Source organism: Lolium perenne, chromosome 3 (genome assembly GCF_019359855.2).
Source record: "Lolium perenne isolate Kyuss_39 chromosome 3, Kyuss_2.0, whole genome shotgun sequence".
NCBI lineage: Eukaryota > Viridiplantae > Streptophyta > Magnoliopsida > Poales > Poaceae > Lolium > Lolium perenne.
In genome coordinates this window covers 341,753,848-341,825,642 of record NC_067246.2, presented here as the reverse complement: position 1 = coordinate 341,825,642, position 71,795 = coordinate 341,753,848, and the positions used below count along the sequence as shown (strand labels likewise).

General features: G+C 46.2%; 4 protein-coding genes across 4 annotated transcripts; 2 read left to right on the top strand and 2 right to left on the bottom strand.

The window, feature by feature from the left end:
• Window positions 1-34,064: 34,064 nt before the first annotated feature.
• On the top strand, window positions 34,065-35,461 carry LOC127340512 (wall-associated receptor kinase 5-like). Its single transcript, XM_051366255.1, has 3 exons — window positions 34,065-34,374; window positions 34,424-34,966; window positions 35,379-35,461. The coding sequence occupies exons 1-3, from the start codon at window positions 34,065-34,067 to the stop codon at window positions 35,459-35,461; spliced, it is 936 nt and encodes a 311-aa protein (XP_051222215.1).
• Window positions 35,462-39,123: 3,662 nt separating this feature from the next.
• LOC127346025 (DNA-directed RNA polymerase V subunit 1) lies at window positions 39,124-47,943 on the top strand. Its single transcript, XM_051372557.2, has 18 exons — window positions 39,124-39,441; window positions 39,579-39,714; window positions 40,683-40,798; window positions 40,891-40,944; window positions 41,546-41,716; window positions 41,905-42,063; window positions 42,150-42,305; window positions 42,397-43,953; window positions 44,025-44,200; window positions 44,492-44,552; window positions 44,640-44,767; window positions 45,067-45,227; window positions 45,351-45,625; window positions 45,741-45,914; window positions 46,005-46,148; window positions 46,246-47,093; window positions 47,324-47,432; window positions 47,515-47,943. The coding sequence occupies exons 1-18, from the start codon at window positions 39,352-39,354 to the stop codon at window positions 47,674-47,676; spliced, it is 4,677 nt and encodes a 1,558-aa protein (XP_051228517.1). The 5' UTR covers window positions 39,124-39,351; the 3' UTR covers window positions 47,677-47,943.
• A 377-nt stretch (window positions 47,944-48,320) lies between these two features.
• LOC127346029 (protein MITOFERRINLIKE 1, chloroplastic) lies at window positions 48,321-49,729 on the bottom strand. The gene has a single exon (XM_051372562.2). It carries the CDS (start codon window positions 49,617-49,619, stop codon window positions 48,519-48,521), a length of 1,101 nt encoding a protein of 366 aa, XP_051228522.1. The 5' UTR covers window positions 49,620-49,729; the 3' UTR covers window positions 48,321-48,518.
• A 985-nt stretch (window positions 49,730-50,714) lies between these two features.
• On the bottom strand, window positions 50,715-56,150 carry LOC127346026 (PH, RCC1 and FYVE domains-containing protein 1). The gene is made up of 5 exons (XM_051372558.2): window positions 55,866-56,150; window positions 52,955-54,983; window positions 52,728-52,874; window positions 51,763-52,307; window positions 50,715-51,260 (listed from the first exon to the last, which is right to left on the bottom strand). Exons 2-5 carry the CDS (start codon window positions 54,872-54,874, stop codon window positions 51,131-51,133), a joined length of 2,742 nt encoding a protein of 913 aa, XP_051228518.1. The 5' UTR covers window positions 54,875-54,983; window positions 55,866-56,150; the 3' UTR covers window positions 50,715-51,130.
• Between the last annotated feature and the right edge of the window lie 15,645 nt (window positions 56,151-71,795).

Here is a 71,795-nt window from a genome sequence, read left to right as displayed (position 1 = left end):
CGGGGGGCCGGATAATCCGGCCTAAGTAAGGGCCGGATAATCCGCCCCCCCCCCCCCGGATAAACCGGCCTCAGGTACAAAACAGGGAGAATGTCCGGCCAAATATCCGGCCTCTAACCAGACTTGCTTTTCTTCAGGTCCTTAGCCATTTTCGAGGGGGCCGGATATTTCCGAAATGTCCGGCCCGGATAATCCGGCCTTGGAACAAAACCGGGACAATATCCGGGCATATGTCCGACCCCTATCCAGAAGCATACTGAGCCGCAAATCCTCAAGTCCTTAGCCGAAAAACTGGGGGCCGGATATTTTGGAAATACCCGGCCCGGATTATCCGGCCTGATGATCTTTTTGCTGCATCTTTTTGACAGAACTGACCACATCCAACACACATAAAAAAGTATCTATATAATCCCTGTACCACTTAAACAAACATTAGTGTATCACATACATTGACATCAAACACACAAAACATAATATGAGAGATGTTCTTTCAACTGTCCCAGATTCAATGGAGGCATGAACCCACTATCGAGCATAAATACTCCCTCTTGGAGTTACAAGTATCAACTTGGCCAGAGCCTCTACTAGCAACGGAGAGCATGCAAGAACATAAACAACACATATATGATAGATTGATAATCAACTTGACATAGTATTCCATATTCATCGGATCCTAACAAACACAACATGTAGCATTACAAATAGATGATCTTGATCATGATAGGCAGCTCACAAGATCTAACATGATAGCACAATGAGGAGAAGACAACCATCTAGCTACTGCTATGGACCCATAGTCCAGGGGTGAACTACTCACACATCAATCCGGAGGCGATCATGGCGATGAAGAGCCCTCCGGGAGATGATTCCCCTCTCCGGCAGGGTGCCGGAGGCGATCTCCTGAATCCCTCGAGATGGGATTGGCGGCGGCTGCGTCTCTGGAAGGTTTTCCGTATCGTGGCTCTCGGTACAGGGGATTTCGCGACGAAGACTTTAAGTAGGCGGAAGGGTAGGGTTGGAGGCGCACTAGTAGGAAAACCCTTATAGGCAGAGCTTAGTTCTGTGGCGCACCATTAAAAATGCGCCACAGAAATTTATTTTGTGGCGCACCAGGAAGGTGCGCCACAGAAATAGCTTAATTCTGTGGCGCACCAGCGGGCCGTGCGCCACAAAAATTTGGTGGGCCCCACAACCTGTCACCCCCAATCATTGGTTTTACTATTTCTATGGCGTGCGTACCCTAGTGCGCCATAGAAATTCCTTATTCTGTGGCGCAGGAAAACAGTGAGCCACAAAAAAATGCTATTCTGTGGCGCAGTTGGCCCGGTGCGCCACAGAAATAAGGCATTCTGTGGCGCACTGTGTTCGGTGCGCCACAGAATTAGCGAACCAGATCTACAAAAGTGAGCCAACCTCCCACCTACCACACTACACAAGCCATTCTTCTTCCTCCATCTAGCTCGTCCCCCCCTTCTCTCTCATACCATTTTGGCTCTACTTTTCACTTGCTTGGGTATTTATTGCACTTACTTTGGTTGATACTTAATTGGAGTTGAGGAGAAGGCTCTCCATACTCTCTCCTCCTCTCGAACTCATCGATCGCGGTCTCGTCTCGGTATCGAATCTACAAGGTGAGTAGTTGGAGGAGACATACATATGCTTGGAGGAGACATGCATATGCTTGTAGATCTTGTGTGGCCGTCGTGTGTATGGATGCTTGTTGCAGGTGAAGCGCTTGTGTGTGTGCTGGTGTGGTGCATGGATGTTTGCCGAAATGTTGATTCATTTCCGTTTCGGCAAATTTTGCACTACCCATATGTCCTACCTTGAGGAGAGGTCATGCCGAATTTTTCCGCTCCATGTAATACCTTGAGGAGAGGTACGGCCCATGCATGTGTGTGCATTTGTTGCGGTTCTAATTTCCTGTTCTATGTATACCATTTGCAGGCAAGCATGGTCCTCTCGATGAGTTCCGCTTGAATCTCTAGATACAAGATAGACGCGAAGGAGGACATGATTCGGAACAATAGGCGCCAGATAAGATGTCCGTGTCGATCATGCAAACTCGAGCGCTGGATCAACCCTGATTCCGGACAACTGGAGGAGCACCTGCTGAGGCACGGTTTCATGCAAGACAACCAGGCGCGGCCGGCCCCATCAAATGGTGCGCATGAAGACCATGTCGAGCGAGATGACTATCATCATGAAGAAGACTATCATGATGCCGACGGGGACTATCATCATGAAGAAGAAGTCGGCGGAGAAGATCATCATGAAGAAGAAGATGCCGGCGGAGAAGATCATCATGATGAAGAAGAAGATTCCGGCGCGACCCCGCTAATTTCGGCCTTGCGGGACTCTCATGTTCAAGATCTTCTCCTCCAGGAGACGAGCAACGATAGAGTTGCAGCTAGAGAGAGAGAGCCAAGCTGTCGCAAATGGAGAAAGACGGGATGACTCCGATCTTTCCTGGGTGTCGTCCGCAGGATACGCGCTTGCATGTAACGCTTGATTACCTGCAGATGAAGACGCAGAACAAGTGGACCGATTCCAGCCTCAGCAAGAACTTAAAATTCTGGCACGATCGTCTCCCGGGGGGGGGGGACACATTGCCAAGTAGTATCGAGGAGGCCAAGAAAGTCGTGTGTCCCCTTGACCTACCGCACGAAAAATACCACGCCTGCATTAATGATTGTGTGATTTATAGGTGCGAGTACAAGGACAGAACCACATGTCCGGTGTGCGGCCACGGACGGTACAAGGTTGGGAACAAGAAGGTACCTCGAAAAGTGGTATGGTACTTTCCTATCACTCCCCGTCTGCAGCGGTATTTCGTGGACCCTAAGGAAGCAAAGCTCATGCAATGGCACGCGGAAAGGCAGAAGCCCGAAGAAGATCCAGAGATGGGCTATATGCTGACACACCCTTCAGACGCTGGACAGTGGCAAGCATTGGACATCGCCTTCCCTAGGTTCGAGGGCGACGCAAGGAACATCAGGCTGGGTATGAGCACCGATGGACTCAATCCGTTCGGCAACCAGAGTAGCACGCATAGCACCTGGCTTGTGTTTGTATGGCCAAGCAAAGGTACATACACCTGAGTATTCTCATTCAGGGGCCGAAACAACTAGGTGTCGACATGCATTTATATCTCGGGCTGCTGAAAGAGGAGTTAGACACGTTGTGGAAGACGCCACCCCGTACGTGGGACGCCTACACTAGAACTTATTTCGATATGAGAGCCGCATTGATCACGACGGTCACGGACTATCCTGGTTACGCATATGTATCTGCCCAGGTCGGCCACGGATTCAACGGCTGTGTGAAGTGCATGGACGAGACCCCGCATCTACAACTACCAAGGGATCCCGGGTCCTCGAAAACCGTGTACCCAGGTGCTCGAAGGTGGCTTCGCTTGGATCACCCGTGGAGAAAACGCGGTGATCGGTTCAATGGTAAAGATGAGCCCGATGGACCCCCACGCCCGAGGAGCGGTGCAGAAATCGATGATCTTCTGAAAAATTGGAAGGAGTGCCCAGCGCCGGGAAAGAAGCGACCGAAGCCAGAGCCGCTGCTCGGTGTATGGAAAGCGAGGTCTGTTTTCCACGACTTGGAGTACTGGAAGGTCCTCCACACGCCCCACAGCCTCGATGTCATGCACATTACGAAGAACGTTACCGAGAGTCTGCTTGGCACTCTTTGCAACTCAGAAAAGTCCAAGGATGGACCGAAAGCAAGATACGATCTTAAACATTTTGGCATCAGGAAAGATCTTCAAGCCCCCGATACTGACGACGACGATGATGATGATCAGACGGAAGGGACTCAACGTCTCCGCAAAAGGGCTAAGAAGAACGCGATGCTGGTTCCCGCTGCCTGCTTCACAACGAGTCCGGAGGAGCTCGAGCAGTTTTTCAGGTGCCTCCTAGGAGTGAAAGTTCCTCACGGTTACTCGGGGAATATAAGCAGATATCTGGATGTAGCGAAGAAGAGGTTCACCGGGATGAAGTCTCACGATTGCCACGTGCTAATGATGCAGATACTTCCCGTTGCGATCCGAGGCATAATGGACGAGCACGTCCGTGATACGCTGTTTGGCCTTTGCAACTTTTTTGACGTTATCACCAGGAAGTCGATCGGCGTGAGGCAGCTCAAGATGCTACAGGATGAGATCGTGGTGATACTATGTGAGCTCGAGATTTACTTCCCACCTGCATTCTGTGATATATGCGTCCATCTCCTTCTCCATGTCGTTGAAGACATCAAGCAGCTCGGCCCAACGTTCCTCCACAACATGATGCCTTTCGAAAGGCAGAACGGTGTCATGAAAGGATACGTTCGCAATAGGGCTCGTCCAGACGCAAGCATGGCCAAGGGGTTTCTAACCTACGAGTGCATCTCCTTCTGCCAGAATTATCTAAGCACCGAGGACGACGAGGATCATGTTGGTCTACCCCTAGGACACACCTCGGGAGGCTCGCTGGAGTCGGTCACCGCGAGGGCTACCGCTCAGTCCATGTCGGCATAGACAATCGACGCGACGACTTTGACAGGGCTCACCGGGTCGCGCTACAACACTTAAAACTGATCGAACCTTTCGTGCAAGAGCACAAAAGAATGGTCGAGCAGAATTACATCGATATGGGCCGGCCGAGGAAGATGGGAGACGTAATCAAAAAGCACAACTCCAGCTTCACGCGTTGGTTCAAGCAAACTCAACTGCTTGAAGCACAGAGAAAAAGGCCTTCTACCGAAGATGAAAAACTCATATACACCTTATCACAGGGACCCGGGCATAACGTAAGGACCTATCAGGGGTACGACATCAACGGTTACAGATTCTACACCGAGGAAAAGGACAGAAATAGTGAAAATCAAAACTCAGGAGTAACTATGCTGTCATACGCCGATGACGAGACTAATGTCAAGGAAAGATTTTTTGGAAGGATCGATGAGATATGGGAGCTCAATTACTGTGGAGAGACGGTGCCAATGTTTCGTGTGAGATGGGCCAAGAAGGTCGAAAAAGAAGGCCGATATTTCAAAACCATGGTTATACCCGATGCAAAATCGAAGAACGCATCCGTGAAAAATGAGCCATGGGTACTCGGTAGCCAAGTTGACCAATGCTTCTTCATCACCGATCCGTCGAGGCCTAGCCGTGTTGTCGTGAGGAGGGGCAAGAGGAGCATCATAGGAATGCAAGGAGACGCCAACGAGGAAGACTTGGACAAGAACGGTGACCCGAAGATTGAGGAGGAATTCGACAGGCACTTCAACATGCCTACTACTAGTAAAGTAAGAAGGAAGACCTCCCTACCCTCTAAAGGTTGTCCGTTCACACGAAGAAATCTCAAGGTGGCCGGCATAAAGTATTCAACCGCCAACAACCGAAAGGGCAAGAAGATTGCGAAGAGACGCTAGCTAGAGCTTGAAGCCGGGACGAAGAAGATCTTTTTTTGGTGTGTGTGTGTGACAAGTACATGCATGTGTGTGTGAGAGAGACAAGAACATGTGTGTGTGAGACAAGTAATTTGTAATTGAAAATCCCTAGTAATTATTATTAAATGTTGTGTTGTTTCTTGAAAATGTAACAAAAACATTTTTAAAAAGGCAAAAAAGTAGGGGCAACCAGGGTTCGAACCTGGGTTACCAAGCCTAACACTGGGCTTAACCAGTGGGCTAATGTTGTGTTTACGACGTAACACGCATTAGCCCAATTTGTTTACTAAGTCAGTAAATTCTGTGGCGCACCTAGTTGTGCATGCGCCATAGAATTCCTTAATTCTATGGCGCATGCACAACTAGGTGCGCCACAGAATTTACTGACTTGGTGAAATGAGCGGTTCGCTCTTCCCCCCATCTCTCTCTTCCCCATTCGTATCGCGTGACGAACCCTAGCTCTTCCCAGCGCTCGCCGTCGTCGCTTCCCTGCACTCGCCACCGCCGCCTAGCACCGCCGAGCAGGACACGCCGCGAGCAGGAGGAGGAGGACCACCCCGCCCACGCCGCGAGCAGGAGGAGGAGGACCACCCCGCCCGCGCCGCGAGTAGCAGGAGGAGGAGAGGAGGAGGACCATCGCCTGCGCTCGCCATCACCGCCTAGCACCGCCGTCGGTGAGATCCCTCCCTCTCCCCTGTGCCTCCCTCCCTCTCCCCTGTGCCCCCCTCCCTCTCCCTATGCCTCCCTCCCTCTCCCCTATGCGCCTCTCAATTTGGTTCTCAATTTGCTTAACTTATTGCTGGTGATGTAGTTAATTTTGATTGATCAATTGACAATGTTGCATATACATATAGTCAAATAGAATTTTGATGGTCAGTATGAATTTTGATGTAGTGCTGCTGTAGCTTGTGTGGACATTCAATTTAAGAATTTTGATGTGTTAGTCAAATAGAAATTTGATGGTCAGTATGAATTTTGATTTATACAGATGATACGAATTTTGACAATGTTTAAAGGAGGGTTAACAGAGAGTCAGTATGAATTTTGATATGAATTTTCTATCTATGTTTTGTTTGTATTCATGTGACAGCACAATATTCAATCGGTAAATTTTCGAAGGAGATAGGGCCATTTCATGTCTCTGGCCATTGTCCTCATTTGATAAGTTCATTGGGCAACATATATGACCAAAAAGCCTTTAGTACTGCCTCATTTGATAAGTTCATTGTCCTCCTTTTGTAAAATGAAGTCAAAACATTGCTACTGCCTATAAAAAATTTCTCATTTGAAGTCAAATAGATAAAGCATTGCTACTGCCTTTTGTAAAATGAAGTGAAAACATTGCTACTCCTTTAAAAAATTAACATTGCTACTGACTTTTATGCAGTGGCTAATTTAGTTGTTGTCATATTTGATGCATATCATCATTGGAATGCAGTGAACCAACCACTGCCTAGTTGATTTTGAATTACTGCTAGGATTTGTTGGCAGTAGCAAATGAATGCAGTAGAAATTTAGAGATAAAAAGCTACTGCCTACTATTTGAATGCAGTAGAAATTCTCAATGGCTAGTTTTAGTGTGTCCTAGTTTGTCTGAATAATTATGAAATGATCATGCTCATGCTCATGCTCATGCTCATTATCTTGGCTAGTTTTGATGTTGTACAGGGAAGTGCTTGGCTAGTTTTGGCCACTGATTAAATAGATGGTTTTAGTTCACATATGACCACTGATTAAATACATGATTAAATGCATAGATGGTTGTATTATATATACAGTATATATGAACTGTGTTAGTTGAGAAAAAGATGCTCCAGGTTTGTTGTAGTGCTCCAGGTGATTGCTCCAGTATATATACCACTGCCTACTATTGAAGTCATTTTTCTAAGTCATTAGCTACTGCCTTGGCTGCACTAAATATGCTAACAGTTGGTTAAAAAGATGCTCCAGGTTTGTTGTAGTGCTCCAGGTGATTGCTCCAGGTTTTGTTTGATGTATTGTAGATTCTCCAGGTTAATTTGTTGATAATATCTGTTGTATTGATGCTCTAGGTTAATAATGCCTGCTGTATTGATGCTCCAGGTTTTGTTTAATGTATTGTAGATGCTTCAGGTTAATTTGTTGTAGTGCTCCAGGTTAAAAAAAAATAGGAACTATATATGTCCAGCAATATATGTCCAGGTTTTCTGGTTTGTAGTACTAACTGATATGGTGGATATATGGTGGATATGGTGCAATTTTGTATGGTGGATATGGTGGATTTATGGTGTATATGGTGGATATTTTTGCAGGGATTTCATTGAGTTGCCCATTTCTCCCGAAGCGTTGATTAACTTCCGTTTCGGTTGAGAAATGGGCACTCCTACGTAGAAAAAATAGCAAAGGTCATGCCGAATTTTTTGGTTGACTTTTGTACTAACTTTTTGCCTCTTTTTAATGAAGTGTAAATAAACATGTCGGGCAGCACTTCTAAGCCCAGGAGCCAGAACGAAGAAGCGAGAGAGGCCAACAAGGACTTCTGGGAGGGCTACGAGTGGCCCCGGAAGGCCGCCGCCGAGTCGCCCGGTGATGAGGAAGAGGGCCGGGACGCCGCCTCCGAGGGAGAGGGCCGGGGGGCCGCCGACGACACCGACGAGGGAGAGGGCCGGGGGGCCGCCGCCGACACCGGCGACGATGACGATACCTGGGATGACGCCGACGAGACCGGTGAAGAGACAACCGGTGAAGAGAATGCGGCCAACCGCACGGAAGGTGATAGCGGCGGCAACCCTCAGGAGGGTAAGAAGAAGAGGACGGCGAGGAGGCCAAGGAGGGATCGGAGGCCGCAAGTGCTCGCCAACGTCACCGATGCTGTCACGGTAGTCTCCGAAAGTGGCCTACCGATGGAGCCTTCGTGGGTTGCCAAAGGGTACGGCATGCAACTAGGGTGCATCGTCCGTGAAACTGTGCCGATCCTAACTCAGGACCTCAGAAGCAAGGAGAATGAGGCTATCGCCCAATCCCTCCTCCAGAAGCTTCACCAACGATACACGTTCCCGGAGCCGTTCAATAAGAAGGTGGAATCTTTAGCTCTCACGAAGATGAGCACCGCCTTGAGCAGCTGGAAGAACCGGCTGAAGAGAAAGATCGAGGCCGGTGAAAGCTGGGAGAGGATAAGTAGCAAAGACCCGTCGCTCTCCTTAGAAGAGTTTAATGCATTCAAGTCTTACTTAGAGAGTGACACTGTTAAAAAATGGACCGCCTGGGGGAAGAAAATGCGGGATTTGAACTTAGGGACCCACCATTGCGGAAGCGGCGGTTACCGAGGAAAACAGCCCACTTGGGACAAGGAGGATGCCGAGATGGTACGTCTGGGGAAAGAAAACCCCTGGCACAAAATCAAGGATGAATAGGCTAGGAACTTTGTCCGGTCCCGCTACTACTTAGACTGGGAGATGGGGGAATTTATTACGGATCACGAAGACGTGAGGGATTTCAAGAAGTACCTGGTAAGGATAGTTCTATATTATTTCGCTCATCTTATTAGGCAATGAAACCAAATGGGCTAACCTTAAGTTCCTTTGTCTGAAGGATGAAGAGTTGACGAAGGCTGGCCCGTCGTCCCAGGGGTCGATGGAACCGTGGGACACGCCTTTCAACAGGGCGATGAACAAATACAAGGAGAGGGAGCTGGACAAGCCACCGACGTCGGGTGGCCATGTGTCCGGCTTTGGCACAAGTATGAAGCTATCCGAGTACTACGGATCGGATGCCAAGACGAGAAAGCTGGAGAGGAGGTCGTCGGCTAAGGATAAATCCGAGGTTCAGGAGCTGAAGAAGAAGGTGGAGTCACTAGAGAAGCTGGTGGCCGAAAAGCCTGTGGAGAACACGGAGATGATGAACAAGTTATTGGACGAGAAGATCCGGCAGATCATCCCCCCTTGGTTGATGGAGGGGTTAGCTGCTTGGAATGCGGGAGGTCAAGTGGGGCCGATACATGTGCCCAGCATCAGCGGCAGCAACTCAAGCTTCCACGTGTCGCCGACGGTGCCGCTCCACCCGACGCCGGCGTCGGGGCTCCACCAGACGCCGCCGCTCCACCCGACGCCGCAGCTCCAACTGGTCGCATCGACGCCCCCAACCGCCGCCCTTGTATCGACAGTAGCCGAGATCGACGCCATCAAGGAGGTAAACTCATTAGTTACTCCTTCGCGTCATCTTCTTTAACTATATATGCCTTTCGTGACTGCCATCTCATGATGCCCAACATGGTGCCCCTGACTCAGGATGAACAATGCATACTTCTGCAAACGGTGGAGCCCGGTGGCAAGTTGGTGGAAGTTGCTAGCGGCTTTGTCATGGCTTCCCGCGTTATGCACGGCGCTAGATTGGCGGAAGACGTGGCGAAGGTCAAGTTGGTAATGGTAGTGCCGGAGTACCGCTACGCCATCCCCCCTTTCAACCTCCGGGCACAGACGAAGGCGACGTTTTGCCCCTTGGGGATTGCACCTCATGGATTATGAAATGGCCGAAGAACCAGATTAAATGCAGGGGGGGGTCTTCCGAGTGCTAAGAAAAGCACCGGCGCCACCTCCCCTATCATCCGGCCCAAGATCGCCAGCGCCGACGACACCCTTAAGGAAACGGCGGTCGCCGCCCCCACTACCCTGAAGGAACCGGCGGTCGCCGCCCCCACTACCCTGAAGGAACCGGCGGTCGCCGCCGCCACCCGGAAGGAACCGGCGATCGCCGTCACCACCAGACGCCACAAACAGTTGTTGGGAGCGCTACCGCAACGACCGTCTACTAGACGCACGGTACGCCAAGCGGCGGCATCGCAACCGCCACCACCTAAGGTCCAGGACATGGCGCCACTTGATGGCAACGATGTAGATGATGATGATGACATCGATGCCTACATCAACACTGGCGCCTGCAGCCAAGATATGTACATGCCTCCTATGGATGAACAAGCCTTCCGCACACACGGCGATCAACTTGGTCGTCCCCCTACAGTCACGAAGCAGCGCCTGGTCTTCACGGGTCTTTCTCAAGACACTCCTCCGGAGGCTGGCAATCCAGCTCAAGTCAAGCCTGCTACCGTTTTCAGCCCTAACACGCTGCTAAGAAGATCATCGGGGAGCCACCCAAATCAACCCCAGCAACCTCAGAAGCACCACCAGCACCCGAAGCACCACCATCAGCACCACAAGCACCCCCAGTAGGTCAGGTGAAGAAGGGAAGGAAGAGAGGAGCCAAGAAGGGCGCATCTTCGAGCCAGCCTGCTCCTAAGAGGATCCGGGCCGACGACATGGTACCACCTACACCGGATGGCTTGCCCCGGTGTCATGAAGCTGGTAAACCTATACTGCCTCCGGACATGGAACACCTCGCAAGTGGACAAATGCTCCCTTTGCAGCACTCTATTAATTATCAAGAGAGCGTTGATGCGCATGAAACACACGTCCGTTGGGAACCCCAAGAGGAAGGTGTGATGTGCACAGCAGTAAGTTTTCCCTCAGAAAGAAACCAAGGTTTATCGAACCAGGAGGAGCCAAGAAGCACGTTGAAGGTTGATGGTGGAGGGATGTAGTGCGGCGCAACACCAGTGATTCCGGCGCCAACGTGGAACCTGCACAACACAACCAAAGTACTTTGCCCCAACGTAACAGTGAGGTTGTCAATCTCACCGGCTTGCTGTAACAAAGGATTAACCGTATTGTGTGGAAGATGATTATTTGCAGAAAACAGTAAAGAACAATTGCAGTAGATTGTATGCGATGTAAAAGAATAGGACCGGGGTCCACAGTTCACTAGAGGTGTCTCTCCCATAAGATAAATAGCATGTTGGGTGAACAAATTACAGTCGGGCAATTGACAAATAGAGAGGGCATGACAATGCACATACATGATATGATAAGTATTGTGAGATTTAATTGGGCATTACGACAAAGTACATAGACCGCTATCCAGCATGCATCTATGCCTAAAAAGTACACCTTCAGGTTATCATCCGAACCCCTTCCGGTATTAAGTTGCAAACAACAGACAATTGCATTAAGTATGGTGCGTAATGTAATCAATAACTACATCCTTGGACATAGCATCAATGTTTTATCCCTAGTGGCAACAAGACATCCACAACCTTAGAACTTTCCCACATCGTCCCAGATTTAATGGAGGCATGAACCAACTATCGAGCATAAATACTCCCTCTTGGAGTTAAGAGTAAAAACTTGGCCAGAGCCTCTACTAATAACGGAGAGCATGCAAGATCATAAACAACACATAGGTAATAGATTGATACTTAACATAACATAGTATTCTCTATCCATCGGATCCCGACAAACACAACATATAGCATTACAGATAGATGATTTTGTTCATGTTAGGCAGCTCACAAGATCCGACAATGAAGCACATAAGGAGAAGACGACCATCTAGCTACTGCTATGGACCCATAGTCCAGGGGTGAACTACTCACTCATCACTCCGGAGGCGATCATGGCGGTGAAGAGTCCTCCGGGAGATGATTCCCCTCTCCGGCAGGGTGCCGGAGGCGATCTCCTGAATCCCCCGAGATGGGATTGGCGGCGGCGTCTCAGTAAGGTTTTCCGTATCGTGGCTCTCGGTACTGGGGGTTTCGCGACGGAGGCTTTAAGTAGGCGAAAGGGTAGGTCAGGAGGCGACGCGAGGGGCCCACACAACAGGGCCGCGCGGCCAGGAGGTGGGCCGCGCCGCCCTGGCGTGTCGCCGCCTCGTCGCCTCACTTCGTTTCCCTTTCGGTCTTCTGGAAGCTTCGTGGCAAAATAGGACCCTGGGCGTTGATTTCGTCCAATTCCGAGAATATTTCCTTTGTAGGATTTCTGAAACCAAAAACAGCAGAAAAACAAGAATCGGCTCTTCGGCATCTTGTTAATAGGTTAGTGCCGGAAAATGCATAAATACGACATATAATGTGTATAAAACATGTAGATATCATCAATAATGTGGCATGGAACATAAGAAATTATAGATACGTTTGGGACGTATCAAGCATCCCCAAGCTTAGTTCCTGCTCATCCCGAGCAGGTAAACGATAACAAAGATAATTTCTGGAGTGACATGCCATCATAACCTTGATCATACTATTGTAAGCATATGTAATGAATGCAGCGATCAAAACAATGGTAATGACATGAGTAAACAAATGAATCATAAAGCAAAGACTTTTCATGAATAGTACTTCAAGACAAGCATCAATAAGTCTTGCATAAGAGTTAACTCATAAAGTAATAAATCAAAGTAAAGATATTGAAGCAACACAAAAGAAGATTAAGTTTTAGCGGTTGCTTTCAACTTATAACATGTATATCTCATGGATATTGTCAATGTAAAGTAATATAACAAGTGCAATATGCAAGTATGTAGGAATCAATGCACAGTTCACACAAGTGTTTGCTTCTTGAGGTGGAGAGAGATAGGTGAACTGACTCAACATAAAAGTAAAAGAAAGGTCCTTCAAAGAGGAAAGCATCGATTGCTATATTTGAGCTAGAGCTTTTATTTTGAAAACATGAAACAATTTTGTCAACGGTAGTAATAAAGCATATGTATCATGTAAATTATATCTTACAAGTTGCAAGCCTCATGCATAGTGTACTAATAGTGCCCGCTCCTTGTCCTAATTAGCTTGGACTACCGGGATCATCGCAATACACATGTTTTAACCAAGTGTCACAAAGGGGTACCTCCATGCCGCCTGTACAAAGGTCTAAGGAGAAAGCTCGCATTTTGGATTTCTCTCTTTTGATTATTCTCAACTTAGACATCCATACCGGGACAACATAGACAAAAGATAATGGACTCCTCTTTAATGCATAAGCATGTGGCAACAATTAGTGTTCTCATATGAGATTGAGGATGTATGTCCAAAACTGAAACTTCCACCATGATTCATGGTTTTAGTTAGCGGCCCAATGTTCTTCTCTAACAATATGCATGCTCTAACTATTAAGTGGTAGATCTCCCTTACTTCAGACAAGACGGACATGCATAGCAACTCATATGATATTCAACAAAGAGTAGTTGATGGCGTCCCCAGGAACATGGTTATCGCACAACAAGCAACTTAATAAGAGATAAAGTGCATAAGTACATATTCAATACCACAATAGTTTTTAAGGCTATTTTGTCCCATGAGCTATATATTGCAAAGGCGAATGATGGAAATTTAAAGGTAGCACTCAAGCAATTTACTTTGGAATGGCGGAGAAATACCATGTAGTAGGTAGGTATGGTGGACACAAATGGCATAGTGGTTGGCTCAAGGATTTTGGATGCGTGAGAAGTATTCCCTCTCGATACAAGGTTTAGGATAGCAAGGTTATTTGAAACAAACACAAGGATGAACCGGTGCAGCAAAACTCACATAAAATACATATTGTAAACATTATAAGACTCTACACCGTCTTCCTTGTTGTTCAAAACTCAATACTAGAAATTATCTAGACTTTAGAGAGACCAAATATGCAAACCAAATTTTAGCAAGCTCTATGTATTTCTTCATTAATGGGTGCAAAGTATATGATGCAAGAGCTTAAACATGAGCACAACAATTGCCAAGTATCAAATTATCCAAGACATTTTAGAATTACTACATGTAGCATTTCCCGATTCCAACCATATAACAATTTAACGAAGAAGATTCAACCTTCGCCATGAATACTATGAGTAAAGCCTAAGGACATATTTGTCCATATGCAACAGCGGAGCGTGTCTCTCTCCCACACAATGAATGCTAGGATCCATTTTATTCAAACAAAAAATAAAAACAAAAACAAACCGACGCTCCAAGCAAAGTACATAAGATGTGACTGAATAAAAATATAGTTTCAGGGGAGGAACCTGATGATGTTGTCGATGAAGAAGGGGATGCCTTGGGCATCCCCAAGCTTAGACGCTTGAGTCTTCTTAAAATATGCAGGGGTGAACCACCGGGGCATCCCCAAGCTTAGAGCTTTCACTCCTCTTGATCTTAGTATATCATACTCCTCTCTTGACCCTTGAAAACTTCCTTCACACCAAACTTCAAGCAAACTCATTAGAGGGTTAGTGCATAATAAAAAATTCACATGTTCAGAGGTGACACAATCATTATTAATACTTCTGGACATTGCACAAAGCTACTGGACATTAATGGATCAAAGAAATTCATCCAACATAGCAAAAGAGGCAATGCGAAATAAAAGGCAGAATCTGTCAAAAACAGAACAGTCCGTAAAGACGAACCTGGAAAGGGCACTTAACTTGCTCAAACGGAAAAACTCAAAACTAATGAAAGTTGCGTACATATCTGAGGATCACACACGTAAATTTGCAGATTTTTTTGATTTTTTTACAGAGACTTCTTTGCGAATTCGTGACAGACAGCAATGCTGTTTCTGTGCAGCAATCCAAATCTAGCATCAACTTTACCATAGAGACTTTACTTGGCACAAAAACATGATAAGGAGAGGTTGCTACAGTAGTAAACAACTCCCAAGACTCAAATATAAAACAAAGTACTGTAGTAAAAACATGGGTTGTCTCCCATAAGCGCTTTTTTTTAACGCCTTTCAGCTAGGCGCAGAAAGTGTGTATCAAGTATTATCAAGAGATGAAGCATCGACATCATAATTTGTTCTAATAATAGAATCATAAGGTAACTTTATTCTTTTTCTAGGGAAGTGTTCCATACCTTTCTTGAGAGGAAATTGATATTTAATATTACCTTCCTTCATATCAATAGTAGCACCAACGGTTCGAAGAAAAGGTCTTCCCAATATAATGGGACAAGATGCATTGCATTCAATATCCAAGACAACAAAGTCAACGGGGACAAGGTTATTGTTAACCATAATGTGAACATTATCAACTCTCCCCAAAGGTTTCTTTTTAGCATTATCAACAAGATTAACATCCAAATAACAATTTTTCAATGGTGGCAAGTCAAGCATATCATAGACTTTCTTAGGCATGACAGAAATACTTGCACCAAGATCACATAAAGCATTACAATCAAAATCATTGACCCTCATCTTGATGATAGGCTCCCAACCATCTTCTAACTTTCTAGGAATAGAGGTTTCAAGTTTTAGTTTCTCTTCTCTAGCTTTTATGAGAGCATTTGTAATATGTTTTGTAAAGGCCAAATTTATAGCACTAGCATTGGGACTCTTAGCAAGTTTTTGTAAGAAATTTATAACTTCAGAGATGTGACAATCATCAAAATCTAAATCATTATGAGCTACAGCAATGGGATCATCATCCCCAATGTTGGAAAAAATTTCAGCAGTTTTATCACAGGCAGTTTAAAGTAGCTTTAGCAATTTCAGTGCTTTTGTACGCTTTGCACTAGGAGTAGAAACATTGCCAACACCAATTATTTTACCATTGATAGTAGGAGGTGTAGCAACATGTGAATCATTATCATTACTAGTGGTGGTAATAGTCCAAACTTTAGCTACATTATTCTCTTTAGCTAGTTTTTCATTTTCTTCTCTATCCCACCTAGCACGCAATTCAGCCATTAATCTTATATTCTCATTAATTCTAACTTGGATGGCATTTGATGTAGTAGTAATCTTATTATCAATATCCTTATTAGGCATAACTTTCAATTTTAAAAGATCAACATCAGAGGCAAGTCTATCAACTCTAGAAGCAAGAATATCAATTTTATCAAGCTTTTCCTCAACAGATTTGTTAAAAGCAGTTTGTGTACTAATAAATTCTTTAAGCATGGCTTCAAGACCAGGGGGTACACTCCTATTATTGTTGTAAGAATTCCCATAAGAATTAACATAACCATTACCATTAGCAGAAGGATATGGCCTATATTTATTACCAGAATTGTTCCTATAAGCATTGTTGTTGAAATTATTATTTTTAATGAAATTCACATCAACATTTTCTTCTTGAGCAACCAATGAAGCTAAAGGAACATTATTAGCATCAACATTAGATCTACCATTCACAAGCATAGACATAATCACATCAATCTTATCACTCAAGGAGGAGGTTTCTTCAACAGAATTTACCTTCTTACCTTGTGGAGCTCTTTCCGTGTGCCATTCAGCGTAATTTATCATCATATCATCAAGAAGCTTTGTAGCCACCCCCAAAGTGATGGACATAAAGGTACCTCCAGCAGCTGAATCCAATAGGTTCCGCGAAGAAAAATTTAGTCCTGCATAGAAGGTTTGGATGATCATCCAAGTAGTCAGTCCGTGGGTTGGGCAATTCTTTACCAAAGATTTCATTCTCTCCCATGCTTGAGCAACATGTTCATTATCTAATTGCTTAAAATTCATTATGCTACTTCTCAAAGATATAATTTTAGCAGGAGGATAATATCTACCAATAAAAGCATCCTTACATTTAGTCCATGAATCAATACTATTCTTAGGCAAAGATAGCAACCAATCTTTAGCTCTTCCTCTTAATGAGAAAGGAAACAATTTCAATTTTATAATATTACCATCTACATCCTTATACTTTTGCATTTCACATAGTTCAACAAAATTATTAAGATGGGCAGCAGCATCATCAGAACTAACACCAGAAAATTGCTCTCTCATAACAAGATTAAGTAAAGCAGGTTTAATTTCAAAGAATTCTGCTGTAGTAGCAGGTGGAGCAATAGGTGTGCATAGGAAATCATTATTATTAGTGTTTGTGAAGTCACACAACTTAGTGTTTTCAGGGGTATTCATTTTAGCAGTAGTAAATAAAGCAAACTAGATAAAGTAAATGCAAGTAACTAATTTTTTGTGTTTTTGATATGGAGAACAAGATAGTAAATAAAGTAAAGCTAGCAACTAATTTTTTGTGTGTTTTGATATAATGCAGCAAACAAAGTAGTAAATAAAATAAAGCAAGACAAAAACAAAGTAAAGAGATTGGATTGTGGAGACTCCCCTTGCAGCGTGTCTTGATCTCCCCGGCAACGGCGCCAGAAAACAGTCTTGATGCGCGTGAAACACACGTCCGTTGGGAACCCCAAGAGGAAGGTGTGATGTGCACAGAAGAAGTTTTCCCTCGTAAAGAAACCAAGGTTTATCGAACCAGGAGGAGCCAAGAAGCACGTTGAAGGTTGATGGCGGAGGGATGTAGTGCGGCGCAACACCAGTGATTCCGGCGCCAACGTGGAACCTGCACAACACAACCAAAGTACTTTGCCCCAACGTAACAGTGAGGTTGTCAATCTCACCGGCTTGCTGTAACAAAGGATTAACCGTATTGTGTGGAAGATGATTATTTGCAGAAAACAGTAAAGAACAATTGCAGTAGATTGTATGTGATGTAAAAGAATAGGACCGGGGTCCACAGTTCACTAGAGGTGTCTCTCCCATAAGATAAATAACATGTTGGGTGAACAAATTACAGTCGGGCAATTGACAAATAGAGAGGGCATGACAATGCACATACATGATATGATAAGTATTGTGAGATTTAATTGGGCATTACGACAAAGTACATAGACCGCTATCCAGCATGCATCTATGCCTAAAAAGTCCACCTTCAGGTTATCATCCGAACCCCTTCTGGTATTAAGTTGCAAACAACAGACAATTGCATTAAGTATGGTGCGTAATGTAATCAATAACTACATCCTTGGACATAGCATCAATGTTTTATCCCTAGTGGCAACAGCACATCCACAACCTTAGAACTTTCTGTCACTGTCCCAGATTTAATGGAGGCATGAACCCACTATCGAGCATAAATACTCCCTCTTGGAGTTAAGAGTAAAAACTTGGCCAGAGCCTCTACTAATAACGGAGAGCATGCAAGATCATAAACAACACATATGTAATAGATTGATAATTAACATAACATAGTATTCTCTATCCATCGGATCCCGACAAACACAACATATAGCATTACAGATAGATGATCTTGATCATGTTAGGCAGCTCACAAGATCCGACAATGAAGCACATAAGGAGAAGACGACCATCTAGCTACTGCTATGGACCCATAGTCCAGGGGTGAACTACTCACTCATCACTCCGGAGGCGATCATGGCGGTGAAGAGTCCTCCGGGAGATGATTCCCCTCTCCGGCAGGGTGCCGGAGGCGATCTCCTGAATCCCCCGAGATGGGATTGGCGGCGGCGGCGTCTCAGTAAGGTTTTCCGTATCGTGGCTCTCGGTACTGGGGGTTTCGCGACGGAGGCTTTAAGTAGGCGAAAGGGTAGGTCAGGAGGCGACGCGAGGGGCCCACACAACAGGGCCGCGCGGCCAGGAGGTGGGCCGCGCCGCCCTGGCGTGTCGCCGCCTCGTCGCCTCACTTCGTTTCCCTTTCGGTCTTCTGGAAGCTTCGTGGCAAAATAGGACCCTGGGCGTTGATTTCGTCCAATTCCGAGAATATTTCCTTTGTAGGATTTCTGAAACCAAAAACAGCAGAAAACAGCAACTGGCTCTTCGGCGTCTTGTTAATAGGTTAGTGCCGGAAAATGCATAAATACGACATATAATGTGTATAAAACATGTAGATATCATCAATAATGTGGCATGGAACATAAGAAATTATAGATACGTTTGGGACGTATCAAGCGTCCTTCTTAAAGAAAAGGATCCAAATTACCCGGTGTTCTCGGTCAAGGTGCCGTCCGACCAGAACTTCATCAATGAAGACCCGCGGATATCTTCTTCATAGCGTTCGAGGACGTCTTCAATCTATTTCACTCGAAACGGCTCGACTATAACTTGGTCCGCCTATACGCGATCAATCTTCAGATGAAGATCAACAGAGAGAGACCCCGCCACATCGCGGTAGCGGATCCCTACTACATGCGCGATAGCCAGCTCCAGGATGGCTCAAGGACACGGACCAAGGCGGTGCGGTACCTCCAGAACTTCATGCTCATGCACAAAGAGAACAACACCATTCTTATGCCTGTCTTTCCCAAGTAAGTACACATCCGCTCACGGCCGTCATAACTTATGCTTTCTTATATATTTCTTCCATTGCCGATCATTTCCAACATTCCATTTCAATTGCATGTGTTGAGCAGGGACAAATACTGCACACTCATCATCCTAGATCCAAAGTGGTCACTAGCCCAGTATTTCGACTCGTCGAGTACGACGACGAAGAAAGACTACAACAGAATAAGGGGTGTTCTCGATGAAGCTATCCTTGGCTACTCCAAAAATGGAGGCACCTTCGACAAGAATGGGCAATATATCAGGCCGGACACTAAAAAGATCGGGTTCAAGCACGTGATCAACTTCCCTTGTATCAAGCAGCCAGCTGGCAGCATTAAGGAGGCCTTCTATGTCCTCCATCACCTTAAAGGGTTTGTCGAGGATGCATAGATTATGTCTCTGCCACCTAGTAAGCGAGACCCCATTAAAATGTCGGGGGAAATCAGTGATGATGATCTTAGAGAAGACTTCCATCGCATCAAAGTAAAGCTCTCGGAAATTATCTTACAAGATGTATCCAACGCATCGGGGCTCTTACACGCAGCCAGAGCGTTGCCTAAGAGGGATATCGAAGACCGCCTACATAGGCAGGGTGATGGAAGGACGTGGACGACGAAGGACTTGTACAAGCCGTTCCTGGAGCCGCTCAAGAAGACGTCTCGTTGACCGAGGCCGGTGTGCCTAGCATTACTTTGAATCGATGGACAATTTGTACCGTGTTGTAAACTAAAATTGCTTAATTTGCTCGAAACGGTGGTCGTCGTTGTTGTACTTCAATTACTATTGTAGTCGTTATTGTTGAACCATATTACTTATGTGATACCGATGCTATATGTCTTTTAGGTTTATTATTATTTCCTTGCTTTAATTCTTGTGAATATGTATGCATGTGAACCCTCTAACTCTTTCCATTGCGTTATATACTAATATGCCTTGTGTCCATAGAGATGACGTACTACGTCGTGTTCGAGGGGCGGGTTCCAGGAGTGTACGAGGAGTGGGAGGAGTGCAAGAAACAGGTGCACAAGTTCAGCGGCAACTGCTACAAAGGGTACCCGACTAGACACGAGGCGGTTGCCAAGTGGAGGGCGCACCAAGCGAACAAGAGCAAGATGAAGACCTTCCTTGTGCTCTCGCTCTTGCTCACCATCGTCGCGGCGGTACTCTATTTCATCCTAGTGTAGGCGGCGGCCGGTGTCACTTCGGTTGTATCTAGAGATGATGAGAACTTAATTAATTTGCATGGATTATGAGTTGTATGGAGCTATATGTATAACTCGATCGGGCTCTAAGTAATGTGATGATGATGTGATGATTATATATGTCCATATTATATCTGTCTATATTATATCAGTATATAACCTGTATACGGTGTATAAAACCAGTATAAAACCTGTATAATACACCAGGGAGCACAAAATCGAGTATACATGTAGATAGTTCTGTGGCGCACCAAAAAATAATTCTGTGGCGCACCTATTTCTGTGGCGCAGCTATATCACATGCGCCACAGAACTACTTATTTCTGTGGCGCACCGGACCTAGTGCGCCACAGAAACCTTAATTCTGTGGCGCACGGCCAGGTGCGCCACAGAAACCTTATTTTTGTGGCGACGTTTCTGTGGCGCACCTCCCATGCGCCACAGAATCCCATTTTCGTGCGCCACTGATGAGGCTTTTCCTACTAGTGGCGGCGCGAGGGGCCCACACCATAGGGCGGCGTGGGCCCCACCCAGGCCGCGCGGCCATATGGTGGCGGCGCCTCATCGCCCCACTTCGTAACCCTTTCGGTCTTCTGGAACCTTCGTGGAAATATAAGACCCTGGGCGTTGATTTCGTCCAATTCCGAGAATATTTCCTTTGTAGGATTTCTGAAACCAAAAACAACAGAAAACAGCAACTGGCTCTTCGGCATCTCGTCAATAGGTTAGTGCCGGAAAATGCATAATAATGACATAAAGTGTGTATAAAACATGTGAGTATCATCATAAAAGTAGCATGGAACATAAGAAATTATGGATACGTTTGAGACGTATCAGACACCACTAGTGAACTGTGGACCCCAGTCAATTCTTTTACATCTGAATACAATCTACTGCAATCATTGTTCTCTACTGTTCTTCGCAAACAAACATCATCTTCCACACTATACATTTAATCCTTTGTTTACAGCAAGCCGGTGAGATTGACAACCCCACTGTTACGTTGGGGCAAAGTATTTTGATTATGTTGTGCAGGTTCCACGTTGGCGCCGGAATCCCTGGTGTTGCGCCGCACTACACTCCGTCACCAACGACCTTCACGTGGCCCTTGACTCCTACTGGTTCGATAAACCTTGGTTTCTTACTGAGGAAAACTGCTGCTGTACGCATCACACCTTCCACTTGGGGTTCCCAACGGGCGTGTGCTTTACGCGTCATCAGCAACCAATCTATGCATAGACACGGCTCTGATACCACTGATGGGATTCGTAGCATAGAAAACAAAAAATTTCCTACCGCAAGAACGAATAACAAGCCAAGATCCAATCTAGAAGATGGTACCAACGAGAAGATCATGAGACTAACCATCGAAGATTTCCAAAGCCTACGAGATTAGATCTCGTTGTTGCTGTAGTCGATCACTTGCCGCTTTCGAAAGCGCGTAGAAGATCTTGACGGTGCCACAGTCGAGCAGCACCTCCGTACTCGGTCACACGTTCGGTGTTGATGATGAAGTCCTTCTCCCCATTCCAGCGGGCAGCGGAAGTAGTAGATACTCCTCGGAATCCCGCCAGCACGACGGCGTGGTGGCGGTGGTGGTGGAGATCTCCGGCAGGGCTTCGCCGTAGCCGTGCAAGAGGGAGGAGGAGGAAGGGGCGGCTAGGGTTTGGGGAGAGGGGGCAAGCGCTGCGACTTGTGCACCGGCCCTTGGGTGCCCTAGGTGGTGCGGCCAACTAGTGGGCAGCCCCCTCCCTCTCCTCCTCATTATATAGGTGGAATCCCTAAGGGGTAGCCCTAGAATCCGAATAAGAGTCCAACTCTCAAACCTTCCAAAGGGCAAAACCTAGGGGGACTGGGACTCCCCCTTTCCTTCTCTCTTGGCTGGCCAAGGAGGACTCCACCCTCCCACTTGGTTGGCAAGTTAGGGTTGGTGGAGTCCAACCGGGACTCCACCTTCCATAGTGATTTCTTCCGGAAAGTTCTAGAACATTCTAGCGCCTTCCATAAATGCATCGGATCATTTACAAACTTGGAAAGTGACTTCCTATATATGAATCTTATTCTCCGGACCATTCCGGACCTCCTCGTGATGTCCTGGATCCCATCCGAGACTCCGAACAAAACTTCGAACTCCATTCCATATTCCATATCTACTTAAAACGACATCAAACCTTAAGTGTGTCACCCTACGGTTCGTGAACTATGTAGACATGGTTGAGACTCTTCTCCGACCAATAACCAATAGCGGGATCTGGAGATCCATAATGGCTCCCACATATTCAACGATAACTTAGTGATCGATTGAACCATTTACATATGATACCGATTCCCTTTGTCTCGCGATATTTTACTTGTCCGAGGTTTGATCATCGGTATCTCCATACCTCGTTCAACCTCGTCTCCGACAAGTACTCTTTACTCGTACCGTGGTATATCATCTCTTGTGAACCATTCACATGCTTGCAAGCTAATCAGATGACATTCCACCGAGAGGGCCCAGAGTATATCTATCCGTCATCGGGATGGACAAATCCCACTCTTGATCCATATGCCTCAACTCATACTTTCCGAATACTTAATCCCACCTTTATAACCACCCATTTACGCAGTGGCGTTTGATGTAATCAAAGTACCCTTCCGGTATAAGTGATTTACATGATCTCATGGTCGAAGGACTAGGTAACTATGTATCGAAAGCTTATAGCAAACTGGACTTAATAATGTGATCTTATGCTACACTTATTTGGGTGTATGTCCATTATATCATTCACCTAATGACATAACCTTGTTATTAATAACATCCAATGTTCATGATCACGAAACCTTGATCATCTATTAATCAACAAGCTAGTTATATAAGAGGCTTTACTAGGGACTCCTTGTTGTTTACATAACACACATGTATCAATGTTTCGGTTAATACAATTATAGCATGGTATGCAAACATTTATCATAAACACAAAGATATATTATAATAACCATTTTATTATTGCCTCTTGGGCATATCTCCAACAACCGCCTCGTTTTTCGAAGCCCTCCGCACGGAGGAGCAGCAAGGTCCCCCCGCTACCATCCCCGACGAGTCGGCGGTTTTGGTGTCGAGGTAAGAAGGGTAGGTGGAGAGGGTTCATAGCGGGATAGGATTGGGGGCTCTGGTGTCGCACCAGGAGAGCAACACGGGAGGCAGGGGTTTCGTACCACACCTACTTCCTCCAGGTGATAACTAGGGGCAGGGGTTGGAGCACTCCATTTCCTCTTCTTCTCTTGAGTGACGAAGATCTCGCATGACCTTCTTTGGGGGTGTTTGTTTGGGCTGTGACTGGCTGGCTGTGCAGAAAAAGTTGTTGTGCAGAGAAAGCTGCTGTGCAGGAAAAGCTGCTGTTCCGAGTTTCACTATTTGGCACATTGGCTGGCTGTCTAGCTGTATGCTGAGAAATTGTCCGAAATACCCTCAGAGTTTCGAGAACATGTATATTTTTTGATTAAAGTGTACAAGCATGTTATACACATGAATATTCATATTCATTTACAAAATAATACAACATCCATTTAGATACAATTTATTTAGCATGCATTCTTCCTCTCTAATTAAATTTTCAGTCAAAGAAAAAGAGAGAAATAAAAAGGAAAATAAAAAATAAAAGAAAACCTGTTGACTGCCAAAACCCACCGGCGGGCAGCGGCCTGTCAACACAGTGTAGAGCCGGGAAGAGCCTAGAGCTGCGGCTGGCTGAGACCCCTCCGAGCGACGGCCCGCAATGCTCTTCTGGTCACACGCGGCGATGCGAAGTGCAAGGGCGTGCCACCTGACCTATACCTGGTCAGGAAGGTGATGGGGATGCCTCGCTTAGTTCCTGCATGGCATACACGTAAACATTAAATACGAGCCTCGATCGGCTCTCAGGTTATCCTGTGAATCGGCTCAAAGAGCCGATTCACCCATGATTCGTACGGGGTGCACGAATACTTGGTGATCCTGCTTGATCAAGATATAGCTAATGAGATCTACGACGATTTAGGGTTTTCACCGCATAATCGGATCATCCTACTCCAGGTTGGGCCTCGCGGCCACGCACGGTGCTCATAAGCCGATCCTAAACAAGGCCTAAAAACCAACATGACGTTGATCCTCGGAACATCCTGTTTAGGACTTGCGAACGCCACCCTACGTGCCGCTGGATCCTCCCCCCCTTTGTAAGGCCTAACTATTGCAGATATTAAACTAATCCTTGCAGAACAAGGAGCAATCGTAACGGATCAGATCTACTAGATGATGAACAAGCAGGGTGCCGCCCCCACACCCGAGATAGGCGTGAGGGCGGCTAGACATGCAAGGGTTGCACTACGTAAGCATGTCATACGAAGAACTATGCTAACCCTAACACATCTATGATAACTACGTTGCTCGCCATCAAAGACGCTTCAGTACGAGCAACGCGTGAACAACGTGGAGCTTGTGCTGCCTAGATCGCAAGATGCGATCTAGGCAGCATGTCGCTTACCTGATTGAAACCCTCGAGATGAAGGAGTTGGCGATGCGCCGAGATTGGTTTGTTTTGGGTTGAACGTGAGTTGTTGTTTATTCCATAAACCCTAGATACATATTTATAGTCCAGCGGACTTTCTAATTCAGGCGTGCACCTAACCGTGCACGGGTAAAACTCTAACTCCTAACTTAACATACGATCTAATATATTACAGATAAATGGGCAATCTAGCCCAACTTCGCATATAAGGCCGATCTTCGTGGTCTCTCCAAATATAACCTTCAGGCTTATCTTGATCGTGGCCCACCTCCAACTTGGTCAAATTCTGGTGATAACACATGCCCCCCTGGTTTTGGAAATGACATTTCCAAAATCATTATGCTTTTACCGTCGGGTCATGTCGTGGCAGAGCAGAACCTATTGCAGTATTTTTCGTCATGACGCCCTGCCTTCTCGACTGCTCCGCGTGATTTGACCGTTGCATTTGGGCACCGCCTCCTCGAAAACTGCTGTGGCATTGAATTCTTTCACCATAGCCCCCCTTTTATTTAACCGCTTCTGAGCAGTTCGTCACTTCACCATCCTGCTCTATTCTGGCCATCGGCACCAAAAAACCCCAATCTCCCACAGTCATGTCTTCCTCTTCTTCCTCTTCGTCGTCGGTCTTCCACGTCTCCTCCTCCGAGCTTTCCTACGGGTCTTCCTCCTCCCGTGAGACGCCGCCGGACATCCGTGCCCCAGAAGCATGGGACCTGGAAGACCACGCTTCCTCGGTCTGGTCCGAAGACGACCAGTCCCTGACCAGCGGGGACGAAGATCTTCAGTTCCTTGCCGTCGGGGAACTGGAGTCGGAGAGCGAGGACGATCAGTTCCCCTGGGACGGCTGCCCCACCTCTGAAGAAGAGGAAGAAGAAGACGACGATGATGACGACGACTCCCTCGAGGGCTACCCGCCAGCGAAGCGCCTCCGCATGTGGTGGGACGACGACAGCAGCGACGTTGAAGACGAAGATGAAGCGCCTGTAGAGGGTTATGGGAGCAGTGACGAGGAACCCATCGGCAGCAGTGCCGATGAGAGTTCCGAGGATGACGATGAAGGAAGCGATGGCCCGTAGATTAGGATCTACTAGTGTAGGCCTAGCAGTAGTAGATTGGTCAATAGACCCTTCTTTTGTTCTTCCTTCCTAAGAAATCGACTCTTTCTTTGTAAGAAATCCCCTTACTAATGAAGAAAATCCCTTAATTAATCTCGCTCCCTTGCCGATTGTCGAAGGGAGTTGTCGTACAGGGAGCCGATAGCAGAGCATCGGCTCATATTACTGTCTGAGGCCAAGCTGTTGTATAAACAGGCCTAAATCGCGTCCAAACCATGAGACTGAATCCCTCAGCAATTACTAGGAGATCTCACGCCGTGGTTAGGAAGCTGTTGTATAAACTTATTTCGCTAAAGTCGATATCAGCGTATCGGCTTTGTTTTCTGAAGTCGATGCCCGTGCATCGGCTGTTCTTGCATACTGTCAATCTCCACACATTTTCTCAAGTCGATGTCTGTGCATCGGCTGTGATTTTTTTTTACTGGCCGATTCTGAAATCGGCCCCCATATCTTACTGTCCATCATCCCACATGCTTGGGAAATATTTCTTGAGGTGTTGACCATTTACAGCCACTGGGAACTTTTCGCCGCTCAACTCCTCCAGCATGTATGCATTACCCTTCAAGGCCTGGACAACTTTGTACGGACCGTGCCAATTAGGAGACCATTTGCCATATGCCTTATCCCTGGTTCCCAATGGCAACACAGCTTCCCACACAAGATCACCAACTTGGAACTCCTTTGGCCTAACCTTTTTGTTGTAAGCACGAGCCACCTTGGCTTTGTTCTCCTTAATCTTCTCCAACGACCAAAGCCTGAGTTCTGTTGCGTCCTCAATAGTGTCGCTCATCAAAGCTGCATATTCTTCAGCTGTCAGATCATTCTGAAACGTGACACGTCTTGATCCAGCCGTAATTTCCCAAGGCAATACGGCTTCCTGTCCATAGACAAGCTGGTACGGTGAAGTCTTTATGGCTCCATGGCACGACATGCGGTAGGCCCATAATGCTTCTGATAACTTCTCATGCCAATCCCGAGGGTTCTCGTCAATTTTTCTCTTGATTAGCTTGATCAAACTCTGATTGGACGCCTCAGCCTGCCCGTTAGCTTGAGCATAGTATGGGGATGATCGGATCAGTTTGATCCCTAAGTCATCACAGAACTTCCTGAATTCTTTAGAAATGAAGACCGAACCTCCATCAGTCGTGATAGTTTGGGGGATCCCAAACCTATGAATGACGTGTTCTTTCACAAACTTGATCACATCTTCTGACTTCACCTTTTTCATAGGGACGGCTTCCACCCACTTAGTGAAGTAATCTGTGATAACCAAAATCCATTCATGTTTTTTACCTGACGCCGGATGGATTTTGCCGATCATATCCATGCCCCACCCCCGAAACGGCCAAGGCTTGATGATGGGGTTCATTGTCGATGCTTTGGCACCATTTGAATCTTTCCAAACATCTGACACGCTTGGCACCCCTTGTAATAATTGAAGCAATCTTCAAGCATAGTGGGCCAATAAAACCCTGATCGCCTGATCAACCACTTCATCTTATGAGCCGACTGATGCGTTCCACAAGCACCTTCATGCACCTCATGTAAGAGCCGATTAGACTCAGTCGGTCCTAGGCACTTGAGTAGCAACCCTTCCAATGTCCTGTAGAACATGTCGTCTCCTATAAGGACATACTTCATGGCTTTGTATCTTACCCGTTTAGGTGCCCCCCGAGCCGAATCTTTTAAATAATCGAAGATCTCGGCTCTCCAATCATTCTGTTCCAGGAATTGTATCTGAACTTCCGATCCGTCGGCTATATCTATGTAGCCTGACGCCATTTGTGCGAGATTGTTGGCATCGGTATTCTGGGATCTTGGGATCCAATTAAAGTTGATGTACCGAAACTGTGTCATCAACTCACGGCATTCCACCCAATATGGGAAAAGTGATTCACTTTCGCAGTTATATTCATCCGTGAGCTGGTTAATCACCAACTTTGAGTCTCCAAAGAGCTCCACAGCTTCCGCTCCAGCTTCTAGTAGCAATTCCATTCCCTTGCGTATTGCCTCGTATTCTGCTACGTTGTTGGTGCAAGGGGTAGATAATCTGATGGAGAAGGAGTACTCCGCCCCCCGAGGCGACACAAGCAGAATGCCGATGCCACAACCCCCGTCACAAACCGATCCATCGAAGAACATAGCCCATGCATGTATAGATAGTGCTGCTATATTGGTACTGATCCGTTCAGCGATGAGATCGGCCAACGCTTGGCCCTTGACTGCCTTCGCCGGCTGGTACCGGAGATCAAATTCTGACAGTGCCAACATCCACTTACCGAGTCGGCCTTTCAAAACAGGGGCCGACAACATGTGCTTGACAACGTCTGATTTACAGATGACGATGATCTCTGCCGTCAGAAGGATGTGATGAAGCTTGGTGCAGGTAAAGAACAGGCAGAGGCAAAGTTTCTCGACCTCAGGATATCTTGTCTCCGCGTCCAGCATCCTTCTGCTGAGGTAGAAAATGACTCTCTCCACGCCCTCGTAGAGTTGCACCACCACCGAAGCAATGGACGTGTCAGTTACTGTCAGGTAGATGTAGAATGGCCTGTCTTGCTGGGGCGGAACTAGCACAGGCGGCGTCGTCAGATATCGCTTAATCTCATCAAACGCCTGTTGCTTCTCGCCCCGCTGAAACTCGTCGTCAGATTTAGTCTTCACCAGCGCCATGAACGGCTCGATTCGTCCTGACAAATTAGAGATGAACCGCCGGACGAAATTGATCTTGCCGATGAGGCGTTGGAGCTCCTTCTTCGTGGTTGGCGGCTGCATGGTACGCACCGCCTCCTGACTTTTCAGGCCGATCTCAATTCCCCGTTCATGAACCAAAAAACCTAGGAATTGACCAGCCGTCACGCCAAAGGCACACTTCTTCGGATTCATTCTCAGCCCGAATTTCCGAGTTCGGTCTAGGACGCGCCGTAGATTGCCCAAATGTCCCTCCATGGAGACCGATTTGACCACCACGTCATCGATGTAGATCTCCACCAACTTGCCGATCAAATCATGAAATATATAATTCATGGCTCGTTGGTACGTCGCACCAGCATTCTTCAACCCAAAGGTCATGACCACGTATTCGAACAAGCCTACTGCCCCTGGTACCCTGAATGCGGTCTTGTGTATATCTTCCGGAGCCATGAAAATCTGATTATAACCGGCGTTGCCATCCATGAAGCTCAACACCTTGTGGCCAGCAGCAGCGTTTATCAATGTTTCTGCCACGGGCATTGGATATTCGTCCTTTGGGGTGGCTCTGTTAAGATCTCGGAAATCGATGGCGACGCGCCATCGGCCGTCCTTCTTCTCCACCGGAACGATACTGGAGATCCACTCCGCATACCTGCATGGCCTGATGAAGCCAGCGGCCAACATTTTCTCGATCTCCTTCTTGACTTCTTCCAGGATTTCGGCCCTCATCTGACGTGCTCGCTGTTGGAACGGCCGAAATCCCTTCTTAAGGGGAGCCGATGCTCAATGATGCTCCCGTCCAAACCAGGCATCTCCGTGTAATCCTGTGCAAAGCAATGCGGGTATTCCTTCAACAGGGCTATCATCCGTCCCCCGAGCTGTGGATCTAACTTCGTGCTGATGAAAGTAGGTCGAGGTTTATCCCCAGGACCGATGTCGACTTCTTCTAGCTCATCAGCTGATGTAAACCCGTACCCTAGCTTTCCGTCACCTGTGAGGTCGACGCCACATACTGGGAGAGCAGGTGCTACGGATACTACGGGCCGATTACTAGCATCGGCTTCTACCTTGATCATCACCAAGATGTTTTGGCGGTGTTGGGGCCGATCGCATGGAGCAGCCTCTTCCTCATCTTTGCCACGAGAGCAGTTGCCCTCGCCTTTATCTCCATCTAGGGGGTGTCCCAGTTCTATCATGTTGACGTTGAACGAGTGTCCTGGTTGGCACCTCCCAGGGTAGGTACCGTTGATCCTGCCAACGGTGCGCGACGGTGAATGAGGCACTCCTGGTGCCGCCGATGTGCACGACAACGGCAGACGGGGCTGGCGTGGCACCTTTCCTCGGTAGGTCCTGAGAGCTGGCTTTAATAGAGAGTGCCGATTCTTCATGACCTCCTTGACCATCCGAACGGCGACATGCTCCAAAGTATTCACCAGGCTCTCGGAATGGAGATGCAACGAGCGAGCCACCATGCCATCGATCTCCGGGCGCACGGCCCTGGTACGTTCCTCTGACGGGACAGATAGATCCACTTCATCGAGTGCGCCTTCCGGTGAGAACCCCTTCCGCCTGATGCCATACGCACGGGTTCTGTGATATGAGCCGATGAGGTCGGCTTCGAGGGTGACCTTGATCTCGTCATATTTCTTCTTGAGCTCGTCAGGCAGCTCCTCGTAGGTGACTGGCGTGCCGTCCGCCGCCATCTCAGATGTAGATGGCGGTGTGGTTGATGTAGACGATGGTCCCACCGGGCGTGCCAGAATGTGTTGACTGCCAAAACCCACCGGCGGGCAGCGGCCTGTCAACACAGTGTAGAGCCGGGAAGAGCCTAGAGCTGCGGCTGGCTGAGACCCTCGAGCGACGGCCCGCAATGCTCTTCTCTCGTCACACGCGGCGATGCGAAGTGCAAGAGGCGTGCCACCTGACCTATACCTGGTCAGGAAGGTGATGGGGATGCCTCGCTTAGTTCCTGCATGGCATACACGTAAACATTAAATACGAGCCTCGATCGGCTCTCAGGTTATCCTGTGAATCGGCTCAAAGAGCCGATTCACCCATGATTCGTACGGGGTGCACGAATACTTGGTGATCCTGCTTGATCAAGATATAGCTAATGAGATCTACGACGATTTAGGGTTTTCACCGCATAATCGGATCATCCTACTCCAGGTTGGGCCTCGCGGCCACGCACGGTGCTCATAAGCCGATCCTAAACAAGGCCTAAAAACCAACATGACGTTGATCCTCGGAACATCCTGTTTAGGACTTGCGAACGCCACCCTACGTGCCGCTGGATCCTCCACCCCTTTGTAAGGCCTAACTATTGCAGATATTAAACTAATCCTTGCAGAACAAGGAGCAATCGTAACGGATCAGATCTACTAGATGATGAACAAGCAGGGTGCCGCCCCCACACCCGAGATAGGCGTGAGGGCGGCTAGACATGCAAGGGTTGCACTACGTAAGCATGTCATACGAAGAACTATGCTAACCCTAACACATCTATGATAACTACGTTGCTTGCCATCAAAGACGCTTCAGTACGAGCAACGCGTGAACAACGTGGAGCTTGTGCTGCCTAGATCGCAAGATGCGATCTAGGCAGCATGTCGCTTACCTGATTGAAACCCTCGAGATGAAGGAGTTGGCGATGCGCCGAGATTGGTTTGTTTTGGGTTGAACGTGAGTTGTTGTTTATTCCATAAACCCTAGATACATATTTATAGTCCAGCGGACTTTCTAATTCAGGCGTGCACCTAACCGTGCACGGGTAAAACTCTAACTCCTAACTTAACATACGATCTAATATATTACAGATAAATGGGCAATCTAGCCCAACTTCGCATATAAGGCCGATCTTCGTGGTCTCTCCAAATATAACCTTCAGGCTTATCTTGATCGTGGCCCACCTCCAACTTGGTCAAATTCTGGTGATAACAAAACCCAGCCGAGCCCCACTGTCCTCACTCTCCTTTATCCTCTCTTTGTGTTTCGATAGCATCCTCCACCCCGACCCTGCGCATCACCGCCGCTCCAGCACCTCCCCCACCTAACTCCGCCGCCGGCCGCTGCTCTCCTTCTCCTCCCCGGCCTCTCCTCCTTCCCTCCCGCATGAGCTACTCCCCAGTGCCTCGCTCGCCCGCGCTTGATCCCCGACGCCCAGCCACCATGGCCGTCCGATGTGTGCTCTCCGATGCCCAGTCGTCATGGCCATCCCTGGCCCCAGATGGCCGTCACGCCGTCCTGGACGAAGGAGTCGCCACAGGAGCTCGGAATCAAGCAGATCGCCGCCATCTTCCCGAAGCATGGAAGAAGCCCTCTGCCGTCCTCCGCACGGGATGGGGAGGAATTCAGCCAGGGACGAGCTCCGCCCAGGAGGAGGTCAGCCCGGGGGGAAGGGGGCAGGGTCGGGCGGTCAGCCGATGCGCAAGTCAGGGGGCCGTCGATCTGGCGCAGGTCGGGCCAGGACGGCAAAGAGGAGGTCCGTGTCCATCGGTTGATTGGGTAGGGGGCGAGGCTTTTTTTTGCGAATCACAGGGGCGAGGCTCAGGATGGCAGTTTGCTCGTAATTGCCTCAAACCAAATGTCCAAAGCCGAAAACGCTTCGCTCGCAGCCCCGGGAAGCACCCCCGGAGGTGCTTTCCCTGGTATGCCTATTTCTCTCCGTGGCTTCTGCGAAGCCTACAGCCAACGCACACCGTTTGGTTCATTTTACCTGCTTTTGCTTTTGGAAAGCCACTAAAAGCTGAAACAAACACCCCCCTTAGAGTGCTTTGTGTTAGGGTACAGTAGGTAATACGATCCTATATAGTAATTCTACGTGATCCAACTTAGGATGCAATCCTCCCACAACTCCATTAGTACGATGAGGGGAGCTCGGTTCATATATAGTCACAGTAGGGGTGATGAAGTATCGTCCATGTAATCGAGGGAGAGGCATACCTTCATACTCCATTTGAGGAATCACAAACTCGGCCAAGAGGGTCCCACGAAGCAGTATTACGAGGTGGCTCACACGATGATATAGACAACGCGCGGTAACAAAATGTACTAAGTACATCTTGGTTGCTATATGGGTGAGAAGATGGACATGTGCAGCTCGACACACGCACGAATCTTAAAATGACGCAAGCCGTTGGATAAGGCACAGACGACCATAACCATGTAGAATCTCTGCGTTGCTATTAGCTTCCTACTTTTAAGATGAAAGGGATGGTATCTATAGAGCATTCTTTATTTGTAACTGTCTGTTCATATGGACGACTGAATCACTCGTGATTAGGTGGAGGCTACCCAGTTGGAGGAGCGCATTCAGCATGCTGTGGAGGGCTACGATTGACCGGAAGAAAGAAACAAAAACAACCCCAGCTTGCTAGTTCCGCTGTTCAACTCTGCTGCTAATTCAATTCCAATAAGGCTGGTCATAGTGCATAGTATCATATACTAGTATCATGCATATGATACTTGTCTATGATACTATCTCTATAGTGGGTGGTATTATAGAGTAGTATCATAAACTTCTAAATTTATTATTTTGTAGAATCTCAATGCAAATTTATGTACATGATCTACTATTTGACATGTACTTTTCTCGTAACATGCGCTATGATACAGTATTCACCTATGTTACTCTAACCTTATCTCTCCTCCTTAATTCCATGCCACATCATCATTTTTGTGGGCCTAGTATGCATAATACTACCTATGATACTAGCACTATGGTCAGTCTAATATATATAGTACTCCAAGTCGAATCAACATCAAAGCAATTGGATCGATCAATTAATTAGGTGTACTTTAGAGCCCAAATTAAAGAATCGTCTAGGCGACTTGATTTACATCCCAAGTTGATCGAAAGAGGAGGTCTTCTTTCATTGGACCTCTGAAGTACACCCAATTGATCTATACAATTACTTGATGAAACGATCTCAACATGCATTCCATTATCACCGATGCATGAAAGAAAACAGGCTGTGGCTGCGACAGAGTCCGGCATCCATTTCCCGGTCGAATTGACGGAAGTTGTTTCATTCTACTGACTTTTCCAGGAGCCTATCAATTTGCAATGTCGGCTTGGACACGGGATAGCTCAACTATTTAATGAGGTATGTATTTGTCAACACTAGCTCATACAGTACCCTCTCAAATACAATGGCGGTAGTAGCCAGCTCGGTAGCAGCAGTGCTGGCGCTGCTGGCGTTGCAGCTTCCTGCAGCGGCGGCAGACGGTTGCGACAGAACATGCGGCGACGTGGGCGTGCCGTATCCATTTGGCATCACCGGCTCGGCCCCCGGCTGCTACTGGCGGGGCTTCAACCTCACCTGCGCCGACGACGACACGAGCGGCGGCAAACGGCTGCTGCTCGGCGACGGCTCGCTTCAGGTCAAAGACATCTCGGTCGCCAACGCCACGGTGCGCGTCCTGCACACCGGCGACATAAAGATCGACCGCGAGGGCTACGGCCGCGCCTTCGACGCCGGACTCAAGGACCATGGCCCCTACACGCCTAGGTATCGGCGGCAACGAGCTCGTCGTGGTGGGCTGCAACGTGTACGCCACGCTGCTGGAGAAGAACAACGACAACATCATCGGCGGCTGCGCCTCCTTCTGCCCCAACGACATGCCCGACCTGCAGGCTGGGCACGCTGCCTGCGACGGCATGGGCTGCTGCCGGGCGCCCATCGTCCAGACCCGCGACGACGTGGCGGGCAACGTGGTGTTCAGGTGGCTCGGCCCCACGGACGGCGGCCGGAGCGACACCGGGCTGCCGTGGCGCGTGTTCGTCGCGGAGGACGGGTGGTTCCACCGGAACGCAGCGGCGAATCTCGCGTCCACGGAAGGTGCAGTAGTCCCCGTTCTTCTGCACTGGGTGGTCGTCGAGGAAGATCATGCCCCGGTAGCCGGCGAGCTGAATTGCACCGACAAAGCCAAACGCCGTGTCTGCAAGAGTAGCAACAGCGAATGCAAGATGAGAGGCAGAGGCTATACTTGCTCCTGCCAAAAGGGTTACAGTGGCAATCCTTATGTCCCCGACGACCAAGACGGATGCAAAGGTAGTAATATATTTTTTCTCTTTCAGCAATCCTCCATGTATAAATTCAGTTTTGTTCTCTCAAAACAACAAAAAACTTCAGTTTTGTTTGTTTGATCGACCTCCTAATCCTAGCTAGTGCTGCCTTGGTGTATGTAGATATCGACGAGTGCAAGCTGCGACCAGAACAGATATACTTTACTTTGGCTCGTTGTAACCACTTAATCTCCTCTTCCCTTCGAAGTTTGTTTAATTTTTCATTAGCCGTTTTTAATTCGCTACGCTCCTCGAGTGATAAAGGAATAGTTTCAGCCTTAATATCCAAAAAATCAATAATGGACAACAATCGCTCCTTTTCTTTTTTATATTTCCCACTCAAATTTTTGGCCCAACCCCGTAAGAATCGTCGCAAATGTCTAATTCTATTTTGCCAGGTTTGGATTGGTGTCTTCCCAACAGGGCCGGCTGCCCATTCAGCCGCAACCAAGTCATAGAACCCCTCCTGTTCAAGCCATGATAATTCAAAGGAAAAACGTGATTTATTACCCACATGTGCCCGAATCCCCGCATCAATCAAAAGCGGTGTGTGGTCCGAGCCAGAGCGAGTCAAAGCCCTGACAGAAACCATAGGGAATTTTTGTTCCCATTCGACACTTGCCAACACTCGATCAAGTTTCTCATATGTAGGTGTTGTCCTTCTACTGGCCCAAGTGTATTGCCGGCCAGACATACCAATTTCTCGAAGATTTAAGTTCTCTATGATCGCATTAAAAATAAAAGGCCACCGTGGATTAAAATTATCATTGCTTTTATCCTCCGGCTTTCTTAAAATATTGAAATCCCCCGCTAACAACAAGGGTAATGTTTCTGCCTCACATGTTCTAACCAGTTCCGCCAGGAATTCATACTTATTCGTATCCTGTGCCGCTCCATACACTGGAACAAGCACCCACTGAAACCCATCCATTTTTGAAGTAATAGATAGTTTAACACAATATTCTCCACTATCTACACTATTAACCAGCAAAGTATTGGTATTGATACCCACCAAAATTCCCCCTGACCTCCCCTGAGGCGGCAAACAGAACCACGCAAAATCCTTACCGGCTGCTAAATCTCGCAAAAAATGTACCGCAAAGTTAGACCGTCCCGTCTCTAAAAGCGCAATAAAGTCGAGGTCATACTCCCTAATCGACTCCTTAACAAACAAATGTTTCCCTGGATCTTTAAACCCCTCGCTATTCCATGTTAAGCCTTTTAAATTCATCATTGTAATTTTGTAGATTTAATTCTAATACGATTGCTTTTCCTAATATTCTTCTTATCATATGACCTTTTCTTACGTGTTTTCCTCTCCTTATTAATAGTAGGAGGCACAACTACCTCATCCTCATCACACAAAAAATCATCATCTCCTTCCAAATCATCACACAAATCCGAAGCCCGAGAAACTACCAAGCAAGAGGTATTATTCCCATTTTTACCCTCCAACTGATCAGTACCCTTTAACATAGTTAGAATTCGTTGTGCTTCTACATCTTTTAGTAGTGCAGCCGCTTTAATACACTCAGAATGAGATTGTCCCAACGAAACTCCCAAAGATATAGCACTATCAATAATATGATTATCAGAAAAATCAATAAAAGAGTTTGGTTTGGATGCGGACGTACCAATCGCCGGCATCTCCGCGCGCTTCTCCGCTAGCATCATTGCTCGTTCCAGTAGCGGGACGTCGGAATTAGGCTGGGCGCGAAGTCTTCCACTCGACCTCACGCCTCGCATCTTCTCCTCCTTAATTCCTCCAAACGCAATGATTTGCTCTTGAGTGTATGGTGAAGTCCTTGGCAGCCCCTTGTGCATATCACGAGGCGTACCCCCAACCGTCAGACCACCCTGAACACCATTGTTTTTATCAAAATTCTGAATGTTAAGATTCATATTCGAGCCATCCAAAATAGGTGATGCAATCACCTGAGCTCCCGCGATCGACGTCGCAATCCTGGGCGTGCATCGCATGGGAGCTGGCGTACCATGCAAATTGGGCCGCTCCGTCCCTGGGCCGCAAACAGGCCTCGATGACGTGCCGGGCCGCCCAACACCTGGGCCGCCTTCCAACCTCGCCGGCGAGCCGATAGGACTGGGGACAGGCACAGACGCCTGCAGCACCTGAACTGCTGGGACATCCAGACACTTCCCTGCATGCCTGGAAACAGCATCGCCATACAAAAGTGATGTGCGCCCTGGCAGCTCGCAGCCAATATCTCCGTCTCCATTCTTTGTCCAATCAACCTGAACACCAGGCGAGTGAACAGCATCGGGTGTCGGCATACACTCGCCAACAACATCCGCGACCTCACTGAATGCATTAAACAAAAATTTAGGACGCAAGTAAGATTTATTCATGTTAACACAATTACTATCATACCTTGCTACATGTGGCGAAATGCAATTCATTTACATTCAACCCAGCAGCAGTAGCACTCGACTTCGGTGCAGACATATCTCCACCCTGTGCACCATCTTTTTCCTCAACATTTTTAGTCCTTTTTGCATTGCGATCAGACTCAGCTTTCTTCTCTTGCCCATTTGCTTGAGGATCATCATCTCCACTCTCACCAGGGGCTTCAGACATATTCACATCCGATGGAACACGAGGCGGTGCACCCTCTACCTCAAATCTCAGCCGAAAGAATTCATTCTTAATTTTTAGATCCCAAGTCTCCGGAATGAGTGATATGTCCAGACAGGTAATGAACATACGAAGCACATTATTCGCTCGAGTAAAGGCAATATCAATTTCCTTTGTTTTTCCAAACACATCACCCAACGCCCATAGAGAGAGGTAATCATCTAAGGCCACTGGGGGCAAGCCATGCACCCTCACCCAAACATCCTCTGGTGACCATACTGGTTGTACCTCCTTCTTCCAAAAGTCAAAAGACAACACTATGGTCGAATCAGGGACAAAGAAACGCCCAAAATGTTGTACCCGCACCAATTCAACTTTACTAGGAAAATTGACTTTGAAAACATGTTCCTCCACTTGCTGCACTTCCCACTGGTATGTACTATCAGGTACAATCCACTGCAAATGGGTAATAAGCTGAGGTATAGAAAGGGTACCACCAGCCACATCCACTCGACCCAATCGAGTATTCTCCACCCTAGGCCGCACCGAGGTCGACAGTGGAAGCTCCCAAAAAGCCAAATCGGGGTGTCCCATACCATACATCGCAAGCCTCGGTCGTGGTGCCTTGTGCAAAGGACAGTCCTTCGTGGCATGATCCGGCTTCTGACAACAGTCACAGAGAATTACATAACAGTCATTAAGAACATGACCATTCTTCCTACAGCGAAAACAACTCGGCCCCTTGTTCTTATTAGCAAGAACAAACTCTGCCTCAGTCATTCCCTCCACATCCAGAACCTGATCCTTAGACCCCATGCCCGCAACCGCCAACATCACCTCCTCCGGCCTCGGAGCCTGTGGCATTCCCAGCCCCGGCTGAGCCTGCATTGGCTGCACACGGGCAAAACCAGCCTGTCGAACAACTGGTGCAGTCTGTTGCGAAACAACCCCTCTACTAGCAAATTCTCTAGCAAAGGCCTCCGCAGCTTCTGACACTAACTTTTGCTGGAACTCAGATAATCCGGGAATAGTAGCAGCATACCCACTATTTATATTCCTCGAATTAGAACTATTGCTAGGAGGAAAACGGCGAGCATTATAGTTACCATTGTATCCATAACCTCTACAGCCGTCATTGTAATTGTTGTAACCTTGGTGTCGACGATCAGCGCCAAAGTTCTGTCGTCCCTGACCAGCTCGGAAGATACCAGCGCACTTGTTGTTTGCAGCCCACCATTAGCTTTCCCTATTAAAATTCTTCCGTTCGTTTGATATTTATCTCTCCTACAATTCTTTTGAGTGATGTTCGCAACCAATGGTTAAGCTAAAAACAGCTACTAGTAACAATGTTATGTTTCCACACATGCTCGTGCTATATGAAGTACCACTGCATGTCCATGCCCGTTTGTAGTGTTCTTGACACAAATCCTTATTATTTGCTTTCTCGTTGAAGTTGTACCGAGATTGTTTATCGGCCGAATGGCACTTTCGTTCAGGACTAAAATCCGTTGAGTAAAATGCATGCGTCGGTAAAAGACCAATCACGCGCTAACGCTTACTCAACACACCAGCGAAAATAAAAGCTCGGTCACTCCCAACGTGTGGCGTGGTTGGGTGCTGCCGTCAGTAGTGAACACCCAATACTAAGCTAGCTTCATTAGCTCCATCTCCCTCCCACTCAACTTAGTTTCCTGCTTCCACACACTGATCGGCGCAAGCGCAGCTCGGCCGCAGCTAGCTTCTGGTCGTTCCCGCGCACTGTGCCGGCGCCGGAGACAATGATGGAGGCCGGCGACGACGATCCTGCCTTCGTGGCGCAGGGCTCCATCACGGGAATCAGGCTCACCGTCGCCTCCAACGAGGAGATCGTAATTTCCTGAGCTTTTTTGTCCCATGCCATGATCGACCATGGCATCCCCTTCTTCTTCCTCTTCCTACTCTTCAGCACGTAAGGGAAAATCAAGTGATTAACGACATTGATGGATAATGGCGCGCGTGCATGCAGGTGAAGGCGCAGCCGATGAACGAGGAGTTCCCGCTGAAGCACCCGAACCAGCTCTCCGGGAACCCGGCGCTGGGCCTCCCGCTGCAGTTCGGCCGATGCGACTCCTGCGGCGCTGCCGACCTCGCCAAATGCGAAGGTAAGTCGCCGTCATCATCCAACCAATCTGGTACGGTGTTTGGGAAAGAAAGTGTCTCGTTAGTTAGCTTTCCGTGCTTAACGCCTGATAGCTAAATCATCTAGCTCAGTTTGGTGAGTTTCCAGCCAAGTTCCTGTAACTAGATAAACCAAAATGTGAAAAACATTCAGCTAAATGAGTGTATTAGTTCATAACTTAAGTAGTTTGGTTAGGCAAGATCACCTTGTTTGTACTCAGTTTAGTGTTGTACATTGTCATATACATTCTTGGTAAAACCAATTCTGCGGCATTTATCTTTATTTATTTTCTTCAAAAAAATGTGTCTCTTTGATTAGCTTGAAATATATATGTGTATCGTTACTGCTAACCCAATCTGGTATTTTTTCTTTAAAATAAGTGTCTTTAATTAGCTTATTAATGATGAATAATGCTACCTAACATCTGCCATCTAATTTATGTCAGTTTCACCTAGTTCAGTTGTGTTTCCAGACATGTTTGTAACCGTATTAAAAACAATTGAGGTTCCTGGAACTAGATAAAACAAACTGACATATATTCAAATCAGTTCAGTTTATTGGAATATAAGTGGTTAAGTAGGCAAATCACTCTGTTGGAACACTAATAGTTGGTTATGATGGTCACAGCGACTACTCAGTCTTGTAAACTGTCAGTGTCAGATATTCTTGGTAACTAAAATCAACGTTGTAGCATTTATCTCGACTCAGAGGTCCCTTGTGTTCATAATGCTTTCAGAAATACTCAAAAACATTGCGAGCTTTCAAAAATAATGAGAAGAGTTTGCTGTAATAGCAGCTACTCTGCCACCCATGGAAATTTGCATGCATGTCCATGTTTGCTTCTGAAATACTTCATCTAAGATTCATATTCAGAGACAGTATTTTCTATGTATGCATGCCGTGTTTCTCCATTTTTTGCTGACAAAACTGTCTTCTCATGGCTGGCTGAAGGTCATTTCGGGTACATCAAGCTGCCGGTGTCCATCTACCACCCGAGCCATGTCGACGAGCTGACCAAGATACTCAACATGATATGCTTCAGCTGCCTCCAGTTCAAGAACTGCAAGGTATAAACCGAAGATCAAACCCTGAACAAGCAAACTTTCCAAGACAAAAGCATTGCTAGCATTAACATGGAAATTTCTGTACTTTGCAACAGAAGCAGGAAAGCGTGGGAAAGAAGAGCAACTTCAGTGCATGTCCACACTGTCAGGTAACTAAGCAGTTAAGTAGAAAAGAAGTGCACGTATTTCAGCTTAAAAACTTAAGCAGTCTAGAATATGATGAGCTAAGTTTGCCAGTGACAGCAGCATAACTTGGATATTCCTAGAAAGATGTATGATGCAATTTGGTAATGGGTGTAGCGGTTAAAATAAGTGCAGTAACTACAATAATATTACTTTCTATGAAAATAAGATGACACGCATGGTTGACACACGTTGTTCAGTAGCCTAGACATTTTGCTATGCAAAAATGCCACCACATTACCCGAACACTCAAACAGCAGAAATCCTCTCAAAAGGTTAAATTAAGACAAGTAATTAAGTTAATACTACCTTGGGACGGGTTTAATCGGTGCACGGTTAGCGTCCAGCTCCCGCATCTCATGTACAACCTCCGCGTCGATTAAATCCGACCGGAGGGAGTAATATTTATAGGTTTGTGAGGAGCATGCCATGTGTACATCGCAAGTACTAATTAATTATATTATGCCATGGTTTTATTTTTATCTGGAATGTTGTTTCCCTAAGTTTTTCCAACACACCAGCCACTAATATTTCCTTTTGTCAAATTCTGCATTCCTCTTGTTCCAGGATCTCCCACCGCTAAATGTTGCAGAAGTCAAGAAAACCAATGGAGCCATAAGCTTGGAACTGAGAGTGCCAGCCAGGGAAGAACTGGAAGAGGGATTTTGGAGCTTCCTTGATGAATACGGCTTTCACACGAAGGGCAGCTCTCGCCGCCGCCGTTTATTCCCAGAAGAGGTACTAGTACTAGATAAAGACTTGTTTCTCCTCTAGCAAAAGCCACCTTGCAAGAGAGGACATAGAACAAAAGCTCCAGAACATTGTTGCTGTACTTTTCATTAGAAAATGATTGCAATATGAAAAATTAAAAGATACTTCAAAAACAGGTACTAGAGATACTAACATTTTGATCTTCTGTTTCTTAGGTTCAGAAAATAATGACAAAGATCCCTAGAGAAACAAAAAGGCAACTTGCTGTTAGGGGATATATTCCCCAGGATGGATTTGTGATGAGCAACCTCTCTGTTCCACCAAACTGCCTTCGCACTTTCAATGTTCTAGATGAAGCACTATTGTGCTCTCCTGTAAGTACCTTGTGACAAAATATTTTCTTCGCATAAGAAGTTCCTTCTTCTCACCCTAACTCTTGACTTTGTTCTTCCTTCTTTAGGATGCCTCCACAAGCTTGTTAAGGAAAGTCCTACGCATGGTACACGAAATAAACAGCTCAAGGGTTGGCCCTCCAACCTCTCAAGAACATGAAGTGGAAGCAGAAGATCTTCAGGCAGCCATCGCTGACTACATCAAGCTTTCAGGAACAGCACAGGTAAATCCCTAGTTTAACATGTCAATGAAGTACACACTGATCACAACTGTACATTGATAATGTGGCATCTATGGTCGTGCATCTTTTAAAGGGTCCTCGAGATGTGACCTTTGGAAATCAGCCTGCAGCAAAACAATGGCAGCAGAAGATGAAGTCACTCTTCATCAGCAAGAGCTCAAGCTTCTCATGCCGTGCTGTGATCACTGGCGACCCGTACATTCCAGTCAATGTAGTAGGACTGCCTGATAAAGTAGCAAGAAGGATGTCAGTGCAAGAGCGCGTGACAGACCATAACATTGCTAAGCTTCAAGGCATGATGGATAAAGGCCTCTGCCTGACATATGAAGATGCTAATTCCAACACGTACTCCTTGGATGTCGGGAAAGCGAACAAGAAACGAATTATACTGAAGGTTGGTGAAACTATCGACCGAAGAATTCTAGATGGAGATATCGTATTTCTCAACAGGCCACCAAGCACCGACAAGCACGCGGTCCAAGCTTTGTATGTCCATGTACATACTGATCATACCATCAAGATCAACCCCCTGATATGTGGCCCACTTGGAGCAGATTTTGACGGCGATTGCGTCCACATCTTCTTCCCAAGGTCAGTGATAGCAAGGGCTGAAGCTACAGAGCTTTTTATTGTGGAGAATCAGCTGGTGAGCTCGCACAATGGAAAGCTGAATTTTCAGCTCAAGAATGATTGTTTGTTAGCAATAAAGAAAATGTCTGGTAGAATCTATTCCAGAAGGGAAGCCCACAACTTTATAAACGCGATGTTGGCAGGAGGGATGACTCCCAATAAGCGACTATCAGGCGGACCAAAGTGGAGTTTCAATCAGATTCTGGAGACCTTACTACCAGAGGAAGACAAATTGTTAGTCAGAGATTTGGTTGCTGGTACTGTTACTCTGTCATCAATTCTGTCTATGAAGAATCTAAAGGAGGCAATCGAGTTTCTGAATCTTCTGCAGCCCCTCCTAATGGAATCGATACATACAGATGGTTTCAGCATAAGCCTGAGAGACTTTGATGTCACAAATCCAATACCAAAGACAATTCAGAATAGCTCAATTGATATTGACAAGTTCCGAGAACCAATCGTGGACTTCATCACTCATTCTTCTGGCCTTTCTTGGTTGGTTGATCCAAAGAGTGATTCTGCCGTGAACAAAGTAGTGGAGCAGATTGGCTTCTTGGGCCACCAGCTGCAGCGCAGCGGAAGACTATACTCTACCAGCTTAATGGAGGATTGCTTATCCAAATATGAGAGCAAGTGTGGCAGCAGTACCAATGGTTTTATCAGGAGCTCATTTTACAATGGACTGAACCCATATGAGGAACTACTCCATTCAATATCTGCAAGGGAGAAGATAATACGCGCATCAAAAGGACTTGTGGAGCCAGGGAATCTTTTCAAGAATATGATGGCAATGCTCCGAGATGTCGTAGCATGCTACGATGGAACCATACGAAATTTGTGTGGGAACTCGGTTGTTGAGTTTGACGCGGAAAATTTGTCAAGTACTGTGACACCAGGAGATTCTGTTGGTATCTTGGCAGCCACTGCAGTTGCAAATGCTGCATACAAGGCAGTTCTAGACCCAAATCAGAACAACATGACCTCATGGGAATCGATGAAGGTGAGAGGATTTATCATTTCCATCTAAGGCTTGAGTTCACATGTTTTAACTTCTCTTTGCTACATTTACAGGAAATACTACTTACCAGGGCTAGCTCTAGAACTCATGAAAATGACCGAAAGATGATTTTGTATCTGAGCAAATGCTCTTGCGGGGAGAGCTTTTGCATGGAAAGAGCATCACTCGCAGTTCAAGCCTGCTTAAAGAGAATCAAAGTAGAAGATTGTGCCACTGAGTTCTCAATCCAGTATGTATCCTGCATACTTTATCAATTATTTATGATCCTATGGTGTCATGCTTTAAGTGAAGTACTATTGAACCATGCATTTATTTTTTATTCTAAGTGATAGAGACCTGAACAAGATTAACAAACTATAGTTTTCTTGAATGCTTTCAAGTAGCATCTTGCTGAAATTAGATCAGTCCATTCAGCTTTATGATGAACTATACAGTTAGAAGCCAGTACTAGAACACAAACAACTACTTATTACACATTTCAATGTATATTGTGAGTCACAGAACTAATTTCTTGTTTCAGGTATCAGAAGCATATAATGCAAGCAACACCTTGTCTTGTTGGTCATATTCACCTTGATAAGGTATTTCCTTCTACTTCTGAAACATAATCATGTTTTAACATTATGATCAAGATTATATGTTGAAGAGATCATATCTTGCCTTTACAGAAGCAACTGCATAAGATGAACATTACTATGGAAGATGTTCTTCTGAAATGCCAGGAAGCTATTTATAAACAGGGAAAGAAAAAGGGGCAGGGGAATCAAGTTTTAAAGAGAATTGCACTGATTTCAAGGTACTTTGATCTTTCTGGTTTTGACCTTGAAATAGCATAGACTTTATATTCCAATTCTTCTGGAAGAATATATCAATATTTAGATTTACTGTTCAGATCCATTGAGATTTGAGTCCTTTCTTTCGCAAAAAAAAAAAAAGATTTGAGTCCTTTGTTTACTAACATAAGATGAATAATGTCTTTCATTGTGTATTTGTACATAGGGAGTTTCCACCATGATATATTGAGAAAATCAAGCATGAATTTTAATGGTTTTATGCTTTAACTTCTGAACATAATATGAAATTTCTTCTTTTCAGCGAATGTCTATGCTACAAGGATGGAGATGCTGAGAAATCCTTTTGCTTGCAGTTTTTCATGACTGAAAGTGTCACCACAGAAATATCTGAATCTTCTGAGCGAATTGTTCATTTGATGGTCAATACCATTTCTCCTATACTCTTGGACACAATTATAAAAGGTAAAACAAGAATTCATATTCATACCTGGTATCATGCATACAGAACAATCCAGATGATTATGTTGATAGTTGTGCCTTATACAGTTCTCCTTATTAAAGATATTTGCGTGCATCTTCCCCCAGGTGATTCGCGAGTCCAGGAGGCCAACATAATATGGGTTGAACCACAAGCTGCATGTTGGATCCAGAACCCTGACACGGAACAGAAGGGTGAATTGGCACTGGAAATCACAATGGATATAATCTCAACTGGAGAGAGTGGTGGTGCCTGGGGAACAGCAATGGATGCATGCATCCCTGTGATGGATCTGATCGACACTACCAGGTCTGTGCCTTACAGCATCCAACAAGTTCAGCAAGTTTGTGGAATTTCCTACGCCTTCAGTCGAGTCACACAGGTCCAGCAAGTTCTTTACTTTTTGCCTTTGTGATAAATTCAGATCAACAATAGCTTCTATTGAAGCATTACTCACGCTTTGCTCCTTTTCTTTATCTTTTTGGTCATCCTTCCAGCACCTTTCCAAGTCAGTTGGAATGGTTACAAAATCAGTTCTCAAAGAGCACCTAACAACTGTGGCAAGCAGCATGACCTGCACAGGTAAGCTGCACGGCTTCCACAGCTATGGTTGCAAGGCCACATTCCAGTCCCTGAGGATTCAGGCACCCTTCATGAAGGCTACGATCTCTGTAAGTCCTGAGTTCCATTTTACGTTGAACTCCACATGTTGATGTGCCAAGTGTTAGTCGTGATTAGAAAATGAGAAAAACATGTTGCAGAGACCAATGGAATGCTTTCAGGAGTGTGCAGAGAAGGTCTACTCTGATCAGCTGAATAGTGTTGTGTCCACCAGCTCCTGGGGCAACCGTGCAGCAATAGGGACTGGTTCAGCCTTCGAAATCCACTGGAATGATCCCAGCCAGGTATAATATAACAACCATTTTACTTGCCTATGTCACTCATATTTGCAGCACATAATCATATTCTCCCCTTTGCTCAAAACTTGTTGATCATTTACAGAGAGCTGGCAATGGAAATCTTGGAGGATATGGTTTATATGACTTCCTTGCCGCAGTAGAAACAGCAAGAGCCACAGAAGATAACACAATTGGTCCCCTCGGTTCCTGCTTGTATGATGTTGACAATCTTCAAGAGGATGAAGTATTACTTTTGGGAGGAAAAAGTCCAATCTCTTGGACGGACAAGCCAAAAGTGGACCTAATGTTTCCTAATCTTCAGGGTAGGAGGACTGAACGACAGCAAGAAACAAGGCAAATTAAGAGTAACTGGAGCCCAGCTGCAAATTGGCAACATAATAAACATACTGCCACAGGATTTGCCGGGAAAGTTTATACAAGAAGGCAGCCTAACAGTAATTGGAACTCAGGTGCAACACAGCAAGATGATAACCCAGGTTGGAACCAAGCAAATGCCGCAGGACCACAGAACTTTGACATTACAGGGTCATCCAGCTATGGTGGATGGAACGGGAAGCCTGGTAATCTTGGTCAAGGTTGTGGTAGGGGTGCAGTGTGGAAATCAGAGGGATCGCACCTTGGAGGTAGTAACAGTAGGTGGAAAGCCCAGAGAGCAAACACCACAGGCGCACAGAACTTCCCCATTTCAGGACCACCTAACTCTGCGGGGTGGAACACGAGGACTAGTAATTTTGGTGCAGGTGGTGGCAGAGGAGCAGCATGGAAATCAAGTGGACCAAGCCGTGGAGGTAGGAATAGTAGAAACCGTGGAGGTAGGAACAGCAATACTGGACAGAGAGGGAGTTCCAGTTTTACACCAGAGGAACAGCGGATACATGCTCAAGTTGACCCAATCCAGAAAGAAGTAAAGAGGATCATCCGTGACTCAAGGTATAGTTTCTATCCTAATGCAACTTGAATTTTTTAAATTTACAAGTACGGAAAAAACTAGCTACAATTCTTCATGTACTAAGCTGCTATATATAGATGATAAGATAATGTTGGGTTTAAGTTCGAATGCCAAAAAGTCTTAAGTATCTGCAATGGTTAAAAAAATGCACCTGCTCCGCTGTTGTAGACACCAGGTGGCTCCTTATGTGTTTGTATCCCTTACTTTGCAGGGATGGCATTAAGCTTTCTGAAAACGATGAGAAGTTCATCGTCGAAAATATTCTCAGTTACCATCCAGAGAAGGAAAAGAAGGTGGCAGGACACGACAACTACATTACGGTACCCAGCTTGCCTTTCTACCTTTCAATGCATCAGAAGAACCAAACTAGAAATGTCATGAAAATTCTTTCCCTGCTTGCAGGTTGATAAGCATAAAAAATACCATAGCAGCAGGTGCTTGTACGTCAAGTCCTCAGACGGCTCCTCTCAAGATTTCTCCTACAAGAAGTGCCTAGAGAACTGGATCAGGATTCACTACCCACATGCTGCAAATTCATTCTGCAGAAAGTACTTCCAAGGATGAACAGTACCATGTTCATTTGCCTCGAACCGCGCTTGCCTGTGGTAGTGGAACCTCTAAACCCCTAAACTGACCGCATACAGGATTTCTGTGGTCTCAGATGTCCACAAGCTTGTATGGTTCCATATGATTCAAAACATTATGTAACTGTGATGCTATTTCCAAACATACGGAAACTAATTCTGGCATACATGATTTCTGTGGTCTCAATGTCCACAAACTTCTAAAATTTGGCATGTTCGAAAAACATTATATAACTGTGATGTTGTTTCTGAGTAGTAGCAATCAAAAACACCGTACATGCTTGAATATTTGAGTGTTTGCTATTTTCTTATGGCTGGTACTGTAGTGGAGAGTTGTATTCCAACAATATGCGTTAAGTTGATGGTAAACACCAGACATTCAGGTTTGTGAGCTAAAACACACGCACACATACACTGATACACATAATAAAAAGAGTAATGTATGGAATGTTACTTCACAACTGGGTTGACATAATCTTTTGTATCCTTAAAGCCTAAGAAAGTATGCCCCAAAGTAACCAACTACTGTAAAAGCAATGACACATTCACAACTGGGGGTTCATATAATCTTTTGTATCCTTAAAACTCTACAACTGAAATGTACGCAACAAAATAACCAAGTACTAACCAAAACCAATGCCAGATTGACAACTGCTTCATACTGTAACTTGTTGTATCCTTCAAACAACTCTATAACTGAAACTTAAATGATGCTAAACTCGATACACTTAGCGGATACATCATCCGCATCATACCATAGCTAGGTAGGTAGGTACAAGAAAACTCCATGCTCCCAAGAGGAAGGAAAGGAGGCATACACATTCAAGCAGCGGCAACTCCGGCCTTCATCTCCTCTGCTGCTTTCCTTTCGCAGCCTTCAAGGTAGGACTTGAGGATGGCGAGCCTGGCCGTCTCAAAGGCGCAGTAGCCTATCGCCGCAAAGCACGCGCTGTGCAGGACCCTCGGCCCGATCCCCCGGGACAGACCCATGAGGCCTTCCTCGGCGATGACCTCCTGCATCGTCCCCACCACGGTGCGGCTCCCCTCGGCGCCCACCCTGGTCATGAGCCGCGTCTTCACGACGTCCAGCGGGGTGGTGAGCGCCGCCGATATCGCGCCAGCGAGGGCGCCGCACATCACGCTCTCCCCCGGCGTCAGGTTGGCGCCGTTGCTCTTGCTGAGAGCGAACGCCTTGAGGTACTCGAAGGACGAGTAGCTGAGCACCCCGGCGGGGAGGTTGCGGAGGAGGGTGGCAGCGTACCCGGCGTAGAGGCCGAGGAAGCCGTCGGTGCGGAGGATGTGGAGGAGCACCTGCCAGGAGCGGCCGGTGGCGGCGCCCGACTGGAGGCGCTGCGTGATGAGCTCCTTGGGGACCATGACGGCGGAGGAGGAGATGTTGCCGCTGGCGCCCGCGAGCGGCGGCACGAGGAAGGGCGGGAGGTGCGGGCGCAGCAGCGACTTGGCGAGCTCGCAGGTGCCGAAGTAGATGGCGGAGGAGGTGGCGGAGCCGAGGATGACGGCGGAGAGGCCGCGGTAGAGGCCGAGCGGGCCGTCGGTGCGGAGGATGTCGGCGAAGACCTGCCAGGAGCCGCGGGAGGCCGCGCCCGCCTGGAGGCGGGTTTTGACGGCGTCGAGCGGGAGCAGCGCCGCGTAGGTGAAGGCCCCCGCGGCGGCGCCCGCGCAGGCCCCGATGGCGGCCCGCGCGAGCGGGGTCGGCTGCGCCTGCGCGGGCGCTGGAGCGGGAGCGGGCGGGGCGGGGATGGAGAGCGTGGAGGAGGAGAAGACGGGCGCGCGGCCGTGGGAGGCGGGCGCGTGGTGGAGGAGGAGCGAGGTGAGGTCGGAGAAGAGGGACGGGAAATCCTGGGAGTGGCTGGAGGCGGGGAGCGCCAGCGAGAGCGGCTGCCTCGGGTTCGACGGCGGCATCTTCGGTCGCCGGTGCCGGTGCCGGCGCCGCCGCGAGGTGAGGTGGAGGGGCGGCGGGGATCTGAGATGGAGGAGAGAGATATTTGTTGGGAGGATAATGTGCTGCGCGACCTGGAGATACTTTACTAGTGTTAACTTGATATTCTGTTACAGTACTGTACAATTTTTTGCATTTGAAATCTAAACCCTTTCGTTCAAAAAATTTGTGTTTGCGTTGGAATTTCAATTTTTTCTTTCATGGATCTTGTCACATTTTATTATGAACATAGAGAGACCGTGGTTGAACAGAAAATACAAATGTCATAAAGCATCTCCACCAGTGACCCTACCTAAAATAGTAGCGGGCAACATACATACCGGTTATATAGGGATCACCAGCCACACACCGGATTTTTCTTTAATTGGCCACACCGGTTGTGCTCCAAATCAACTCTCAATACAAAGAAGTGTGACTGGTGGGCCAGAGAGTGGAAATCCAACATGGAGTTGTTGTGCCGACGTGCAGATAGCCTCCATTTTCACAGGGTTCCTTTGGGAGTATTTTATTTGGCATAAGATATGTAAATTTTTATTGAAAGCGCCGGCATGAGCAGTTTCTCTCTCTAAAATCCTCAAAGCACTACCGGCTATGGTTTGTGGCTCGCTGGTGGAGATGCTCTAAATTGCATAAATATGTTATTCGTGATGCATGCCATCTATTTATCATTTCTTATTGTTCTACTCCGTCAGAGTTGGAAATCATGAAGCCCCAAAATCGACTCGTCCCCACAAATATTGTCACAAATATGAGAAACTCACATAAACTCGGATGTATTCTCAGAGAGTGATACCACCGTTTGCCGTTTGGATAATACCACGCTAGGAACCCCTAAACATTGGTATAAATCTGCTAAAAACGATTTTCAACTTTCCTCACAACATATTGTATAAATCTGCTAAAAACGATCAGATAATATAAAAAATTCACCAAACAGTAAATTATGTAGTTTTAGGTTAAATTCCTGCATAATGATCTATCACATGCACAGATCATAATAAACAACATTTTATGTACAAATATTGTAAACCGACGAAGCTCCCACTTTATCCGCAACAAAAAAATAACCAGTCTTTTCTGAATAGACTCATGACCAGCTAAACCATTACTCAGAATTTGGTATATCAGAGAAATTCCTGCAGATGACTAGAGATTCTTTGTGAATTTCACACTTGGATCAGCTACAGAATTTAGAGAAAGAGGAGTCCAGGCTCTGAACCCACCATCCACCCTCTCTCACACAGACTAGGGTTTCACAGTTCCTATATTTACATTACAACAGGGCAGGGCTACAGATCTCACAAATGGACGATCCAATCGCGAAACGAGAAACAATTATCGACAAGATAGGAGCAAAACTGAATCTCCATATGCCGTCCCACACCGGGGACGGCCTCTGATACTATGGCCCCATCCAGGGCCTCGTCTCGTAGTCCCGGATGAATGACTATGCGGCAGCAGGTCGGTCCTCAGGTCACCGGGCTGACCGGGTCGAAGCAGCCGATGACACTCGCTCTGAGCTCCTCACGTCATACCGCTCGTACACCTTGTCGTGGTTCTCGTTCCACCATTTCGACGCTTGATGCTCGCCGAAGCGTCTTCGGCTGGAGAGACATTGGAAAAGGGAGGTGACACAGGCAGGTTAGATGCAGCTTAAGAAATGTGGACGCAAGAACAAGTAACATCTCATGGTACTCAGTAAGATCCCAGCACAGACTTTGTGCCATCAGATAGATTAGGTTGGCAGCAATTACATCGTCCTGTTTAATAGTAATAGAGAGGGTACAAAGCAATTTACTCCCTCCGGTTCAAAATAATTGCCCAAAAATGGATGTATTTTGAACCAGAGGGAGTATTTAGCTGTGTTGCGCAGAACATGTGGTGATTAGATAACTGAATGAGGGAATAAAACAGCCTTCTGTTTTATGTTCAGCCAGCTATTGAAAAAAAAAGATTCAGCCAGCTAGTAAAAAAGAAAGTTCAGCCAGTTATTCTGGGATGTCAGACTCAAGAAGTGAAGTTCTAAAACCAACCATATTTTAATTAATGAATGAAACAAGATCATGCAGTACTTAAAGAGAGAAGACAAATAGAATATCAAATTACCTGAAGCGTACCCTCTTCAGATCCCGAGTCCCATCAAGAAGTGTTGTCAGTGTTATGTATACACCTGGTTCATACTGTTCAATCCATTCAGCCTGAACTTGGTCACTGGAGAGTGATATTGTACTTCGAGATCTGTAGCCGTCCTCGCCACTTTGAAGGGACATAGTGTCCAGGTTACTACTATCGCCCGCTCTACTGCTTCCAGTGAACAATTCATCGCTGCTGCTATGTGCTCTTCGGTTTGAATGCTCAGAACCATGGGGACTTGACACCCTATGTCTGTGAGCACTCACTTCACTATTTTCACGAGTACTATCTGGTGACTTGTGTTGACTGGAGGTTCCATTTGGGTGCAAGGATCGTCCAGTGTTCAGGCTAGGCATGTTTAGAGCATTGATAGGCTCATTGCGTGACTGGTGAGTCCCGTTCATGCTAGAGTAGATAGAAGCATGAGACTCAATTCCATTTGGAAGCGCTGAGTTATTTGCACCATTGCCATCATAGCCCCCTGGATCAGGAGGCAGTCTTTCAGCCATATCCTTAAGCTACACAAGCCACAAAAAAGGCATACACAATAATCAGAAGGGGAAGAATTTCAGTTGCAGAACCAAAGAAACTGGTACTTAACATAAATTAAGAAAGCTCAGTTGCATATTTTGGCAGGTTATCTACCAAGTAAATAAGTTATTTTTTATTAAATGAGTCTCTGGATACTGGATATTTTGAGTCATTGCACTCCAACACTAAGCCTTTACCGCTCTCTCTCTCAATGTGAAAAATATGCCTTTTGTTTCTAGTAAACAGTCAAATCTAACTAGAAGACAATTAGCATGTATGAATCTTGGTATCCACAAAAATAAACAATTTTATGTGCAAGGAATATTGCTTGTATGGCCCTGTAGGCTCATTGATTCATGGGTTTCTAAGGAGATGAGCAATTGAGCACCAAGCCAAGTAAACATTACCTGTGCCGTTAGGGCTTTTATGACTTCCTTTGCAGCTTTGGACTTTGCAGATTCCTCCGCGACCAGGGTCATTGCCTCTTGTACTTTCTTAGCAGACTTCTGTAACTCAAGTTCTTGAACCTCACAACGGTGCCTCAGATTATCGACCTAATCAGGTGCATCGATTATTTTTTTGCAAACATAACAAAAACCTAAGCTAAATACTTGCGGAGAATAAAATGACATACCTGCCCACAGAGTCTTTCAACTTCCTGAGTTAACATCTCATTTTTCTTGGTAAGATTATCAGCAGCACTTTTCCCAATAGAAAGGCCATGAGTTGTTGGAACTGGTGTGGTTGAACGTGGAGGACTAGGCCTACGAGAGAAAGGGGAAACTGCCCTGGAAGTGTTTACCGATCTAGCTGCTGGTGTACGAGCTGTTCTTGGAACTGGCCTGTTCAGATCAAACCCACCAGATAAAGCAATATCTCTCAACTGAAGAAGTGAACTCGTTTGAGGAGATCGAAGAAATGACAATGCATCTGTTTTCTTCCCTTGTTTTGCTGCCTTGCTATCCAAACTTCTAATCATATCCATATTACTAGGGACAATTGCTTTAGCTAATTTAGCATCGGAATTGCTTTCACCTGAGTGGCGAGGCACATAATCTTTCCTCTTATTGGTTACACTAGAGTCTGTAGCATTGTTCAGTTTCAAAAAACAGGAATCACAAACACGATAAGGTTTTGCAGGATTGGGAGCCAGCGCCGCCCTCAGTGCCTTCCGAGAGGTGCACGCATTGCAATGAACATATCCACAATTATGGCAATTATGCCTCTTCCGGGTGAACCCAAATGGCTGCCGGCATGATGCGCATTGGGATTGCTCCGCTCCTGACATCAACTTATGTTGGCATATAGCAGCTGTGAAGTTTGCACCACAGGATATGTGCCTAACACCTCTGCCTCTCAAGGTTTCAACCACTGTAGGTATTTTCCTGTCCTCTATATCTCCATGGCCCAATCTCCCATTGGCTCCTCTTCCCCATGTAAAAACCTCACTCTTAGCTGTTAAAACTGCAGCATGGTAGGAACCGCAAGCAACTTGAACAACATGTTCATCCATAATCTCTTCAACTAAACATGGGAGCTTACCATCTGAGCGAGGATTTCCAAGCTGGCCATAAACAGTATTACCCATGCTCCAAACTTGTCCAGATGTTGTCAAACCCACAGTGAGACTATGACCACATGCTATCCTGTGAAAATCGTAATCAATAAGTGAAGCCACACATGTCGGCTTAACTCGCGGTTCCTTATCACCATGACCAAGTCGATGTTTGTCACCATCTCCCCATGTGAAGAGCTTTCCAGATGATATACTTGAACTTGACTGAGTCACTATAACTTCTACGACAGCTGCAGTGTGCCATACACCACATGCAACAGAAATTGTTTTCAACCCCGATAGAGACTCCACCTCCCTTGGGCATGAAATACTTTCTCGATCTCCATGGCCTAAAACTCCAAAAGTACCATCACCGAAGGTAAATAACTGGCCAGCTGTTGTAATCAAAGCTGTATGCCAGGTTCCACAAGAAACATAAGCAACTCGCAGACCATCCAGTGCTCCTGAGATCCTTTTAGGAATCCAGTGGCTTATGTCAGTACCATGACCTAAAAGTCCAATATTGTGTGTTCCATCTCCCCAGGTATACAGCTCCCCAGCTGTCGTCACAGCACAAGTATGAAACTCCCCACAAGCAATGAAATCCACATTGCAAACTGCTAATGAACTGACTAGACCGGGATGAATACGATCTTCTCGTGACCCATGGCCAAGGCGCCCTCCAGATTCTTCACCCCATGTGAAGACTTCCCCATTTTTTGTGACCAAAGCAGCATGTTTGACCCCACAATCCACATGATACACATCAAGAACTAAATTGGACTCCAAGGGCTTCGGCAGTAGGACATCATGCCTCACAGTTGACCTGACTACTGCATCAGAACCAGCTCCCGCAGAGTTTTCACAGATAACTTCACCCCACACATAAACGTCGCCTGAAGAATCAGAATCATCCTGGGCAGAACCGTGACTCGATGTACTAGGCGCACTTGAAGTGCTTACTCTGATAACATCTGAAGAAACTCCTTTATTGAGCATTTGCCAGTTGTCACATCTGACCCCAAGAGACTATGGTTTTAAGAACAGTACTGACACATATGGACTGCTATCACACAGGACTAAAAGGAATGGTCAAAATTTGAAAGACCTGCACATACATATTTAACAATAATTAGTTGACAAAAATTCATTGTATGACCGAAAATTGATATAACACAGTAAAGTAAATACAAATAAAGTTATCGGAAGAAAGAGAAGTGGAAATTTTGGACGCTATGGTCACAATGGGCAGGTTTATGGGGCACGAAACAACAGTACCGGACGAGGCTGAATGGCACCAATAAAACGAGGTTTATTGTGAAGGCAGATGCAAGCTACGCTAACATTAGGAAGAAAATATGATTGGGAAGCTCAAAGTACAGTGATGTCCCATGGCCATGAGAACACGGCTTAAGGAAAACAGGTTTCCAGTGCCATGCGCAACAAACAACCTAAAATTATAATCACTAGTCTCATATGTGCAGGCATTACGACTATGAAGTGATGCAGCTGACTAGCACTGGATTAGGTTTCTTAAAGGTCGAAATCAGTACACTCATACATAGCTTGAGTCACTCTACAGAAACCCACCAGTCTCTAAGCAGTAAATCAAAATAGCATCACAAATCAAGCCGCCCTGGTACAGAGCTTGCATCTAATTGATGAACGCATTCTCACAGGCTCATCGGCAGCAGCAGCAGCAGCAGCTAATTGAGCAAGCGAGACGGACATGAGCCCATCTTGACCACGAACATTTCGTCAACTGCAGAATCGTTCCCCACCAACCTAACCGGCGCCGCCCGATAAGGGCTAGGTCAAGCTCACCCATCCCAGAAACTGAATCACTGCTAGTTTCCAACTCTCCGTCCACTCCACCGGCGCAAGCAAGCAGACGCGGCGAGAGGAGCGCGGCTCCTGCTCCGGCCATTTCGGCACCGAACACACACGGCCTGGGGCAAAGCGCCGAACAAGAGCGGAAATTTCGCGGTACCTGTGGTGGGGGCGGGTCAACCGACGCCGGCCGGAACCCTAGAGACTTGGCTCCTCCAAGATCCGGCCCAACCAGGGGAGGAAGGGGGTAGCCTCGACCGGGTCGCCGGCGGCGGCGGTGACGGAGGGGGGAGTCGCCGGAAGCCTCGACCTCGCTTGTCGGGACGGCGGAGGTGGTGGCGGTGCGCGGCGGAGCGGGCGGAGACCGGAGTGGAGATGCCGCGGCTGCGCTGCTGGTCAGCTTTGCTTCCTGCCTTGCCTTTGCTCTCTGCTGGGAATGCTTCTCCCTGTCCCCTTTTTCTTCTCCGTTTTGTGCCGGTCTTAATTAAGAAAAACTGCACCGCTGTTACTGCTGCGCTAATAATTTTCCACGGTACTACTGATTTGAGATCGACTATTCACCAGTATTTCGAGATAATAATAATACTCCCTTAGTTTCAATAAACTGCTTAACTTTTTATAAATACATAGTTATATCCCGGTAACAGGAGACCGACACTGCCGGTGGATGCACCCGGCACTGCCGGCTGGACTCTTTCGACCAGCTGACCTAGGTTTTCTACAGGGCGGCACTGCTGGTGTCTAGAGGCCGGTAATGCCGCTGAATCATCCCAACGGGCAGAAATGGTTGAGGGGTATTTAAGGAACCCTTCTCTTACCTTAGAAAGTTGCTTATACCCCCAAGAGTTCATCCACCATTGTTGAGCCACAAGAAACACGAAAATCTTCATATCTCCTCCCTCAACCACCCAAATCTCTTGAGCTTTGGAGAATCGAAGGAGAAGACTCCGATCTACATTTTCACCAAAGCGATTTGCATTTCCCCTCATTTGCTTGAGGGCCCTTTCCTAATGTTTCATTTGAAAACCCTAGTTGTTTGTGGTTGATTTGTTCTTGTTGTTGTTGTGTTGTTACAGATATTGGGAGCCTCCAATTCGGTTGTAGATGTGTGCCCCAAGAACCTTGTAAAGGCCTGGTTTCCGCCTTGAGGAAATCTCTTAGTGGACATGTGAGCTAGGCCTTTGTGGCGTTGCTCACTGGAGAACTGGGTGAGGCCTTCGTGGCGTTGGTTAGGCCTTTGTGGCGACCACACCTCTCCAAAAGTAGGTGTACTTCCCCTCAAAAGGAAGGAACTACGGGAATCATCCATGTGTCTCCGCGTGCTCCACTCTCGGTTACCTCTATCCTTGATTGCATTATTATATCTTGTCTAGCTATATCTTGTTTAGTTATATACCTTGTCATCTAGGAAAATTCACATAGTTACATATCTAGAGAATTTACCTTTGTGTCAAGCCTAAATTGAAAAAGAACTAAAAATTGGGTAGCACCTAATCACCACCCCCCCCCCCTCTAGGTGCGGCATACGATCCTTTCAATTGGTATCAGAGCATCGGCTCTTATTTTAGGCTTAACCGCCTAAGAGTATGCCGGACGATGAGAATCCGGAAGGGGTCGCGAAGCCGGCTTCCATGGAAGATCTCAAGTCGTTGAAAATATCCTTGAGATCCTCCTTGGAAGCTAATATGGAAAATATGAAGAAATATTTCTCGGAGCTTCTAAAACCGGTCCCTCCCGTCATTCCCGTCACAGAGGAAAAGAACAAGGACTCTTTAGTAGAGGGAGATGCTTCGGCCTTACCTTCTACTACAAAGCCCTTGGATGGTGACCACTTAGCCAATGTTAAAACCCATAATGCTACTCCTAAAGCGGGCTTAGGTGAGAGCTACAATGTCGTTCCTTGGCGCTCTTCCGATCCCCCGGTTCCCACCCTCATATAAACAATATGGGTGATCCATGTAAGTTTAATGTTGAGGATTTTAATAGGTGGCAATTTGAGTTTCGCTCTTATGAGTGCAGTGCCTCCAATGAGCTTTGGAGAGTCATTCTTGAAGGGTACAAGCCTTTCAACGCTGACAAATTGAATAGAAGAGAAGAGGTTGATCACCAACTCAACTCTGTCGCCTTGAACATGATTCATCAAGCTGCGGGGTCAAAGGACTTGGCTTATATTCAGAACTTCACCACCGCCAAGGAAGCTTGGGATGGATTGTCTGAAATCTTTGTGAGAAGTGAAAGCATGAAGAGAAACAAGTATAGTGCTCTTCGGAACCAAGCCGAAGGGTTCATGAGGTTGCCAGATGAAGATCATCACAAGATGTATAGAAGGGTTATATCCATTAACGATGCCTTTCGTAATGTGGGTGCCCAACATATTGATGACTTTTGGATCAAGAACAAGTATATTGATTGCATGATGCCTTATGAACCCATTGATGTCAAGAGTCTCCTTGGAAGGGAAAGCTATCCTAAGCTAACCTCCTATCAAGTGGTGCACGAGATGCAAGCTCTCAAGGTGGCCGAACAAAATTCTCAAGATTCTCTGAATCGTGCAATGGGGATGGCAAGAGGTACAAATCTTGCTTTGAATGTCAATACGGTGTAAGAGGTGGACACTCAAGAACCATATAGAGCCTCTTGGAGCATGTCCTATCCGGAGGGTTTAGAATACCATTACCATGACCATATGACATTCCATGCAAGAACCTTTTGGGTTGATCCATCCAAAGTAAAAGAAGAAAACATCAAGAGGAACAAAGAAAGCGGGTTCAAGAGCTCGGGCCCAAGATCAAGATATTGCTTCAATTGTGGTGACAAGTTCCACTTCATCGCCGAGTGCCCATATGAGAATAGAGAAACTCGTGGTGGGTGCCTCATTCCCAAGGACAGGAGCAAAGATTCAAAGGTTACCAACAAGAGGCCCTTCATCAAGAATAAGAAGAACAAGAGGCCATCAAGGATTATGCTACTCACTAAAAAGGAGTATTCTTCCGAGGACAACAATAGTGATAGTGATGAAGAAACCTCAAAGGAATTGGCTGCTATTGCCACTACCACTACTCCTTCTTCATCCCTCTTTGAATCCCCCAATGAGAACCCTCACATCAAGAATGCACATTGCTTCATGGCAAGATCTTCCTTGGATACATCTATTGTGCTCTCAACTCAAGAAGAATATACTTTCGGGCAGGGGCGGAGCCAGGATTTGAGCATAGGGGGGGCGACGCTATGAATTATCAGCTGTCGCATAACATGTATATAGAAGCGCTTTTTTTTGGCAATGATGCTGAAGTTCTATATTTTTCAAGAGATGTAAGCACGAACATACATGTTTGACAATGCTCGGTTTAATTTACATCTACAGTATTCTATTAGCTATTCTACTAGGTGTGTGTGAGTTAATATTCTCACTACAGCCGTTAAAAAGTAGTGCTATACATTCCACAAATTTCTGTCCGAAGTGCATCCGATGCATTTCTCCACCCTTCGCTGCTTCATAGGCAGTTCCCACCGTTGATCGCACGTATCGTACACAATTAGTACGTAAAACATCGTGTGTGAATCAATTCCGCCTTAAAAAAGTGCTAGCTTATTTGTACAGTTCAATCCAAAATTTCAGAAAAGAAGTGCTCACAAAGGCTAAACCTATTTATATCTAAACTAGAGAAGTATTCCTAAACTGAAACAAAAACAAATTCGATTTATATCTCTCATCTTAGCACATGTAGGCATTATACCATCAGAGAGATCAGACAAAGCGATTAGAAGTACATACCTTGAGAAATTGATCCGCTGGGATTTTTCTGGAGTAGACGGCCGGTGTGCCAATCTTGACTAATACCTCGGGCCTCATGGAGCGGAGCAGACGTATTTTGGACGCTGACTTCCGGCCGTATGCCGTGGAAGAGCATGGTGAACGGCGGCAGCGGCAAGCGCCCAGTGCCCTAGCAGCCAGATGGGAAGATAGATGCGGCACCACTCACACGCAGCTTCGATTATCTGACCGATCGCTCGGGGTAGAGGAAATAGAGTTCGTCCAGGTACATGGGCTGTTCTATACTGGGCCTGTTTTCTCCGGTATGCAAAGGACCAGTTAATTAATAGTGGGCTAATTAAGCTATTACTTTCGATCATTTGCACATGTATACTAGTATTACGTTCTGGATTTTGTTGAGGGGGGCCAACCATTGGGGGGGTCTAGCCCCTGCTCGCCCCCCTGGCTCCGCCCGTGCTTTCGGGGATGATGATGATGATGAAGAAGAAGATGAAACTTCCAATGGGTTGGTTGCTCTTGCGTCCATCTCCACTACCTCTTCATCGCCAATTGAATCCCCCAATGACGATATTGACTTAAAGGAAGAAAATTGCTTCATGGCTAAATCTTCCGAGGTATCATCCCCTAACCCCTCTATGCCTAACATGCCAAATACTCTAGGGGTTGATCATGCTAGCTTAAAAGTTAAACAAGAAATGCTTGAGTTCGATGAGTTCATATTTAACTTGAAAGGTGACAACAAAAAGCATGTTGGGCCTCTCATGTCTCGTCTAGCACAACTAGAAGATATCCTTGATAAAAATGTCAAATAGAAAGAGAGCATTCTCTTGAAATTGCCTCTTTAAAAAAGGCTCTCGAGGAAGAACAAGAAACTATAGCTTCTCTTGAAGAGAAACTAGAAATTCTTGTAGAGCCTCAAGATGAAATTGCCAAACTCATCAAAGAAAGAGATCTTGCTAGGGCTAAGGTAAAAGTGCTTAAAAAAGAAAAGGCCAAATTTGGTGTTGATCATGAGAAACTTGTGAAGGATCTAGATGATCTAGACAAGGCTCACAAAGCCTTGAAGAGTGAACACTCTCTCCTCTCCAAGTCAAATGAGCAACTTCAAATTAGGCTTGCTAAATATGATGTGCCTAGCTCTTCTACCTCTACTTGTGATCATTCAAATATTGTTGAGGAAAATGCTAGGTTGAAGGATGAACTTGCTAAGGCCTCCTCTCCTCAAAATAAGCTATCTTTGGATGACCTCTTGAGTAAGCAAATGTCAAACAATGTAAAGGAGGGACTTGGCTACAATGCCAAGGCAATGAAGGCAAACAAGAACAAGGCCAACCCCGCACAAGAAAAGAAAAAGGTTGTCATTAGTGGTGATGCCCCAAAGGGCAAAGCCATTAATGATGATCATGCGGGAATTGCTAACCCTCACTATGTTTTATTTAAAGATTATTATGGTGATGTTTATGCAAAATATATTGGCCCTTATGATGGTTATATTGCTTGGTCTATTTGGGTCCAAAGACCCTTGTTGCTAACAAAAGAGCACCCATTGAAAAATGGGTACCTAAATCCAAGAATTGATCTCATGTAGGACTATGCCGCCGGAGGTTCAAAATGGGTGCTTGATAGTGGATGCACAAGTAATATGACCGGCAGCAAGGATCTCATCAAGGATTTGAGGCCCAACATTCATGATATCACTGTCTCCTTTGGCGATAATTTAACATCCGAGGTATTGGGTTTAGGCAAGGTTGTGGTTGCACACAACATTACTCTTGTGGATGTCATGCTTGTCAAAACCCTTGGTTATAATTTGTTGTCTGTTTCCGCCCTTGGCAAGATGGGTTTCGCCATCTTTATTGATAAAGATATTGTGGTCCTATTGTGGAGCAAGACTCTAAAAGTTGCTTTCGTTGGGTATCGCGAAAACAACTTGTATGTGGTGGACTTCTTGGGGGCCACCACCTCAAGTGCGATGTGCCTATTCGGAAAGACGGATGTGCACTACAAGAAAAGTTCTGATCCTCAACGTTAAATTTTTGTCAGGTATGGCCCCTTTTTCGTTGCCTATGGGCCTAAGCCGACGATATGGGTTATGTGGTCCAAATTGCGTCAGGCAAAGGCCTACCACAGATTTTTTGGTGCGTCGCGTTTGGGCGTCCTTCGGCCACGGAAAATCGGACCGTTGCAGAAGAGTTTTCGGGAGGCCGTTGACTGCTGACGTCATGCAAACTAACACGTGGCAGATGCCGTTAACTGTCAGTTAACGCCGTTAACCGGCTGAAACCCCGTGGTAGATGGTAGGCCCACACAAGGTCTGCCACGCCTTAAGCGGGCCGGCCCATTTATTTGCGGGCCGGGCCAGCTAACTTAGTTTGACCGGTCAACTATATAACTAGGCTAGTCTATTAGGTACTTGGTCCGGGCCTAACCTCTAAGGTTGACTGGTCAAAACTTAAATGGGCCGGCCCACTAGGCACGTGGGCTGGGCCGAATGCCTTCGTTTGACCGGTCAAAGGATAGCTGGGTGGGCCCACTGAAAAGGTGGGCCAGGCCGAATGTCATCGTTTGACCAGTCAACACGATAAATGGGCCAGCCCACTAGTCATGTGGGCCAGGCCGAATGTCTTTGTTTGACCGGTCAACACGATAAATAGGCCGGCCCAATAAGCATGTGGGCCGGGCCAAATGTCTTTGTTTGACCGATCAACATGCAGATGGGCCAGCCCAATAAGCATGTGGGGCCCACTTTCCTATTATCGGGCTGGCCCAGTTAGTAAGTGGGGTCCATGATACGTCTCAAACGTATCTATAATTTCTGATGTTTCATGCTTGTTTTATGACAATACCTACATGTTTTGTTCACACTTTATATCGTTTTGATGCATTTTCCGGAACTAACCTATTGACAAGATGCCGAAGTGCCAGTTCCAGTTTTCTGCTGTTTTTGGTTCCAGAAATCCTACAAAGGAAATATTCTCGAAATTGGACGAAATCAACGCCCAGGGTCTTATATTTCACGGAAGCTTCCAGAGAGCCAGAGGGGGACCAGAGGGGAGCCCTGGGGGCCCCACCCCACATGGCGGCGCGGCCAAGGGGGTGGGCGCGCCCCCCTATGGTGTGGGTCCACCAGGACCCCTCCGAGGCTGCCTCTCCGCCTACTTAAGGACTCCGTCGCGAAAACCCTAAACCAAGAAGCCACGATACGAGAAAAGTTCCAGAGCCGCCGCCATCGCGAAGCCAAGATTCGGGGGACAGAAGTCTCTGTTCCGGCACGCCGCCGGGACGGGGAAGTGCCCCCGGAAGGCATCTCCATCGACACCACCGCCATCTTCATCGACGCTGCTGTCTCCTATGATGAGGAGGGAGTAGTTCTCCCTCGAGGCTAAGGGCTGTACCGGTAGCTATGTGGTTAATCTCTCTCCCATGTACTTCAATACAATGATCTCATGATTTGCCTAGCATGATTGAGATCCATATGATGAGCTTTGTAATCTAGATGTCGTTATGCTATTCAAGTGGGTTTTACTTATGTGATCTCCGGAGACTCCTTGTCCCACGTGTGTAAAGGTGACAGTGTGTGCACCGTGTGGGTCTCTTAGGCTATATTTCACAGAATACTTATTCACTGAGTTATGATTTGAGTTGGATGTCTCTATGAAATTGTGGTGTGTTAGTACCTCCTATGAATGCTCACAGTGACAGCGTGGGGTGTTTATTAGTACTTGGGAATACATCTTTAAGGTTTGCTTTTGCAGCCCTACACGGTGAATTAGTGTTCATTATCCCACCAGAGAGTAGTTCAGAATAGCATAGTGAAGTGCTTATATTTATATTCCTTTATGATTGCAATGTTGAGAGTGTCCACTAGTGAAAGTATGATCCCTAGGCCTTGTTTCTAAGCATTGAAACATCGTTTCCAACAAGTTCTGTTACATGTTTGCTTGCTGCCATCTTTATTTCAGATTGCAATTACTACTTACAATCATCCATATTACTTGTATTTCACTATCTCTTCGCCGAACTAGTGCACCTATACATCTGACAAGTGTATTGTTGCCGGTGTGTGAGTGCTCGAAGCTATTTCCTTTAGATCCTGCAATTGCATCTTTTTGTTTCTTGTTTACACTAGTTAGGCATAATGGAAAACAACTGTGAGCTTTTTAATCTATTTCCTGAGTTAAGACATGGATTGTTTGTGTAGGGATTCGTAGCATAGAAAACAAAAAATTTCCTATCGCAAGAACGAAGAACAAGCCAAGATCCAATCAAGAAGACGGTAGCAACGAGGTGAAGATCAACATACCCTTGAAGATCACAAAGCGTTAACGAGATCAGATCTCGTGGTGGATGTAGACGATCACTTGCCGCTTGCAAAAGCGCGTAGAAGATCTTCGACGGTGCCACGAACGGGCAGCACCTCCGTACTCGGTCACACGTTCGGTGTTGATGACGACGTCCTTCTCCCCGTTCCAGCGGGCAGCGGAAGTAGTAGATCCTCCTCGGAATCCCGACAGCACGACGGCGTGGTGGTGGAGATCTCCGGCAGAGCTTCGCCTAAGCTATGTGGGAGAGAGAGGGAGGAGGGAACCGCTAGGGTTTCTGGGAGAGGGGTGCTTGGGGGGCTGCGGCCAAGGTTGTGGTGGTGTGACCGGCCAGCCCCTCCCCTCCCCTCATTATATAGGTGGAAACCCCCAAGAGTTGTAGTACAAGTCTTCGAATAAGACCCCAACAACAAAACCTACTATAGGTGGGAAACCTACTCAAGGAGGGAGTCCTACTCAAGGTGGGACTCCCACCTTTCCTTGGAGGGGGGTGGCCGGCCACCACAAGTGGAGTCCACCTGGGACTCCACCCCTTAGGGTTGGTCGGCCATGCAAGGTGGAGTCCCTCCGGGACTCCACTTTCCATGATGATTTATTCCGGACTTTTCTAGAACCTTCTAGAACCTTCCATAAATGCACCGGATCATTTCCAAACTTGGAAAGTGACTTCCTATATATGAATCTTATTCTCCGGACCATTCCGGAACTCCTCGTGATATCCTGGATCCCATCCGAGACTCCGAACAAAACTTCGAACTCCATTCCATATTCCATATCTACTTAAACGACATCAAACCTTAAGTGTGTCACCCTACAGTTCGCAAACTATGCAGACATAGCCGAGACTCTTCTCCGACCAATAACCAATAGCGGGATCTGGAGATCCATAATGGCTCCCACATATTCAACGATAACTTAGTGATCGATTGAACCATTTACATATGATACCGATTCCCTTTGTCTCGCGATATTTTACTTGTCCGAGGTTTGATCATCGGTATCTCCATACCTTGTTCAACCTCGTCTCCGACAAGTACTCTTTACTCGTACCGTGGCATGTCATCTCTTATGAACCATTCATATGCTTGCAAGCTAATCAGACGACATTCCACCGAGAGGGCCCAGAGTATATCTATCCGTCATCGGGATGGACAATATCCCACTCTTGATCCATATGCCTCAACTCATACTTTTCGAATACCTAATCCCACCTTTATAGCCACCCATTTACGCAGTGGCGTTTGGTGTAATCAAAGTACCCTTCCGGTATAAGTGATTTACATGATCTCATGGTCGAAGGACTAGGTAACTATGTATCGAAAGCTTATAGCAAATGAACTTAATGACGTGATCTTATGCTACGCTTAATTGGGTGTGTCCATTATATCATTCATCTAATGACATAACCTTGTTATTAATAACATCCAATGTTTATGATCACGAAACTATGATCATCCATTAATCAACAAGCTAGATATACAAGAGGCTTACTAGGGACTCCTTGTTGCTCACATAACACACATGTATCAATGTTTCGGTTAATACAATTATAGCATGGTATGTAAACATTTATCATAATCATAAAGATATATAATAACCATTTTATTATTGCCTCTTGGGCATATCTCCAACAGTCTCCCACTTGCACTAGAGTCAATAATCTAGATTACATGGTAAGGTACCTAACACCCATGGCATTCTGGTGTTGGTCATGCTTTGCCCTAGGGAGAGCTTTAGTCAACGGATCTGCCACATTCAGATCTGTGTGTACTTTGCAAATCTTTACTTCACCATCTTTGATGTACTCGCGAATCGAATGAAAACGCAGCTTGATATGCTTTAGCTTCTTGTGTGACCTTGGTTCTTGTGCATTGGCGATGGCACCCATGTTGTCACAATAGATTACTAATGGGTCCAATGCACTAGGAACCACACCAAGCTCAATAATGAACCTCTTTATCCATACCGCTTCCGATGAAGCCTCCGAAGCTGCTATGTATTCAGATTCAGTTGAAGACTTCGCCACCGTGCACTGCTTGGAACTCATCCAGCTAACTGCAGCACCATTCAATATAAACACGTACCCAGACTGAGACTTAGAGTCATCAGGATCAGTGTTCCAACTTGCATCGGTGTAACTGGTTACAACGAGCTCTTGGTCACCGCCATAACAAAGAAACATATCCTTAGTCCTTTTCAAGTACTTCAGGATATTCTTGACCGCTGTCCAGTGTTCCATTCCTGGATCACTTTGATATCTCGCTGGTCAAACTAACAAAGATGTGCGATATCCGGTCTAGTACATAGCATGGCATACATGATAGAGCCTCATCGCCGAGGCATAGGGATCCGATTCATCCTCTCTCTTTCTTCTGCCGTAGCCGGACCTTGAGTTTTACTCAAGACCTTACCTGGCAACATAGGCAAGAACCCTTTCTTGCTTTCGTCCATTCTAAACTTCTTTAGAATCTTGTCCAGGTATGTACTCTGCGAAAGCCCTATTAGGCGTCTTGATCTATCTCTATAAATCTTGATGCCTAAAATGTACGCTGCTTCACCAAGGTCTTTCATTGAAAAACACTTATTCAAATAACTTTTTACACTGCTTAATAGTTCTATATCATTCCCAATCAATAATATGTCATCTACATATAATATCAGGAATGCTACAGAGCTCCCACTCACTTTCTTGTAAATACAGGCCTCTCCATGACACTATATAAACCCGAAGTTTTTGATCACCTTATCAAAACGTCGGTTCCAACTCCGGGATGCTTGCTTCAGTCCATAAATGGAACGCTGAAGTTTGCATACCTTGTCAGCATTTTTAGGATCGACAAAACCTTTGGGTTGTACCATATACAACTCTTCCTCAATGTCACCATTAAGGAACGCCGTTTTGACATCCATCTCGCGATCTCGTAATCGAAAAATGCAGCTATTGCTAACAAAATCCTCACAGACTTTAGCTTCGCTACAGGTGAGAAAGTCTCATCGTAGTCAACTCCTTGAATTTGTCGGAACCCCTTCGCGACAAGTCGAGCTTTATAGACAGTAATATTACCATCAGCATCTGTTTTTCTCTTGAAGATCCATTTATTCTCAACAGCCTTGCGGCTATCAGGTAAGTCTACCAAAGTCCATACTTGGTTATCATACATGGATCCCATTTCGGATTTCATGGCTTCATGCCATTTGTTGGAATCTGGGCTCATCATTGCTTCCTCATACGTCGCAGGGTCTTCATCATTGTTGTCCACAATCATGACATTTAGATCGGGATCATACCAATCAGAGTGGTATCGTTCCCTCGTCGATCCGCGAGGTTCAGTAGTTTTCTCGTTCGAAGTTTCATGATCATTATCATTTGCTTCCTCTCCTACCGGTGCAGCTGCACAGAACATCTTCCGCATCGCGCTACTCTGATCTACGAGAGAAGGTTCAGTAACCTCGTCGAGTTCTACTTTTCTTCCAGTCACTTCTTTAGTGAGAAACTCCTTCTCAAGAAAGGATCCGTTCTTAGCAACAAAGATTTTGCCTTCGGATCTGTGATAGAAAGTATACCCAATAGTTTCTTTAGGGTATCCTATGAAGACGCATTTCTCCGCTTTGGGTTCTAGCTTGTCAAAGTTGTAACTTCTTTACATAAGCTTCGCAACCCCAACCTTTAAGGACCGACAGCTTAGATTTCTTACCAAACCATACTTCAGACGGTGTCGTTTCAACGGATTTAGATGGTGCCCGATTTAAAGTGAATGCGGCTGTCTCTAAAGCATAACCCCAAAACGATAACGGCAAATCAAGAAGAGACATCATAGATCGAACCATATCCAAGAGAGTTTGATTACGACGTTCGACACACCATTGCGCTGTGGTGTTCCGGCGGTGTCAATCGTGAAAGTATTCCGCATTTCTTTAAATGCATGCCAAACTCATAACTCAGATATTCGCCTCCGCGATCAGAACGCAGAAACTTAATCTTCTTGTTACGTTGATTTTCTACTTCACTTTGGAATTCCTTAAACTTCTCGAAAGTTTCGGACTTATGTTTCATGAAATAGATATACCCATATCTACTCAGATCATCCATAAAGGTTAGAACATAACGATAACCACCGCGCGATGCTACACTCATTGGTCCACATACATCGGTATGTATGATTTCCAATAAGTCTGTAGCTCGCTCCATTGTACCAGAGAATGGAGTCCTAGTCATTTTTCCCATTAGACATGCTTCGCATCTATCAAGTGACTCAAAGTCAAGTGACTCAAGAAGTCCATCAGAATGGAGTTTCTTCATGCGCTTCACTCCAATATGACCAAGACGACAGTGCCACATATAAGTAGAATTATCATTTAATTTAATTCGCTTAGCATCAATGTTATGAACATGTGTATCACTACTATCGAGATTTAACAAGAATAAACCATTCATCTCAGGCGCATGACCATAAAAGATATTATTCATATAAATAGAACAACCATTATTCTCTGACTTAAATGAATAACCGTCTTGCATTAAACAAGATCCAGATATAATGTTCATGCTCAACGCAGGCACCAAATAACAATTATTTAGGTTTAAAACTAATCCCGAAGGTAGATGTAGAGGGAGCGTGCCGACGGCGATCACATCGACCTTGGATCCATTTCCAACGCGCATCGTCACCTCGTCCCTCGCTAGGTTTCGTTTATTCCGTAGTTCCTGTTTCGAGTTACAAATATGAGCAACCGAACCAGTATCAAATACCCAGGCACTACTACGAGAACCAGTAAGATAGACATCTATAACATGTATATCAAATATACCTTTCTTTTTCTTGACAAGGCCGCTCTTCAGATCAGCCATGTACTTGGGGAAATTCCGCTTCCAAAGGCACCTTCTCCTTGCAAGAATAGCACTCAAGATCGTGTTTAGGGCCAGCCTTAGGCTTCTCAGAGGCGCAGCAACTTTCTTGCTACCCTTCTTGAAGTTGCCCTTCTTAGGCTTGCCCTGCTTTCTTGAAACCGGTGGTCTTGTTGACCATCAACACTTGGTGCTCTTTCTCGTATTTCCACCTCACAGATTTTAGCATGGAGAAGAGTTCAGGTAACTCCTTGTTCATGTTCTGCATGTTGTAGTTCATCACAAAGTTCTTGTAACTAGGTGGCAGTGATTGGAGTACACGATGAATACCCAGCTTGTTAGGAATCACTATCCCCAAGTCACTGAGCTTCTTCGCGTGCCCGGACATAGCGAGCACGTGCTCACTAACGGAGCTACCCTCTTCCATCATACAGCCAAAGAAGTGTTTCGAGGCCTCATAGCTTTCCACGGCCGCATGAGTTTCAAAAAAAGTTTTTAGCTCATGGACCAGCTCATAAGGGTCGTGGTGCTCAAAACACTTTTGGAGCTCCGCCTCTAGGCTGCACAGGATGGCACACTGAACTTGAGAGTACCGAGTCACCCGAGTCTCGTAAACATTCTTTTCGTCCTCGGATACTGCAGGTGGTGGTGGGGGACCTAACGGTGCTTCGAGCACAAATTGCAGATTTCCACCATTGAGGAAAATCCTCACATGACGAAACCAGTCGGTGAAGTTGCTACCATTGCTTTTAAGCTTTTCTTTCTCTAGGAACTGGTAAAAATTGATGGAGGGGGACGCCATGATCTACAACATATTTGCAAAGAGTTTAGACTAAGTTTATGATAAATTGAGTTCAAATTTTAATTCTTAAATTAACTAGGTGAACTCCCACTCAAAACAATATCCCTCGCATTGTCTTAGTGATCACACGAACCAAATCCACTACACCAATTCCGATCATCACGAGAAAAGATGCAGCTTCAAAGGCGAACACTCAAAGTGTTCATCATATCATCCATATGATTCATGCTCTACCTTTCGGTATCCCGTGTTCCGAGACCATGTCTGTACATGCTAGGCTCGTCAAGGCAACCTTAGTATCCGCGTGTGCAAAACTGGCTTGCACCCGTTGTATGCACATGTAGAATCTATCACACCCGATCATCACGTGATGCTTCGAAACGACAAGTCTTAGCAACGGTGCATACTAAGGATGAACACTTTATTATCTTGATATTTAGTGAGAGGGATCATCTTATAATGCTACCGTCGCGATCTAAGCAATATAAGATGCATAAAAGGATTAACATCACATGCAATTCATATGTGATATGATATGGCCCTTTTATCTTTGCGCCTTTGATCTTCATCTTCAAAGCACGGACATGATCTCCATCATCAACGGGCATGATCTCCATCATCGTCGGCGTAGCGTCAAGGTCAATGGCGCCGTCTTCATGGTTGTGCTCCCATGTAGTAACTATTACAACTACTTTGAAATAATACTTCAACATGAAATTTAAAGACAACCATAAGGCTCCTGCCGGTTGCCACAATACAATAATGATCATCTCATACATATTCATCATCATATCATGGCCATATCACATCACCAAACCCTGCAAAAACAAGTTAGACGCCTCTAATTTGGTTTGCATATTTTACGTGGTTTAGGGTTTTCGAGTAAGATCCAATCTACCTACGAACATGAACCACAACGGTGATACTAATGTTGTCAATAGAAAGAGTAGATTGAATCTTCACCATGGTGGGAGAGACAGACACCCGCAAAGCCACTTATGCAATCCAAGTTGCATGTCAAGCGTGGAGCAAATCTCATGAACGCGGTCATGTAAAGTTAGCCCGAGCCGCTTCATCCCACCATCCCGCAAGATGCAAAGTACACGAACTAAAGACAACAAAAGCATCAACGCCCACAAAACCATTGTGTTCTACTCGTGCAACCAATCTATGCATAGACTCGGCTCTGATACCACTGTAGGGATTCGTAGCATAGAAAACAAAAAATTTCCTATCGCAAGAACGAAGAACAAGCCAAGATCCAATCAAGAAGACGGTAGCAACGAGGTGAAGATCAACATACCCTTGAAGATCACAAAGCGTTAACGAGATCAAATCTCGTGGTGGATGTAGACGATCACTTGCCGCTTGCAAAAGCGCGTAGAAGATCTTCGACGGTGCCACGAACGGGCAGCACCTCCGTACTCGGTCACACGTTCGGTGTTGATGACGACGTCCTTCTCCCCGCTCCAGTGGGCAGCGGAAGTAGTAGATCCTCCTCAGAATCCCGACAGCACGACGGCGTGGTGGTGGAGATCTCCAGCAGAGCTTCGCCTAAGCTATGTGGGAGAGAGAGGGAGGAGGGAACCGCTAGGGTTTCTGGGAGAGGGGGTGCTTGGGGGGCTGCGGCCAAGGTTGTGGTGGTGTGACCGGCCAGCCCCTCCCCTCCCCTCATTATATAGGTGGAAACCCCCAAGAGTTGTAGTACAAGTCTTCGAATAAGACCCCAACAACAAAACCTACTATAGGTGGGAAACCTACTCAAGGAGGGAGTCCTACTCAAGGTGGGACTCCCACCTTTCCTTGGAGGGGGGTGGCCGGCCACCACAAGTGGAGTCCACCTGGGACTCCACCCCTTAGGGTTGGCCGGCCATGCAAGGTGGAGTCCCTCCGGGACTCCACTTTCCATGATGATTTATTCCGGACTTTTCTAGAACCTTCTAGAACCTTCCATAAATGCACCGGATCATTTCCAAACTTGGAAAGTGACTTCCTATATATGAATCTTATTCTCCGGACCATTCCGGAACTCCTCGTGATATCCTGGATCCCATCCGAGACTCCGAACAAAACTTCGAACTCCATTCCATATTCCATATCTACTTAAACGACATCAAACCTTAAGTGTGTCACCCTACGGTTCGCGAACTATGCAGACATAGCCGAGACTCTTCTCCGACCAATAACCAATAGCGGGATCTGGAGATCCATAATGGCTCCCACATATTCAACGATAACTTAGTGATCGATTGAACCATTTACATACGATACCAATTCCCTTTGTCTCGCGATATTTTACTTGTCCGAGGTTTGATCATCGGTATCTCCATACCTTGTTCAACCTC

Excerpts from the sequence above, each read along its gene's own strand:
- LOC127340512 (XM_051366255.1), top strand. The coding sequence starts at position 34,065 with ATGGCGGTAGTAGCCAGCTCGGTAGCAGCAGTGCTGGCGCTGCTGGCG. Across the intron at positions 34,375-34,423 it reads GATCGACCGCGAGGGCTACG|GTATCGGCGGCAACGAGCTC; the intron begins GCCGCGCCTTCG and ends CTACACGCCTAG. Across the intron at positions 34,967-35,378 it reads CGACCAAGACGGATGCAAAG|GTTTGGATTGGTGTCTTCCC; the intron begins GTAGTAATATAT and ends CTATTTTGCCAG.
- LOC127346025 (XM_051372557.2), top strand. The coding sequence starts at position 39,352 with ATGATGGAGGCCGGCGACGACGATCCTGCCTTCGTGGCGCAGGGCTCC. Across the intron at positions 40,945-41,545 it reads GTGCATGTCCACACTGTCAG|GATCTCCCACCGCTAAATGT; the intron begins GTAACTAAGCAG and ends CTCTTGTTCCAG. Across the intron at positions 44,768-45,066 it reads AGAATTGCACTGATTTCAAG|CGAATGTCTATGCTACAAGG; the intron begins GTACTTTGATCT and ends TCTTCTTTTCAG.
- LOC127346029 (XM_051372562.2), bottom strand. The coding sequence starts at position 49,619 with ATGCCGCCGTCGAACCCGAGGCAGCCGCTCTCGCTGGCGCTCCCCGCC.
- LOC127346026 (XM_051372558.2), bottom strand. The coding sequence starts at position 54,874 with ATGCTCAATAAAGGAGTTTCTTCAGATGTTATCAGAGTAAGCACTTCA. Across the intron at positions 52,875-52,954 it reads TTGAAAGACTCTGTGGGCAG|GTCGATAATCTGAGGCACCG; the intron begins GTATGTCATTTT and ends GCACCTGATTAG. Across the intron at positions 51,261-51,762 it reads CTGAAGAGGGTACGCTTCAG|CCGAAGACGCTTCGGCGAGC; the intron begins GTAATTTGATAT and ends ATGTCTCTCCAG.